A 72,089-nucleotide genomic window follows, 5' to 3' on the forward strand; every position below is an offset into this window, starting at 1 on the left:
ATACTTGCAAAAAGTTTAATGGTCTTCACGAAAGAAAAACGGAAATCGGTAGCAGATGTTTTATCTGCTTGCGGGATGGTCACAGTGCCCGCCAATGCAAAGACCCATGGGCTTGCTTCCATTGCAAGAGAAAAACACACCATCGCAGCATTTGTCCCACACTGTTTTCAAACACGACGGACAACCCATCAAGACAATCAGACAGAGCAAAAAGCCCAGGGCAAAACACAACGGCAGCACTTAGTGTTAATGCAGAGGAATTTATTCCTGCCAGCAGTGCTATGCTCTCCGCAGGAGAAAATGTAATAAAGCAGTGTGGTACGACAGTGATTGCAAATCGCCATGGCAACGAATTACAGAATGCAAGATTAATGTTCGACACAGGGTGCAGTCGTTCTTTCATTACCAAGAAAATGGCAAAAGAACTCAATCTGAAATTCACGGGTCGGGAAACGTTGTCCCTGGCGGGGTTTGGTGACAGTAAGCGCAAATCGCAACAGCTCAATGTGGTTGAAATTCAAGTACAGTTTTTGGATGGGTCCTCACAAACCCTCACGGTCAATGTTGTGCAAACCATCTCCTGTCCGGTCAGAAAATACCCGATCGACCCTGAGAAATACCCAATGCTAAATCGTGTACATTTGGCGAACTCGCTCAGCCAGCATGCAGAAGATGTAACCATTGATTTACTGGTCGGCAATGACTACTACTTTGACGTAATGGGCAATGAGCACATTCGCCTCGACGACGGCTTAATGCTCCTAGACTCTAAAATTGGGTTTATCCCCTCGGGGAGAATCCTGATGGAAAGCCAAGATCATGAAGCGCCCGTAATGTTGGTTTCGGGCATACGGTTACCCGAAACGAGCATGCCTGGATTTACCATCGAAAACTTTTGGAAAACCGAATCAATTGGCATTGAAGATCCCCTGGAGGATAAATCTCAAGATGAGCAAGCAATGGAGATTTTCGACAACAGCGTCGACTTCAAAAATGGGCGGTATGAGGTCAAGTGGCCACGGAAGCAAGACGCTACGGAACCACCACGCAATTTCGCTCTGGCTTTCGGTCGCCTGCAGTCTCTCATGAAACGAAGGGCAGGCAAGCCACAGGTCAAACTCAAATACGATGAAACAATCAGAAATCAGGAAAAGATGGGCATAATCGAACGGGTCCCCAATGCCGGTCCAGAAGGGACTACGCAACGGGCACATTACTTGCCACATCACTGTGTAATCAAACCGGGTAAAACCACAACGAAAGTCCGCATCGTGTACGATGCCTCCGCCAAATCCAGCAAGGAGCAAAAAAGCCTCAATGAATGTCTGCTCAGAGGGCCGGTCCTTCTTCCAGACTTAGCTGGTTTGCTACTTCGATTCCGCATGCATGATATTGCCATTGTTAGCGATATCGAGAAAGCCTTTCTGCAAGTTGGCCTCGCAGAGGCAGACCGAGACACAACGCGGTTCCTGTGGTGGGATGACTTGGATGGGCCTTGCACCAAGGACAATCTTGTCACTTATCGGTTTTGCAGGATACCGTTCGGGGTAATCTCCAGCCCATTCCTGCTGAGTGCAACTATCAACACGCACTTAAAACGAACAGACAACGAAATTGCGAAGATGATTCTCGGTAACACGTACGTCGATAATGTTATTGTTGGAGCCAATACAGTAGATGAAGCCAAACGTATTTATGATCAAACAAAGCAAGTGTTTACTCAGGCGTCCATGAACCTCCGTGAATGGGCTTCGAACAATTCCGACTTCCTCTCTCACATTCCAGAATTTGACAAAGTTTCCGACACGGTTATGACCGTACTTGGTATGGAATGGTGTACACCCACCGATCAGATTTCGTTGGTCGGTCATGACGTTGAGCACGTGATCGTTCGGACCAAACGCCAAATGTTGCAGGTCATCTCAAAGTTCTTTGACCCAATGGGCCTGCTATCTCCAATACTGTTGCAACCGAAAATCCGGATTCAAAACCTGTGGAAATTGAAATGCGACTGGGACGACATCCTCCCAACAGAAATTATAAATAAATGGAAAGCAGTCACAGGTGATCTAAAGCAGATCCACGAAATTCAAATTCCGAGACGGATGACAGTCGCACACTCAGGGGCAGTCACATACACACTTCACTGTTTTTGTGATGCCTCTCACACCGCATATGCAGCGTGTGTGTACCTTGCGGTTGTCAACAAGCAGTCAGGTTGTGACTCTTGTCATATTGTGTTTAGTAAAACCCGCCTAGCCCCCATCAAGGAATTAACAATACCGAGACTAGAATTAATGGCGGCCTTGATCGGTATTCGGCCGTTACGATTTGTAGTCTCACAATTGAATTTCTCGGAACAACCCAGGCTGGTGCTGTGGTCTGATTCGCAATGTGTGTTACATTGGATCAAGAAACCTGAAAAACACGGTACATTTGTGGACCGGCGCTTGAATGAAATCCGGTCTCTGTCGTCGGTTGAGTACCGATATGTGGACACAGCTGAAAACCCCGCAGACACTCCTTCTCGCGGGGCCACTGTGGACACACTGAAAAATAACAAGAACTGGTGGCACGGGCCCCAGTGGATTAACAATGAGAAAGGTTGGCCATCGGTGTTGGTGATTCCTGCGAACACCGTGGAGTTGGAAAAGTCTGCCAACACCTTACTGGCGGCGGCGGAGGGTCCTACGGAGTACCCGATGATAATGAATTTAGAAAGGTATTCGTCTTGGGGAAAGCTGATACGTGTCTCAGCATATGTTTTGAGAGCCATAGAACGTATGCGTGGTAATAAATGTAATGGGTTTCTCACATCAAAAGAAATCAAGAATGCTACAATGGTCTGGCTACGATATTTGCAACGTACGGAATTTCCAGACACGCTCAAGTTAATTCAGAAGGGAAAGCGAAATGATCTAGCCAACAAACTCGGCCTGTTCATGGATGAAAACGAAATAATGCGGTGCAAAGGACGGCTGGAAAATGCAAATATACCGCTACGGTCTAAATTCCCAGTCCTAATACCCAAACACGGAATAATCACAACTTTGCTAATTGAAGAATGTCACAAACGGCTAATGCATGGCGGTGCGAGTCATACACTGATGTTACTTCGTACTGAATATTGGGTACCGCAAGGACGGTCAACGGTGCAGCGTATCCTTAAACAATGCAATGTATGTCGCAAGGCAGAGGGTGGCCCATTCAAAATGCCACGGCTGGCACCCCTACCACGCGATCGGTTAACTACATCATGTGCCTTTTCGTATACCGGCTTGGACTACTTTGGGCCAATGTACGTGAAACAATCAGGAGTAACTACTAAGGTATGGGTTTGCTTATTCACTTGCCTAACTACTAGAGCAGTACATTTGGAATTAGTCGATGACATGACTGCTGCTGCATTTATGCTTGCATTGAGAAGATTTGTTTCAAGACGAGGAACACCCAATCGAATATTGTCGGATAATGCATTGCAGTTTAAAGTGGCTAAGGAAGCAATAGAACTTTTGTGGGATACAATTTCGCAAGATGCAGATGTACATTCATACTTAAGTGCTACTGGATCTAGGTGGACATTCATTGTGGAGCTGTCCCTTTGGATGGGCGGCATCTACGAACGAATGGTGCAGGTCGTTAAGCGCGCCCTGCGTAAGTCAATTGGTCGAAAATGTTTGTCCACAACGGAATTAACCACGGTTCTTGCAGAAGCGGAAGCAATAGTCAATACGCGGCCACTATTGTATGTGGGAGACATGGTGGATGGTGACGATATCCTCACCCCATCTCATTTTGTAACAATGAATCCCAGGCTAGGGGTGCCTGCAATTAGTGTAATGGACGATACTGACTATAATAATCAGCAAAGCTCGGCGCAGACTTTGGTGGAAACGTATCGTGTTGGTGCCACTATCCTTTCCAGCTTTTGGAAACTGTGGCAGACCGGCTATCTGAGTAGTTTGCGTGAACGTGGAAGTTACCGGCTGCCCGAGAAGCGAGGTGCCGTAGAGCGTGAGCCAAGTACAGGGGATATCGTACTAGTGAAAGAGGAAAGGATGCCACGCGGCACTTGGAAAATTGGGAAAATTAACAAAATACACCGGAGCAACGACAATAATGTAAGGTCAGCAACAGTTGAATTGCCAAGCGCCAAGACGGTAAGGCGACCACTCAATTTGCTGTACCCGATGGAACTGAATATTAACCCATTCAGCGCTACTGGGCCTTGCCTATGGTGCTCTGCATATAAAATGCTAAAAACAGGGCCAATAGCAAGTTCTAAAACTCCAGGGTTCTGGCAACTGGGGTCCTCAAATATTTTGGAAAGGATTGCCAAGACTATCAACCACAGGGTGACAGAATCGATACAGTCCCCAAAAAGAATAGCGCCTCACAATAGGGGACGCAAGTTTGCTCAAATTGCGTGAAATACGCCAAATGCGTGAAATTGCAGCTAAAAGATCGCTGAAAAGAGAAGAAAAAAAGACGCGCAGTGTTTCCAAGCGGGATTCGAACCAACGACCTATCGTACAAGAGGCAGGATCATGATCCAACTGACTAACAGTGCTTTTACACACCAAATAGTGCCAGAAATCACTATATATCCCATGACGTCTATAGACGTCATCCCGCGCATGGGGGGCATTTTCAATGACGTCTATAGACGTCATCAGCGTTCAATGGGTTAATAATAATGGAAAAAACAATGAAAAAAACGATTCGGCAAGCAACGGTTCGGCGGACGGCGGCACGGTAACAAACAACAACGGCGCTGCAGATAATGATCAGCAGCTAATCCAAAATGACGGCGGTACAGTGCACGGCGGCACAGAAGTGAAAGCAAGAGGCAAGCGGCAAGCGGCCAAGAAGAGTGCAATTTGAATTTACAGTATTTACAATTTGTCTTTACGTCGCACTCTTACCTAAGGTATATCCCAGGAGCGATAGGGTCCAGGTCCGCTGCCCATAGCTAAGTTCTAGGTATAGTAAGTATTTGTAGTGAGGTAGCTTGACACATGACTAGCTTCGCTCTATAATCTTGTTCTGAAATGAATTGCATGTGTGGAATTATGATCTCTTCGATCGAACTGTCGATTTATTTGAACTGCATTTTTCTGATTTATTTATTTTCCTTTTTTGCATGCACGCACTGGCAGCGCTCCATTGGAGCCGCGATACGCGATAGCGGGATCGCTACGCGCGTACGATGCACTTCCCAAACTGGCTGGCTTTTGCACGCAGCAAAATCATGATAATCTATTTTTGGTTTCACATTTTTGCACACAGTACGCTGGCACGGCATGCGTACGCTGCCGTGCGAGCGAATCCTTTTTCGGAGCGCTCTGTTGTAGTGCTTCGTGTCCTTCTCTCGGTAGTTTTCTCTCTCCAAGCAGGGTTCTTTATGTGGTGAAAGAAGTGACAACGAACCAGGTCTCTCTCCCATCTTGAAGTTGTCGCGGCAGCTGCTGGCCAGCTGTCCGCGACAGTGTGTGCATGATTGTACAAGTATAAAGTGAAGTGTTTTACCACAGGGCGCATGAACCGCAAGCGTACCGCGTCCACTCGCCAGTTGTGAACACAGCTTAAGAACGACCAGGTTAGAATGTCACCAAGGACAGCATAGCAATGTATACACGCTGGCTCAACTGTGCATAGACTGTAGTACATTAAAATATGAACAGTCTAGTCTACGAGACTGAACCACAGTTCTTCGCATTCCATAGGAGACTGCAGGACAATTCTTACAAAAGCTCAAAGTTTGACGCATTTATGGCCAAAAGCTAGAAGGCCATCTGAAGGGTTGCGCAACGCCCAGAGTGTACTTGAGTGACTCGACTGGATTTTACTGAGCATGAACTGTAGCTGCTCTCCAAGCATACAATAATCCTGAGACACCTGTGCTGCACGTCGACACTGCACGTGCAGCTACCAGCAGACCTGGCTTAGTTTAGCTGTGGGCAGGCGATTGCAATCAATCAAAACATTAGGCACACGTCCTACCAACAATTATTACTTCCATAAAGACTCGCAGTATAATTATGCTTACTGAGCTCTTACCGTATGAAACAGTGAGAGGCTGTCGATACTTCAGACTTCCTCTTGTTGATCCATCCTCCCTGCCCTGCTGCTGGTACGCTGAATTCATCCGCAAGGCCAGCAGGAACCACATTCAACTGAAGTGTACTCCACTCCATCATTCCTGCTTCAAGTTAGTTGTCAGCCGAGTTTTTCAAGTGAAATCCTTCAGGCTGTGAAGGGTCATCTCCCTTCCTAGTTTACCATGGCTTACAGTTTTGCTCTTTTTGTTCCGGTCGTTGCCAAAAGCTGCAACAAAACTCCAGAACTGTCCATCATGTTTGTCACGGATGGTGTGAAGCGAACTGATGTTGAAAACGACGTGTTTGCTCCAACTCGACGTGAGTCTACTGAGTACTGTAGCTTGCTACATTGTACATTGTAGCAATGTAGGTACCTAGCCTAGGTACAAAGGTGACGCCGGGTCGAAGCTGTTGCGTGGCGTGACCATGGTGATGCACCGAAAAGTCCTTCGCCAAAAAAAGCACCATGAAAAAGGCATGAGCACAGCACTCGTAGATGTACTCAGCAGCACGGACAAGCTACAACAGTACAACTACAAGCTCAGCTAGCTGCATGCACTGGTGTTGTCATAGCCACTAACATGGTGGCGCTACTTTTTTTGGGGTCAGGAAATCATTTTTGGCTCAGAAGATCGGATCTCTCCCGGCCCTGCATGGTGCCAGTGGTGTCTGGGTACGGGTGGTCAAGATAGGTGCTTGGGAATCTTATGATAAGGCCACACTGCAGAAGGTCTGTGGTTCGACTCACCCGACCGACCGTACATTTTTCAGCCCGACCGTAACTTTTTTTCGGCGGGCTGTCGATCGTGTGACTGACGTACGTGGACTGAACACGTCCACGTCTACGTGCTGTGCAGCGTGAGTGTACGTCTGCGGACGCAGGCGCGCTAGGCGGCTCCTTTTGGACTTGACTTGTAGTTGTACTGCAGTGCAGTGCAGTGAGTGGTACGACTGCTGCCTTGTGCTGGTAGTAGAGTCTACTCGATACGACCACGGGCAGACTGGCGAGACTTATTTTGAAGTGACCGTCCGGTTGAAAGCTATTGCCTCGTTCCAGATTAAGGACGGCCTTCTGTTTTGGGATGAAGGACAGACGAGATTGCACTTTCCTCGTGTATTGGGAACGATATTTCACCTGTACCGGTAAGGTGCTGCTCCATGTGTGTGTTGTGCGCCATCTATGGATCTGCCACATCGATCGATTTTGCTGCGCGATCTGTCGATCGACAGATCGCGCAACAATCGATCGATCGCGCAAAATCGATCGATCGCGCAACAAAAAAAAGAAACCAAATCGATCGATTGTGAGCTGGGCGCGGAGTAGGTATTTTACTACTCCCTTGTGAACGGCATCATCGTAATCAGTACTCGCACTGGTACGAGTACCGTGCTTGCGACTGGCTGCAATTAATGGGGCTGTTAAGTGTGACGTCACGGCTCCTTCGATACGCATAGCAACGGAGAGCACTGGGGACAAACAAAAGTCGCGTCCTCTGGATGGAACCAGATGTCAAGGGCAACAGCATCTAAATGACTGGAGAGACAGCAGTTTTTCTTTGCTTTTTCTTCAAGCGATTGTTGTCGCTCTTTACTCCTTGTTCTTTCCTCTACAAAACTCCTGTAGTTGTCGAGTGCCTTCATGATGGCTGTGAAATTGGCTGCCCACAGTAAAACTCCGTGTTTGAGAGTGCTTTGAAGATGTTTCACGTCCTGATGGATCAAAGTATGAGCGCTCCTTGTGGATTCGATTATAATTATATAGGTGAGTTGTTCAAGAAATCAGTGTCTTCTTTCTGTCTCTGCCCTCACGCTGGCACAATATCAGCCTCTATAATCCATGACAGCTCGCACCTCCCGTAAACTGCATGACTTAGATATATATCTTCGCCCTCCGTGGTGATTGAAGACCCATGGAAGAATTTATTATGTTCAGAATGATGTCCTAAGAATATAAAATAAAATAATGCTGGGGAATTGTCATAGGGTATTTTTGGAAGGATGGAGACAGAGAGAGAGAGAGAGCACTGTTTGAAGTGTTTGTCTCACTGCAATTACTCCAGATTATTGAATGTTGTATGATCTACTCTATATTTTCCACAATGGTTTTCCTGATTTGCGGGATCTCTTCTTTTGCTGTTTGCGTGTTTACAGGAAGTGGCTGTCTGGTGTAACTGCACCAGATCCTGGGGAAATTAAGTCAGATGCAGTAGCAGGGTCGTCCAGTGATGCAACACTGCCGTTCTGTGTGCAGCGTTACCGCTAACACCCCCGGCGAAAACACAAAAAATACAAACACGTGAAAAGACTACAGTATTGACCGTTCTGCTAATAAATGCATGACTGCTCCGACAGTCGATAATCGAAACACAGAGCACCAGCATGATGTTTTCATATTGAGAACCACACAACAGCTCAACTCTCAAGCCCAAAAATTGATGAATACAAAATAATACAGAGCGACGCCACAAGAGATCATCCGGCAACCAAACAAACCTGGGTCTAATGCACTGAATAGTCCTGAAATACGCAGGCCCGACAAAGCAGTGCAAGCACATAATGTTACAAGGTACATGCATTGCAGAACAAAGTGTAACCAAAGATACACAGGGTTATAGCTGCACACTTGTGCATGTGCTCGCTCAGCCCAAGAACACACGATCATGATGATAGAAACAATCCGGGGGAAACACGCTAACACCGAAGTAAGCATCAACACGTAAATAGTGCAGCTCTGAAAAAATTATATTGACATGTACATTGGTGTGTCGAGTAGTATCAGGCTTGAATAATCATCCAACCAAGACTTCATCAGGTCCCAGACGCTGAGATCGCACGCCGAATGCGAAGTGCATCTAGCCTTGAACCTGTCGCACAAGGCACACATATATGGCAAAATGACATCCACTCTGATTATTTCCAGAGGCCAATCATGACAGAACACAGAAATGAAACCACGGGCTCAACGAAGTAAACGCAAAGGAAGTTAGTCAAAATAATCCATGCAGTGCTCTTTTAATTGCAGCGCTGATTGCAGTGTTGCGTCATAGCCCGATACCCGCTGAGCACAGACACAACTCCATTCGTCAGGGGCAAGACATACTCTTTTGGAATAAAGTCATAAAGTACAGCGTTCCAATGACATTATGGACACCTCGTGCAAATGCATGGTCTGTTCATCTGGCCGACTTGGCCACGCATGAGAGTGTGTGCATGTACATGCGCGCGCTTGCGCGCGCGCGCGCACACACACACACCATGCATTCGGTGCGTATGGTGTACCAGTTGCGGGACAATGAAGATGGAATCATTATCATGATGTTACATGTACATCTACAGTGTATGTTTGAGTGTAAAGTAAATTGTATTTTATTGCACATTTCTTCGACACAACTAATTACTTACTTCACATGTTCGCATTTCTCATAATCGATCCACCTGCACTCCGTATCAGTCGAGGAAAAATTCTCCCAGATATACACTAGTCACCACAGCCATGTGATGACATTGGGATGGGTCCCAAGCACGATTGCACTCTCTAGTTACAATACATTTGGCCAGATTATCTGTGAAGACAAAATGCAATGCATAGCGGCAATCGATGGATGAAGAGAGAGTTTGTAAATACCTATATCTTTCCACTTGTTCAGGAGCTTACCTTTTGGAGTTCACATCATTTACACGATCTCTCATGCTGTCTTGCACCTTGGTTTTGTTGACCATGGATGCGCCATCCCAGAAAACATTCTACAGGAGCTACTAATGCAGAGAGTTTTTCACGCTCGATCTCGGCGATCTACCTTGTCACGCCAATAAAATCCTCCGTGACACTGGCTACAGTCACAAGAGACGTCTCAGTAAGGTAATGAGCACGACAACATCGTCGAGATCAAGGACAAAGAGAAAACAAAACACTCACTGAAAACAGCAAAGAAGAAACGAAGAAATGTACACGATTCCTATATGTTGCCACTGGCAACTGGTTCGGTGGAGACGACGCTACTTTTGTTTGTCCCCAGTGGGATCGTTGTTATGCGTATCGAAGGAACTGTGACGTCATCACTTAACAGCCCCATTGCATGCACACCACTCAGTAAACAGTAGATGACGATTCTTTGAAGAAGTAATGGTTGACGTTGTCGAAAATTCAGACCCACTGGAGGCGTTCCACAGCCTGGAGCCCGCTGATAAGGATTTTGATGTGACTTGAGTAAGTACTAAAGTGATGTCAACACTAGTTCTACGTACTCTCAGTCTCTCTCTCTCTTTTTTCGGCGTCAGACATTGAGTGGGAGATATAGATGACTGGATTTCGTTTGTAAAATAATGAGTAATTTCTGCAATTTGTGATCGAATCAGCATGCTGTCAGCTGTACCAGTCCACATCCCATCGTAATCAGCGACCAGGCCAAGCGTGATATTTGCCTTGGTATTTCACTATGTGTGGTGAGAAGACGTCCATTCACGTCTGAGAAATTCATTTGCAAATGGGAAATCAACAGGCCTGTATTAGTATGGGCAGAATTCATCACCCGGGCCGCTATTGAAGCTTTGCACAGTTGTCAATGTCCAACGGCCTATTTATACGAAGACCTGTGGTGGCTACGTGATTCTCTTAAACCTGTGATCATGTTTTCCAAGATCATTTCAGTAGCAGACATATGAAACGCTACGCCGGGCCTGAGCCCGAGGCAATGTACGGACGTGGCCGTGCTGCACTGAACCGCGTGGCATCATCGTCACGTATGATGGAGTCAACATGACTGCGCCCTGCATATGCATCATACATCTGATAGTACGTTTATTGCCCTATCCTTGGAGAGTGGGCCAACAGGGAAGGCTGGGTTTCCGACTTGGCTTCACCTATAATGCTCATGATTGAACACGCTCTTGGAGAATAAATGTAGAATCCGGCTGAACATTGAAACCAGATAGCATCGCGTTTCTGCGCTGCACCTCACAACACCATTGATATACAACCAGGAAGAGCTGGGAACTTGAGGGAAGTGACGGAAAAGTCAAAGAGGAAGTGAAGAAGATTGAAGAAGAGGATCAGTAATCATCAAGGAGGCCAAAAAGAGGTCACCTACGAGCCAAATGGCTCTTGATGTGATGATGTGCAGGCAGGTATGCTGGAATTGGATAGACTCTTTTGGTCAATTTTTGGCCTATCCCACATCTTTCTACCGCAGCTCTGGCAGATTGATTGGTACTATACCCCTGAATTTATACATTTCTGAGCTCTGTGACACGTTACCTAGCTCGTGAATGTCGTCTTTCAGCCATTCATCATTGCTTATTTTGACATTTGATGAGGAGCCGATCATGACTATTTTTGAGGATGCGCATGTCAGAACGCTTTGTTGTGACATGCTCATCTAAAAGATTTTGCAACTGTTTCTATTGAATACCTATAATAGTAGTACGAAATAATTAGGGCTCAAACGGTCACGGTTTTACCCCGAACGGTTAACTGCTAAGCTAACGGTCGGTTTAACGGTTATAACCTATAAGCCATGGCAATCCTGCGGACTCTTTTTTAACCGTTTATTTGACTATACTCATTCAAAAAATATACCCTATTCAGTACAACGCACACATGTACGTTCTCTTGCATGCTCATTCATACCTATGATACTCTCACACGAAGAGACCAGATATGACCGAGTTGACAGCCCAGAAATTGCGTACGCGTGCGACAGGCTGCGAAAGTGCATACTTTGCAACGACCTGATACATGAAAAATTGACTGAAAAGTTACTGCGTAGCCGTTATCTTTATCGGTTAACCGTTAATTCTTCGTAACCGGTCTGCAACCAGTTAATCGGACTAACCGTTTGAGCCCTAGAAATAATGGTTGCGACTTTGGCGATAATTATTACGAAAGGGTTTGCTCCCCACACTGGAGCTCGCGCTATTCCGTCGACTTGACAAAAATACCCGAGCCCGCTACCCGACCAAACCCCTACCCGTTGCAGCCCTGATTTTTTTTCGTCGGACTGGCCCCTTTCTATTCCCTCAACAAACAAAGGAATTATATAATGAACACTGGATCACTTATTATTCTGCTCGGTGCATGGACCAGTACAGGAACCGACACTCAATACAGTCAACTTCGCTTATAACGACACTGGGCAGGGCATCAAAAAGGTGTCCTTATTCGTGAAGTGTCGTTATACCCGAAGTCTCATTATATGTATTACACTGGGATGGGACTTTGCTCTGGGCATGGAAATTCTGTCGTTATTCGCGAATTGTCGTTATATCCGCAGTCGTTATTAGCGAAGGTGACTGTACTTACTGTTATGTTGATGGATGGATGTGGTTTATAGGATCGCTCTTCCGAACGAGAACACTGTTTCTGGTTCATTGAAGTAGGGATACTGTGCATGTATTATAATGTGCATGCTTAGCTACAAGATGAAATGGATCCAGCCATTGAGTAAGAGAAGAGTTTCAATATTTTAATTCTATTAAAGTATACACCCGGTTCCAAAATAACGCACGTGCCCTTGCATACGCCCAGGAAATCGAGCCTGCTATTATATACACCCGGGACCTATACACGGGCTTTTACGGTAACGTTATAATTATCTCAATGTTCCGGGTACGGCTATTTACCATGATGTGGGTATAATACTGGACATACATGTAGTCTGTTTTCTATTTTGCTGCTCCTTGTTCTTTGGTGCGATTGGTGGCTCGGAACAGGCAGACATTATTTACCGATATAAACGCACAGGTCACATTGTAGAGTGCAGACCACCTAGTGCTTTGAAGATTCACTGCGATATTCCCATAATGTTATAATACATGTATGAAAATCAGCATCATTTTCTGTATGTTAAATGCCACAAATTGTTAGGCTTCACCGTAATATCAAGAGTACATAACCCCTCTTGGTAATATCCATGTTCAGTGTTCCGTTCACATCGGTTCATGCTGATCACCCGAAAGTGTCGTCTAAACAGGATATAGGGGTGTGCGGATAATGCTCGAAAAGCTGTAAAATTGGCAGAACCATACAAACCTTATGGCGGGCAATTCCTCGAATTCTGCTCCATTTCTTTATCCACATACCAAACATGCATGAAACTTACCAGAAAAAGTACTGAATTCTGCCAATTTTTCTGCCCGCATATGCCTAACAGGATATGTCCGCGCCGCGGGGATTATTTTTCAAATAATCTCCTCAGTGTCATGTACATAATTGTCGCCGGTCGCAGCGGCTTCACAAAACGTAGACTTTCCCAGCCCCCCCCCCCAAACACAAAATACAATTGAAGCATATGCAATGAAACGTATGCATTGGGAAATTGGATTGCAGTAAAACCCGTGTTTGCCGGACCCTGTACCAAGCGGAATCCTGTATTTACCGGACAAAATTTCATGCACCAAAGTGCTGTGGATCGAAAGTGCATTCCTGGATCAAGCGGGGTCCTGTCACATCAGGACAGTTTTCGCTGCACCAAGGGCGTCTTGTCAGGGCAGGCTTTACTATAGTGAAGTTTATAGTGAATTGTACTCCAAGTAACTCGTGAGTCCACACACAATGGTCATGCAGTACAAAGCCGAAAAGTCCCTTTCAAGACAGAGTGACAGACAGGAGTCGTCACTAGAAGGGCTGATCAACCAACACAGAATACTACAGTGGTGCTCAATGAAGTCCAATGAAGCGAGTGAATGCCGTGCGGAACGTTGTGCAGCTGTGAACACTGGGCTGTCAACTGGCACAGGGCGCACACTTGACTCACACAATATTAACATTGAGCATCAACGTAGCATAATAATAGCAGTGAAAAAGAGTAGAGTCAAATACGCGATGAGCGATAGTGTAGAGTCTAATACTAAAGGCAGAAATAGAGTAATGCCATCAAGTGCGAGATAACATGTTAGGAGCATTAACGTGTGATTGTGAAGCTTACTTTAAAGCGGGATGTTGAGTCTACAGTGCACCATGGGCACAGCGAGATCATGTTATGTGTGAATGGTATACCGTAAAGTACCGCCAGAGCGCCCCGTCTCGCGAGAGCGCCCCACCTTGATTTTACAGCCAGGGTCCAGGGAAAGGAAAATCGTACGGCAGAATGCAACGAAGTGTGTATGGTGTACTAACGTCAGAGGAAGGTTTTTGTGTGGAGCTCGTGTCCGCTCGAAGGTACGGATTGTCTGCACAACGTGCAATATGTGTACGAAGTTCGTGTCGTATGACCTACAGACGGGAGACCACCTACACAATACGACCACGAAAGGACGAGATAGTGGGGCGCTCTGGCGGTACTTTACGGTACTAGTAATCAAATGGATGCAAAACATATAGATGTCGTGATACACCATGCCTGATTCGTGGCTGGAAGCCGTGAGCTCAGTGCTTGGGGCTAGTGGGATTCCTCTAGCTTTCAGAATCCTGCATGAAAAAAGGTAAAAGAAAGTGAAGGTACAATAATAGTAAGGTGATGTAAGCCTCTTGGTTTCGCGAACGAATTTCATCATTAAATTCATGGCATGGGAACGACGCTACAGAAGTATACAAAAGCTGAGCCATCCTCTAAAGAAAGTCCACTTTCGTGAATCTCATCTTGTCAGCAGCACCATGCTATTTGTATGGGAGAATTGCCTTCGTACAGTGCTGCCCAATGAAATCCTGAAATCAAGTCGCGTCACTCAAGTACCGGGCGTTGCGCAGCCCTAGACCTGCGAACACTGGGCTGCGAAATGGTGCAAGGCGCAAACTTGAGTGACACGACTGGATTTCATTGAGCAGGACTGTACATTCAAGGCACCTGCACTTCCTATTACAGTGTAATGTTCTTATTTTACAGGAATATTCCCAACTGGGCCTAATGTCTTCTGAGGCTGCGTTTACACGACAACGCACGGCCATTTTCCGTTTTCAGTCCCGCATTTCTTTTTTCATTTTCGTGCGTTTACACGATCAAAGCTGATCCGAGGTGGTCTCGGTTTGTATCGTTTTCTCGCGTCTACACGGGAGCAAAGGATCCGCAAAAGTTCGTCATGTGCCGAGTGTTGTCGTGGAAGCACCAATCACACTCAAGGAATAATCGAAAACAGGCCACACACCAGCACTCGTCACATGACGAAAATTGTAAAAAAAAGAGTTTTATTGTCGGATCCGTGTGAACGGCCGAAAACGGAACAAACGTGACGGAAACGAGGCCAGCAAACCGTTTCGACTGTTTACACACCCAAATTTATCCGGCAGAACATTTCCGTTTTCAAATTCTTCCACCTTGGCCAGCGTTTTGGTTCTCTTCCGCTTTGGTGTACAACTATTACGTTTTGCTCCGCGTACCGTGTAAATGAACCATGCATCCGAAAGGATTTAGTTGCGCTTTCACCCCCAGCGTTGTCGTGTATACGCAGCCTTAGATGGTGCCCAAGGTATTCATTGAGTTCCTGCAACTTCATTTGAAATGAACTGGAAAAGTGCGAAGGGATTCGAGGAGGACATTAAAGCAGTCAGCTCCAAGAAATGAAATTGATTCGTGAATTCAATTATAATGATGTTCACACCTACATGTACATGTATGCAATAACTAGGTATCACACTTCATCTTACAGGCGAGACCTCACTATATATTCTCTGGGGTACGGCAAGTGTTATGCTTTAGAGAGGTCCATGTTATAGCGAGTTGGGCACATAATATAAACCATATATGTCAAAGTTAGGGCTGCGGTTAACCAAAAGGTTATAGGCTAGAACCAAGAGTAGATAAACAAGAGTGTGCAACTCCGGGATGGGTTGGCCCGTGGCGGAATTTTTTGTTGACGTAATCTTTTCTATGACGCATGCGCTGAGGGTCTTTTGGAAAGTTTGCATCGTGCACTTTGCCGGGCTTTACATTACAAGGTCGGTGCCCAGTACGTGCTCTCACGCTGTTCTGCGTCAAAATGCGCGTTTTTCTGAAAAAAGGTGACGTCTACAAAAAATGCTGCCACAGGCAGGGGTATGTGCAGATTGTGCAAAAGAGATCCAGAGTTGCACACTCTTGTTTATCTACTCTTGCTACAACCTATAAGAGATAAACTGTACATGTAGCCTGTATTCATGTACCATTGCTGGCAGCTGTACATGACTGTAAATCCATGTATCCATGGTACCATGACCTCACACACTGCCAAAACAATCACTACAATATGTATAATACTCATAAAAGGACACATTTCAGGCTCATTACAAATGTCTTGAAAGTTTTTGTCTTCACAAGTATACTTTATGAGTATTATGAGTATTATCGCATTTTTGTCTCAGACGAAACTGTTTACAATATGTATAGTGGATGCATATTATATTTTGCTCAGTTTTCCAGAGCAGGTTCAACAAAGAGTGAATAACAACTAAATAGAGCGGTTGCCAGTTGACAAACCCCCTTTATATTTACAATGCAGTTGCGTGAATGTCCACTACTTTCTGAACGAAAGGTTCAACATATTTTAATATTTTGTATGCTCCATTGGGCTTCGGATTGCACCATCACCTTGTCATTTAATCAACTCAACCTCACCATGAGCATACGCAAGCATCACTAATATGGGGAGCAACCCCAGAGATGAGGGAGATACACGCCGTACATCCATTGTGCACAGTACTGACAGGGTACGCACATGCTGTCACGTATATTATGTACAGCGGACATTGAAAGAAAATAACCGATTAACCCATATGCATATGGTTAACTGTTCGTGTATTCTTAACGGTTAAATAACCGGTTAACCTATCTAACCATTTCACCCTAGTCAAAATGGCGCTGTTTGCTTACAGACTACAACTGTATTGCCATCGATCCACACTGATCAATCCAGGAAATGTGCGCATGTTGTACATTTTTAGTGTATTTTATAGTAGTGTGTCTACTGCATGTGTTTCAGGACTGTAACAGTCACACTACAACAAAAGTCCGACACTCCAGAACAACCCCACACAAAATCCTGTGGTCGACCAGCCAACAAACACAGCTCTGGGTTGAATGACGAATTAGTGAAAAACTATAAAGAGAAAAGAGAGGTGAAAGAGAAAACCGCCAACACATCTCCAGAACGACAGAGCCTCACTCTCTCCCTCCCTCCCTCCCTCCCTCTCTCTCTCTCTCTCTCTCTGTCTCTGTCTGTGTGTCTGTCTTTGTCTTTGTCTCTCTCTCTCTCTGTCTCTCCCTCTCACGGCAACTAAAAAAACAACCATATCTCAAACCACACCTCACTCATTTTACGCTGTAGGATGAAGATGAAGGGGAGGTTGGCGATGAGAAGAAGAACACCGCAGGGTTTAAGCATTTATTGTTCAGTGACCCGTGTCGTTTGGCGTATAATGATTCTCGGTTTACAATAGTATTGTTTGTTTTGCAAAGAATTTCAATCAGTTAAAAGTCATAGATGCTGTTTACATTCACAAGCGTAAGCCAGACCGATGCATTCAGAAAGAACATGTCACGGCATCCACATTCTTTCCTTAGCACCGTAACTGTATTTTGCACATATGTTTGTTTTATTCACCCTCTCTCTTTCTCTTTTCTTACAGTTACACTTGTGTTTTATCACACTATAGAATGACTGTGCATGTATTTTATAGATTGCGATTATTATCACTGTCGGGAAGGAAAACACCAATTTTACAGGGCCCTAAAAGTCTGAACGATACCTATGAAATGCACTGTCAAAGCAAACACAAAATATGAATATGCAAGCTCATGCCTGAGGGGAAGATGAGAAGTTGAAACGTGGAGATTTTTCGGACAGGACGAGAATCCGAAGAACCTGGGTGATTCCCTTACTTCCACAATGGGCTAGTGGCTGCATCACAAAAATTATACCTTGCAGTGGGTGCAGAGACAGATCAATAAACACTAACCTGAGCATGAGAGCTGCTCGTATTCATTGCGATCGTCAGGAAAATGGCAGGACGAACGGACCAGAAGAATGTTGGCTATGACAAACAACTGCATATCCAGACGACACACGGCTTGACTATTTGCTTATGACGTTCAGCTTCGAGGTCCAGCACGATGGAATTTTCGGAAGGAACTGACTTTTGAATTATTTGGGGAAGAAGATTGCACTCAGAAAAGGTACCGTAACTGGTTTCTTTCATTTGAAAAGCTGTTCACCAAAGTCCTAAACATACACTGTACGACGTTTCGGAGCTGCTCCAAATCGATCGATTTGTTTTGAATGGTTTCGCCACCGCTTTCCGATCGATCGATCCTTGCGCGATCTGTCGATCGACAGATCGCGCAAGAAAATCGATCGATTTTCCAAATCGACAGAACGCGCACAACAGATCGATTTGTTTTGAATGGTTTCGCCACCGCTTTCCGATCGATCGATCCTTGCGCGATCTGTCGATCGACAGATCGCGCAAGAAAATCGATCGATTTTCCAAATCGACATTAAGCGGGATTCACAGAAGCTTTTTTGCGATGCGACACGCGATGCGACAGCCGCGAAACCGGGAAATCCCCAAATCGCAACCATCGCGGACCCCACGCAACTGCCGCAACAGGGCCATCGCAGGCCATCGCAGAAGTTGAGCTAGCTTGGCTCAACTTTTGCGATGCGATGCGATGCGACAAGCGATTTGGTGTACGATTTTGACCTTTTCTACAGCAAAGTTGTACAAAGGTGCAAGAGTTGCCTTGAAATTTTTACAAGTTGTGTCAAACCGCGCGAATATCATGGTGACGTACCCAAATCAGCAAAACTTTGTCGCATCGCTGACTTCTTCTGTGAATGGTATTTCGCGAGTTCGCATCGCACGCATCCATCGCAGATCGCGTCGCATCGCGTGTCGCATCGCAAAAAAGCTTCTGTGAATCCCTAACGCGCACAACATTTACATGTATTAAAAAATAGATTTAAAAAAAAATCCGCCCGCCCGCCCGTAAAAAAAATGTCCATGTTAGTCGAACCACACACCTTCTTTAGTTTGGCCTAATAATATTATTATCATGTTCGATTCCTGCTGAAATTTCTTTCTTCTCTCTCTATCTCGCCAAGCGGCATTTATCTCGTGCAAGCTAATTACTAATAGTAGATCTACTTAGACATATTAGGCTGTCCCAGCTTCACTGTCAGTTTCAAGCACAGCTTGCGTGTGGCCATTCTACTTTGGATCACACTGTCTTTCAAAGCGTAGGATGAATGACGAGACCCCAGTACGCTCGTAATCCCTTGCACCTTGAAGAGTGAAGATCTGTCGTTGTAAGCAGCGTGGTCGTGAATCTGGTGTCTAAGCCGCCGAGCAGCTATGAAAGGGAATGTCCAGGTGTGCTGCCTATCGTGAAGATGGCGATTCACGGCCCAGGTTCAGTGATGGTGCTGGTCGTGTGTAACCATGCACAAGACATCGGGGTCTGCTGTTAGTAGTTGACGAAGTAGTTGTGCAGTGGACATCCGTCTGAGTATCGTACTACGTTTAGCGCCAGGTCATGTTGCTGCTGGTGGTGGACTGGAGTTTTGCCAGAGAAAGAAGTAGTTCACGTTGACCGTGCAGTCACGACGGAGTGTCATAGAACACAGTCGAGGCAATACTATTAGGAACTGATACTGCCCTGTGCCATGCCTATGCCTGGAGCCTACACACAGGAACTCAAGTGTAGAGATCATGCGAAACTGTTTGCTGAAGAGCATAGCCTGGCACACATATCACCGAGAGTAGATAAACAAGAGTGTGCAACTCGCGGTTGGGTAGGCCCACGGCGGAATTTTTTGCGAGCCTTTCGGAAAGTTGACCCTCGTGGTCTTGGCCGGCTTTACACTACAAGGTCGGTGCCCGGCACGTGCTCTCACACTGCTCTGCGGCAAAATGCGCGTTCTTCTGAAAAAAGGTGACGTCAACAAAAAAGTGGGGGGTATCTGCAGATTGTGCAGGAGAGATCCGGAGTTGCACACTCTTGTTTATCTACTCTTGATATCACCAAGAGTACATGATCCGCAGTACATAACATAATTCTACTCTTGATGTTACATGTATGTGAGCTGCTGGTGTCGTCTCACGTAGTTTGCGAGCGTGAATCATGCGTTTGTTCTCACCGCCTTGTGAGCCGACGTGGCCATACGCGCACCGTAACTGCTGCGTCTGGTTGAAGCACTTGTTCACGAGTTGTCTCACTTCCCTAGTCACTGTATCACCGTCTTTCATTATTATTTTCTAGCTTGGTACGTGAATAATTATTATAGTAAAAACTAACATTGCAACCTTGCCACTGGACTTGCCACTGGACTTGCCACTGGACTTGCCACTGGACTGGCCACTGGACTTGCCACTGGACTTGCCACTGGACTTGCCACTGGACTTGCCACTGGACTTGCCACTGGACTTGCCACTGGACTTGCCACTGGAGCCCGGACCGTCCGTCCAGTGCTCGGAACATGCGTGACCGGTTCGTAATCGTGAACGAGAGTCAGGTTTAGGAAACACGCAACCTGCACGTGCCCAGTCGCTACTCTTTGTTAGTCGTGAGTATATTGTGTGAACATGCAGCCAGTCATATTGCCGCACTGATTAGGTGTCTTGTGTGGTCAAGTCTCCCGGCGGCGAGTATGACTCAACGCCTGGTATTCAACAGTGCAGTGAAGTCTGAATGCAATGCATGGGGCACTGGACCATTGGATCGCAAACACGTCCATCCACCCGATGACCGGCGTGTGCAGAACACAGCATATGTGTCTACACTGTACTTGGTCGCAATCTGCTATCGTCTGCGGCTCCGGCATTCATCTTGGAAGCTGTATTGGCTGGTATTGTAACAATGCATGATGTTGAACACCGGGTTGCCCATGACTGTGCTCAGTTTAATTAGGTACAGAGCTAGTACATAGTACTCCCTCTAAATACATACCGTCCTGCTGTCATCTACTCCCATTCACTACCTACATGACTGTATTCCTCGACTCAAGAAGTCACGTCCACAACCTGCAGTACTGTAAAACCGGAAAGTATAACGAGTCGCAATGTCTAGCGTTTTAATTACCAATTTGTCCCTTATTTGAAGGAACGTTATCGTGAACCCGGTTTGAGATGTCTGTGTAAAGATGTGCAAACAGCCATGCATGTTCTTTCCGTCTTACAAACATCGATAAACTTTCTGCACGGTAACATGCCAAAATTACAAAAAAGGGTAATTTTTTTGGAGACTTTACTTCTACCTGCAAACCCCAGAAACGGTCCTTCACTGCGATTCAAATTCAAAATTTCATTTAAAACTCACAAAAGATATAATTTGGAAATCTGATGACATATTTGCAACAAATGCACTGCGCCTTGCTAGCGCTGAAGCAGGCAAGAAAGGGCAATGCACCGAATAGAAGAAACAGCAACTTTCCTCGTAGTATCATAGTCACAGCAGATCAATTCAAAGTCAATCACTAAAAAGAAAAGAAAAAGGGAGTGCTGCTCGAGGCGAAAGGGAACCGAAACTGGGGACTGGTCAAAATCGGCCACAAAACATAGTGTGAGTACATACCATACAGTTATGTATATTTTAAAGGAAGCATACAGCTTGCTAAACTAGCTCAGGCAACTTCCACCAAGAAACTAGGGATACTATCTCTACAAGTGTAAAGGAAAAAAACAGAAAGAGCTAAAATACAAAAACATAGGACATGCAATCACATCCTGCGATGCTCAAAATATACACAACAACATTGGGGAGGACTGCACGCAGAAAAAACAGAGTGGACAGGAAAGCATTGTGAAAGGGTGTTGGTAAGCAGGTGTGTGTATGTGTTAGTGCGAACACATGCGCGCGCGCGCCTGTGTGTGTGTGTGTGTGTGTGTGTGTGTGTGTGTGAGCGGGAACGCATGTGTATGTGGTTGAGTGGCAGTGGGTGTACATGCGATGGTGTGCATGCATGGGAGCGCATGTGTGGGTGTGCATGCGTGGATGTGGATGTACATGCGTGGATGTGCATGTGTGGATGTGCATGTGTAGATGTGCATGCGTGGATGTGCATGCGTGGGTGTGCATGTGTGGGTGTGCATGCATGGGAGCGCATGCGTGGATGGGCATGCATGGGAGCGCATGTGTGGGTGTGCATGCGTGGATGTGGATGTACATGCGTGGATGTGCATGTGTGGATGTGCACGTGTGGATGTGCATGCGCGGATTTTTATTTTTATTTATTTTTTATTTTTTACGAAGTCCACTATGCTGTGCATGCGTGGATGTGCCTGTGTGGGTGTGCATGTGTGGTTGTGCATGCGTGTGAGGGCCGATAGTGACAGACACACCCGAGCGCGTCAGCTGGCAGAACCGTGGCATAGTTTCAGATAGGCTTGCCCGGGGCTCTGGAGTACAGGAAGATGGAGAGGAAGAGAGAGAAAAACAGGGAAAGACAGACACAATGAGGAAGCAGGAGTAGTTGCTCACGGCCAACAAAGGCCGATGACGATAACATTGAGAGAGAGAAAGAGAGAGAGAGAGAGAGAGAGAGAGAGAGAGAGAGAGAGAGAGAGAGAGAGAGAGAGAGAGTAGTAAGTTACATTTATAAAGACAGGTAAGTCTAACAAATGAGGACTGAGACCTCTACAACAGGGTTTTTACGCCTGAAAGCAGGTGCATGATTTACCAAGCAGGTTGTCAGTCTAGATTTTATGCGCAGATGGAGAAAAAGCGCAGAATTTTGTAATGAGATGAAAAGCAGAAATAATAAGAAATAATAAGAAAAGATGAAATGAAAGCCTGCTCACAAACCCGCCCAGCCTTGCGAACTGGGTATGGTGGATTAAGAACCCGGTTCAACGCTCGAGCAAGCGCTCTCCACTCAAGGTGTTCAAAGCAACTGATAGGAACTCATATGGGGAAATTAGAGAAAAGAAATAATAAGATAAAGAGAATAAATTTCAACGCACCTCAATAAACGGAGCAAAAACATACAGTACCTCAGAAAAGTGGATCTTCCGACCAGTGTTTTTGTTGACGTCGCAACCAGATGATGTAGCTGCTTCGCAGAGACGTCTTACTGCACAAATTACAAATAAATTTTATTCTTCGATTAGAAAACCCAAGGCGCTTTCAGAGCCCTCCGAAGAGAGTCCGGGATGAAACCACGCACACCTACCTCAACCGAAAAAGAAACGACCTGCCACCCGTTTGCTCGGCATTGATCGGCCAGATCCGCATACCGCCTGTCCTTCCGCGAGTTACTGACACTGAATCTGTCCTCAGCACAAACTGTCAACTCCATCCAGAATACAATCCTACGACTCGTAGAGTACAGAACTATATCTGGTCTTAGGGTGGTAAGTGCAACACAGCTAGGGAAAGAAATCTTTGCACTAACTGAGTCGACAAGAAGTTTCCAGTCTGAGGCCGCTGACAGGAGATCAGTCGTAACCAACTTTCGTCTGGGCTGAACGCGAACTGGCTTCTCTCCCGCCTTGCAAAACGAGATGAAGTCAAGCTCATTCGAATTTTCGGTTTGTACGGTGTTTGCAGCAGTGCGGATTCGAATCTCCTCACGCATGTTCCTGACGATGACCCCGAGTACGTTGTCGTGCCTCCAGGTGTAACGTCCCTGGTCCAGCGCTACGCGCCAAGCGCCAAGCACGTGGCGCGTAGTACAGGCCCAGGCACGGCACAAACTACAGTACGGATCCACTACGGTGTTTCCCCAACGGCGTAGGTTCGTCGGAGAAGGTAGCACGTCGAGGGTTGATGCGAGAAGAAATTTCAAATCCTTACCAGTACCACCGTACAAAAGGAATTTCCACGAGAGGTCCTGCCACATCACCGATGTCCACTCCAACCACTTGCCTTGCACCTGAAGAGTCTTCAGCCTCAAGATCTGCTCCTGCGCGTTGATCTCCTCAAATGTTTGAAGGAGATCCTTCCTCGGGGGTTTGGAATGCTGCTTCGGAGCACGAGCACCCAACCGTGCACGATGACTTGAAGATGACGGTGGACGGAGAGTCCCTGAATCTACTGATGCCTCTGCACACTCCAGCTCTATTGTCGCCGCATATCGCTTTGTCAGCTTCGCATCCTTACTCCGACGCAGAGTGTACAGCGCCCTCATGCGCGCGTCCCCACTCGATCGAAGAATGTGCCATTTGATGGACTGGCACTTTTTCCACACCGTAGGAAGGTAGTGGAGGCGTAAGCCAAAGCGTTTGCGACTGCCAATAAAAAGAATGGCAGAGTTTGCGCATCGAGGTAGGCCTGACCATTTCTTCAGAAATGGTAAACACATAAAGTGCAGTTCACGTACAAAACCTTGTGTGAGTTCAAGAACCTGGAAAGACGAGAGAGAGAGAGAGAGAGAGAGAGAGAGAGAGAGAGAGAGAGAGAGAGAGAGAGAAGAGAGAGAGAGAGAGAGAGAGAGAGAGAGAGAGAGAGAGAGAGAGAGAGAGAGAGAGAGAAAGAGACAGAGAGAGACAGAGAGACAGAGAGAGAGAGACAGAGAGAGAGACAGAGAGACAGAGAGACAGACAGAGAGACAGAGAGAGAGACAGAGAGAGACAGAGAGAGAGAGAGAGAGAGAGAGAGAGAGAGAGAGAGAGAGAGAGAGAGAGAGAGGAGAGAGAGAGAGAGAGAGAGAGAGAGAGACAGAGAGAGAGAGAGAGAGTGAGAGAGAAAGAAAGTGGACAGTGCATGGAAGGAAACAGTTGGAAAGCATCATCCTATGTCGTCCACATGTATCAAAGGAGACGATACCCTCTGTTTGTGGTGCGACGTTAAATAAACTTCTACAACAGCAACATCAGACACAGGTTGCGCTTGTTTCAAAGTCATTGCACCTTGTTTTGGTTCCAGTACGTTTGTTTGATACATTCGGCTGTGTTCGCGCAATGCCGATTCCGGTCGCTGAATGAATAGAGCAGAATCGTTGTCGGCGATTCCAAACAAAAAGTGGAATGAGTTCTCATTCCGAGCGGAATGACAATGCGCTTCGGCCACTGTGGCCTTTGTCGCTGTTGCATACCTCCGCCAACAAACTTTAAACTCGATTCTTGCCATACGCAATGTTGCCGGACATTGTATAGGGTATAGGGCGGCACTGCACGCTCGGCATAGTTACTTGTTGGTGGTATTTTGACCCTTGGCTGCCTGAGAAAGTGTTCGCACAGGATAAGAACTGGAAAGATGGCCTCGCACCTCTCCTCCTCATCGTCGAGCAGGGCCTCTAGAATCACAGCGAGACTAGCAAGAACTCATTGTCGAGCCCCACGATCCACAGCACCTAATCTTCCAAACAGGTACTGAGCCTGCCACTTGGTTTCTGCTCACTGCAGTGCCTAATTTCTGTCAAATAAAAAAAGAGCCTCAGTTACGTGTAGAACTAGAGATGTTTCTGTGTCTGAGACGAGGTGTCGAATAGTCATGATGAAGTAGTGGACAAACGCCATGTATAGGCACCCTAGTTACGGGTGCTCGTAGATCTACGCCGCGTTTGGCCGCACCATCATCTGGACTGTTGTAAGGGGCATGCAGAAATGTACGCAAGCAAAAAAGTAACTACCGATAGCCTTGGCAAGGCTGCAAGGCTACAAAACAACAGGCGAAGCTGGTACACAAACAAAACATCCAACCATCATTTCCAGAGTTGCACAAAACGCCAGATTCACTAGTCAACGCGGGCGGGTTTGTTTGCTACCCTCATTCCGATTCCGCGATGGGTACCGACCGCATGGCATGCCCATTCGGGGAATGACCGAACAAATGCAACCTTAAGCTTTCCATGTAAAAGTAGTGCTGGGTTGTAGGAAGTGGACTTACATAACTACGTCAGCAGGTCAATCTCCCCGGAAGAAGATACTTCTTCAATTGAGTATACATGGGATTTCGTTGCGGGTGCAACAACTACAAATGGTCGCGCCACCTTGCATTTAGTCGTTGACCTTTGCGGTACCCGTTGGCTGACTGCAATTGTTGTTGTGGTCGTGTCTGGCTGGGCTGCAGCCTGTTGGTCATCACCACCTTCCTCCTCGGTGGTGTTGGGGGGCAGGATATCCACGGGGACAGTGACAGGAGTGTCCACAGGCAGTGTCCTGTTGAAGTGGAATTGATGACATCAATAAGTTATTATTTATTATTATTATTATTATTATTATTAGACACAATCTCATAGCATGTGACAAGCATAGCTAATGCAGGGACAGAATCCCCTGAGACAAGGGCGTTGAGCCAGCCACGGCAATAGTTAGCTAGGAAAACAAAGCAAATATGAATTAGAGCAGAAAATGAATGGAAAATTACAAAGAAAAACGATTAACGGAAGTGAGCGCTATCAAAATTTGTGCATCACCCAGGTATTCGAGAATGTTCTTCGATGATAATTATTGCGTCTAGTTCAGTTGTGATAGTAGATCTTTAAACTGACCAATAGAAGAACAAGTTTTCAGACCGTATGGTAATGATAACCAATGAGAGTAGCCGGAAAACAAAGGGGACTTTAGATACTGGGCTGACTTAACAAGAGGCAGGATGAGCGCGTTACGGGTTGAGCTTGTCGAAAACCAATTGTACTTCATCATGTGTGAAGGGGTTTTATGAAGAAATATTTTATGAACCAGTGTACAGAGATGGTGCTTATGACGAACGGAGAGAGGAGAAGTGTGTGCAAGTCGATAAAGGGCATCCGAAGGAAAACATCGATCCTTGTTGTAAAGAATTTTAAGTATAAATCTATGGTGGACTTCTAATTGGTTCAGAGTTGTGTCAGAAAGGCCACACCAAGCGGTATCGCAATAGTCGAATATAGGGAGAATATAGCACTGATAAAATAATAGTTTACACTGGATGGGCAAATGAGTGCAATGTGGTTGTAGTACCCCTAATGCTGAACTTGTTCGCTTGCATACACAGTTGACATGTGCAGCCCAAGAGAGTTTGCAGTCAAACATCACACCTAGATGTTTGTGCTGAGTAACAACACGGATAGGCATAGTCGAGTCAGGGAAGTATAATGGTTGATCAGGAGGGGATGAAGAAATATACATGGCTTCTGTCTTGTCTAAATTGGGCTGGAGTTTCCACGTTTGCATCCACATGACAGTGCTGTTGATGCGATGCTGCATGGTAAGGAGTAATTGTGCAGGGGAGGAGTCAGAACAGATAAGGCCAGTGTCATCCGCATACAAACTAACATCGGGGACAACTGAAGGTAGGTCATTAACGTAAAGCAAGAATAACAAAGGACCCAGAATGGAACCTTGGGGCACTCCAGACGTTACAGGGAGGGGATCAGACAAGAAATAAGACAAGCGAACAGCCTGAGAACGAGCAGACAGATACGAGGATATCCAACGCAAGGTAGCATCCTCCACCCGGAAGGTGACCTCCAACTTGGCAAGTAAGCCACGATGCCAAACGGTGTCGAATGCCTTAGCCAAGTCGAAAAACACCATTCCCACATGCTCCCCACAGTTCCTCTTTGTCGCTATGTCTTGGACAAGTCGAGTCACCTGGTATTGAGTTGAGTCACCACGGCAGAATCCCGACTGAGCTGGTGAGAGAGCCGGAGCGATGTGCAGGTAGAGGGAATCGAATACAATCCGCTCACAAAGTTTGGAAACTGTGCGCAGCAGAGAGATGGGGCGGTAGTTTGCCGGGCAAGCACGGGAGCCTTTATTCTTGTAAAGCGGTGTCACGATGGCGGATTTCCAATCCTGTGGGAATGTACCAGTTCGAAATGACATATTAAAAATAATGGCGAGAGGATAGGCTATTGATGGTGCAAGAGACTGCAGCACTTCATTCGGGATCCCATCTGAGCCGGGAGACTTTCCACATTTCAGGCGCTTCAGATATTTCCGAACTTGAAACGTAGTGACAGTGATTGTACGGAACGGAACAGATATGAAAGGCGACTGGGACAAAGGGGGAATGCGCCACGAAGGATCATCAGGTAGCCCAAATGAGGTGAACTGAGTGTTCAGAACATCAGCTATGCTCTTGGGGGACGTGGCGACCGTACCGTCGGATGCTATCATCGTTTGGGGCATGACACGGCCGGAAGTGTGCCGCTGTGCTCGCACAAACTGAAAGAGTGTAGGTCGATTCGGTGACGTTAGTGATGCTTGGATGGAGCGTATATATTGACGATGTGCTTGCCGAGACAGGTGCTTTACAGCATTCCTTTGTCGGTTATAAGCTGCATGATTTACTGCTGTCGGATATTTTTTGTACACACTGTATAGATCACGCTTGCGTTTTACAGCAGACCTGAGCTCAGCAGTAACCCATGGTGGAGATTGCATGCGGGGTCGTGGAGATGTCACAGTGTGGGTGGCTCCGAATGAGGTGAGGTGACGACGGAAGGCGGACTGGAGCTCACAATCAAAGTGATGAAGTGCGTCATTAACATCAGTGTACGAGTTCAGAGAGGACCAGTTGTGGCCAGCTAAATCAGCGTTGATTAATTGCCAAAGGTGCGAAGGTACTTGTTTGAAGCGATACAGTGAAGAGGGAGGACCAGTGGAAGAGTTGGGGAAGTAGTTCGAAATAGGGGCGTAACATAAAGTGCAAACAATCTGTATATGGTCAGACATACCCAAGGGAGGTGCTTGATCAATTGAGCGCACGAGGCGTGGTCGGTTGGTGATCACCAAGTCCAGACACGAAACAGAGCCATTAGGCGAGGAATGAGTGGGGAAGTCAACCATCTGGTGGAGCCCAAGAGCAGAAAATACTGTGCTAAGGAGATCACCAGCCTTCGAGGTAGAATCGGTGGGACACCAGCTTGAGTTGTGGGCGTTGAAATCGCCAGTCACTAACAGATCATAAGAATCTAGACAGACTGACTGTAATGCCTCAACAAACATGTCACAAAAGTACGACAATTGCATTGTGCTCTGTGAGGGTGGTCGATACATGCAGCATAGTAAGATGGGATTCTGAGATTGAGTAGAGGGGGAGCCAAGTTCAAGCCACACAGACTCGCAGCCAGGGCGTTGAAGGTCGGCACGAGGGGAGACGTACGGAAAGGAGTCCGAACGGACAAGTACGGCAACACCCCCATACCCACGGCTACAATGCGCTGACCGATTGTCTTCCGGAGGTCGATCTCTGCGGATGCAGATATAGCCTGACAGTGAGAGCGGGTTCGAGGGACAGAGCCACGTCTCTGTTAGGCAGATTATGTCAGGCTTAGCACATTCGGCAATAACGCAGAGCTCAGACAACTTGTTGACAACAGAGCGACAATTCAGAGATACTAGGGTTAAATCACGCTGGGATTTAGGGAAAAAAGGGAACGCTGATGAATTTAGCGCTGGACATGCAATGTGTGCGGGTCGGCCAGAGGAGGGCTGAGCGGGGTAGAGCCGGTGGGCTAGTTTCGATCGTGGGGTGAATACAGGGGCGTTGGGATTTAGTCGTTGTTGCTGCATCGTTGTGTATGTTGGTTTGTTAGCATGACAGTTCAGGATTGATCATCACTGCCTCGCCGCGAAGTAGAAGACGACTTGTTACCTTGGGCATCAGCAAAGCGCCACTTTCGCACTGTGTGCTGGATGGTGGCCGGCCAGAATTTGGAGTCGAGAACTTTGTCCTCGTCCGATGCTGCCACGGTTACGCGAGCATGGCAAGTACCCAGGTACGTGTTTTCTGAAATCGAACAGTTCAGTACGTCAACTTGGCGGGCCTTGCACCACGCTGTTATTGACTCTGCCCTGCAACCCGGACTGACATTTCCAACGTACAGAACAAGCTTCTTTGTACGTTCAGGCCCTGTTAGCACACGCGGGTCGGCTGCCCGGGGCTGAGGTTTCACGTACCGTGACGTAACCCTACGGCGTGTGACTTCCGACCACTCTGCACCTGCAGCACTCGACCCTGGGTTGGATTGCTCAGGTGGGTGTGGTCTGGTGCCATGCATTGACAAAACAGGCTGCGACAAATGGCTGGGGGTGGTGTGAGCGGGGGTCATATGGTGAGTACTAGAACCCGTACTACCCTGTGTGTACTGCATAGGACCATAGGAAATATGGGTGCGTGCACGTGGGGGATTCAAGTCTCCTACGGCGGTGCTGTACAACTTCCCGCCGGACATTGCCAAATTTTGCTGTGCTTCCTGTACGAGAGGGTGTACACAGATTTCCGGTTGTTGGAGCCCCTGAACTTCCCGCCTGAGTTGTTGCACTTCTAATTCCAGACTCAGGATTTTGTCGGCTCTATCCTGTCTCAAGGAGACAATTTCCAGTGACATGCAGCTAATTGAGTCAGTAAGGCTTACAATGGCAAGTTGGAGCTCCGATGTGGGTAGCGAACTCTGCGCCAACACGCCCACTCCACGCTTCCTCAGCTCGCTCACCAGATCCGGCCGGGAGAGGCTCGAGGCTTTATCCACAGACATTTGCTCGCCGATCTTGATGAGCTCCTCGTAGCCAACCAAAGCCAGGTCCAAGTTCGATGTACTTGCACTTTTAAGTGCAAGTACATCGAAAAGAATGAACTGTAATTCTGATGCTCGTCATATAAAACCATTCTGCTCTATCCTTTATTCTATGTAACTTCTACTCGCCATGGGTTTTGAGCCCACATGGAACCTTTCTCCATGTTCTCGTTTTATTGTTTTGTGCAGCTATGTTTGGGAGATTGTGGTAATGAGCATGCCATCAGTGTTGTACTGACCAGATAAACTTCGTGTCTTTTCATTACTTTCTTGCCAGTGCTTCTTTTCTATTCTACTATAGGCTGTCGAAGTGCCTACGTCACGCTGCCTGACAACTCTTAGTCACACGTAGTTACAAGCCCAAGTGGTAACAAACAAAAGTCGCGTCACCTGCACTTGTCGTGTTTCCAACGGTCACAGCATCACTTTGACTGGGGCGCGCTGGTGCAGATCGCGACTTCAAAATTTGTTTTACTTCAACAAGTTTCTCCTTGGCTCTCAAGCCATCGTGCAGTGTTTACCTGCTGAGTGTTACCCAGCACCTGAGAGATAGGAGTTATGATTTTCACTTGCCGCTGGACAAGGAAACCAGCCCAGAGTTGGTTGGTCTCAGAACCAAAAGAAATCAGCGATCGCGGCGATAGAAATACCAGAGACACCGATCATTGTTTCTTGGCCGGCGACTACATGTAAAGTCAAACGACAGTACAGGCACAGCAGTGGCCAAGCAAAAAAATCAGCTACGGCTTCTCCTTCTCTACAAGGCGAAAACTAGAAACTCGGCGACAAGTAGCAGTTTATTTGAAATAAATAGTCTCGCTGGTGCTCTCCTCAGTCAAAAAGATGCTGTAGCTGTGGTCACTGCATAATGCTGCCACTGGAAACACGAAAAGTGCAGGTGACGCGACTTTTGTTTGGCACCACTTGGCCAAGTAACTACGCGTTGTCAAGAAGCTGTGACGTCAGAGTTCGACGGCCTACTATGTCTCTATAATAATAATAATAATATAATATTCGCGGGATCCGCGTTAGCATCACTTGAATGTTCAGAAACACACAAGCTATAGCCTTCGCTTCCGCAGGCCACCGCTATGCCTTTACACCTTAGTAGCGAATGCAGACCTCACAAGTGAGTCAGGGGAGAGGAGGTGAGTCTCTCAACCAATCGGGCGTGTAACGGCCCATAACCCTGTAAACTGCATCCTTGTTATCCTCACTCGAGCTGTGAGTACCCAGTTGACCGTGGGTTTCGGCGCAGTTCAACACGCGTAAAAAGTCTTTTTACACGCTCCCTGCTGCCAGCGCGGGTCTCGAACTCGGGACCTCATGATTCGCAGGCAGGCCTGCAAACCAATCGGCCATATGCGTTGGTCTCTATAATCAAATCGTTAATCCAGTATTCGGCAGTATTCTAGGGTGTTGACATGGGGGTTTGTCTAAGACCATGATTGAGAAATAGATGGTACCAGGTTCAAGTCCTGCCAGGAAGCGGAAGGATTTGTTCCAGCTGTGCTGCGGCCCATAGTCGATAGGAAACTCGTGGCCTGGCACAAGGGAAACATGAATGCAGCAAATGAGCTTTTCGGTCTCGGACCACTTTGGTGGTGGGCCTCCCACCGCTTTAGGAGCTGCTTCTGCACTTTAAATCTTTAAAGGGTGGTGGAGTTCCTACGGATGCTGAAAATTCAGTCTAACTGAGTCTTGAGCGGACCGTGAAATTGATTTCTACGTTTGTTGACAGGGGGTGACTTGGGCCTGTGGAGACTATCCAAAACTGTTATTATTGTTGATGTTATCATTTAACTCGGATGGTGAGCCAATTAAATTATTGTGAAAAGAAGAAGGACAAAATGTTACGAGTTATGAATAACTGTCCACCATTTTGTCGCACTCTCTGACTGTATAAGATCTGGTTACGTTGGTGGGCAGTTAGTCATAACTCGTAACATTTTGTCCTTCTTCTTATCAGGATGTTATCTTTGCATGTGTTATGCACAGACATACCACTATGCCATACCCCACCATTGGAAAATCAATGTGTTATGAACAGACATACAACTATGCCATACCCCACCATTGCAAATCAATGCAACTGTGTTTATATAGAATTTTATTCTTTTTTTCTATTTCGGACATACGTTTTGTAAGTGCAAAGACGGAGACTCAATCGATTTAGGCTAAGGCCTGTGGAAAATCCATAAATACAATTGAAGGGCTCCAATTCAAAACGCTATAAAGACCAAACCGGAGCTTTTGCGTTTTTTTTTTGTAATGGAAGAGTTCATTATCACCCCATGGACGTCTGTGTGTGTCGGTTTTACGGGTCAAAATGAGATACATCCCAGTCTAAAGTTTGTGCTCTTCTGCAAAACACGATAAAGGTGATTGCTGCTGCAGTGCAGACCGAAAAAGAACAAAGGAAAAACTGCAGTTCCTGAACTTTCCATAAAACGGATTTATATCGTTTTGAATCGGAGCCCTTCAATTGCAAATGCGATGCAGAGGTGGATCGTACTCAAATCCGAACATAAAAACGGATGCATCGATGTTGATCAAAAATTGCATAGCTTTAATTTATCCTATCGGACTATTGTCAAAGTGAGATGTTGAGACTTGGGCAGTTATTGTAGAAGAAGGTGGCTGCTCCAGACATTGAACCTACTCAGCTTACTCCAGTTCAGCTGATGAGTTAGTGATGACGAGAGGGGAATTCCCCGAAACACTGTGTGTTGAGCAGAGAGTGGTGCTTTCTTGCAGGCTTCACGAGTGGACCGCCTCACGTACTTCTCATGTGCTCCACACGGCACTCGTGAGTCAGTCGTCTGGGCAGGAAGCGCAAGTTCAAACGTTTGTAGCAGCCATCTTCTTGGACTATTGCTAGTGCCGAGAAATGGAGAGGATTGAAACACTCCTTCATAGATAGTAGCAGCCTGAAATTTGGGAATCTGAAAAAAATAGATTGTTGTAGGTGACCTTCATGCAAAACAGATTTTTGCCAAAATGTAGGTAACATTCAATTTCTCCATTTCTACCTTGTTCACTCACACATGATGCAACCAGGCGAAATTGTTTCTGTGCGCATTTCTCCACCATACAGGGCAACATGTAACTGCTGGTGGCACTTCGGATGTAGGTAATTTCCAGAGCCACTAGCCATGCTTCATATCCTATGAGCTCATACACGTAAGTAGCGTAAAGTACAGCGAGTACTGCGCGTCCTTTTCTGGTCGTATTGTGGACGTGGTGTCCTGCCACACGAACCGTGTATACACATTGCATGTTGTGCAGTCAATCCGTATACACGTTAACTTTTGGCGGACACGAGCTGCACACAAAAACCTAAGTGTGACTTTAGTACACTAAGGCTCTCACATCGCACACAATCTATTGCACTCTGCCATACATAGCCAGCAATCGCATGTCACCACGTACATTGAAAATCAACATAATTTTGCGAATCGACCTTTTTTTCAGGATCACTTTTCAACGAGGACGAAGCAAAGTCGGCCGAACGAAGCCTAGAGGAAGAAAATCACCCTCTCCACTTCACCATCACGATACTGACATAGATACGAGATGAAACAACTAAAAAATCCACAAGAAAACTGTACGGCCATCATCGCGCTGACTTTGGTCTGACTTTGGTCTGAGAATTTCTATCACGATCCAAAATGTACGAGGAGCACTCAAAAATAAGCCACAGACGTACCTTACTCGCTCTCTACTCCTTTTTCAAGGCACAAAAGTCGACTCTCCACTTTCAAACCAGGAACCAGACAGACCAGTGGTCCTTTTCAGCTGCTCCACGAGCGCAGGAAAGGTTCACCAAGGGGCGCAGAGCAGCATCCATTCCAGAAAAATAGCTAAAATACGAGTGAGACTGCATGCCTGAGTACATGAGTACATGTATGAGTACATGCAGAAAATAGTCAATTTCAGCGTTTCTGCTCCAAACAGCAACTAGCTTCGACTAGAAACAAAGATTACACCAAAGGATCAAACAACAACCATTTTCTGCAGTTTTTTTGCAGATGGCTTCCTTGTGCTTGGCCCAGCACGCCAAAAATCACACCTGGGAGGAGTACAAAAATTACAACTCTCAGATGTCCTCGATTGCTGGCCATGTAGGATTATGTGTTTTCCCTGGCTGTGAAATCAAGGTGGGGTGCTCTGGTGGTAATTTACAGTAGAGACCAAGAGCAAACAGTACACAAGCCGCCACACCAGTATAAAGTAGAAATTTATAGTAAGATCCTACCTGTGAACCTTCTTCATCTTGAAGGTGAGAAGGATGGCACATGCCACTGTCACGACGCTTACTACACTAGCAATGCCAACGATAGCTGCAGTTGATACACGCTGCTTTGTAGAATCATCGGCAGTGGAAGGCGGATGCAAGGATCGTGTTCCACTTGACATAGCTGATTTTAAGATGTAGGAGGTAGCGAGTTTGTGTGTGAAGTAGTCGTGGGGTCGTGGGCAGAAGCGCCGATGAAGTGGTAGTTGAACCGTAGGTTGTGACATTTTGGGCCACAAAAGGACATAAACAGAAACGAGGCATTCAGTACGAGATGTCGAGCAGCAACTAGTTACTTCTGACACACTGAGTGGTGTGGTACGGGCATACTGGGCCTACACAGAGTACACACCGAACCTACCATGAAAGACACATACATTCTTGCTCGCCTAGACGTATACAGCGTGCACACCGAGCCACCATGAAAGACACATACATCTTTGCTCGGCTAGAAACAATTCTGCCACAAGTCTTTCTAGTAGATGCTGAAGAAAGTTGTTGTCACTGCACTAATAGTCACTTCTGCACCAGTAGATGCAACACAGTGGTCATACAGTGTTTTCAAAACCCATTGCCGTGCTTGATGCACTCACTGAAAGTGCAAGGCAAGGAGAAACAGAATAGAACGTACCACTGGTTTCATGACTTGTAACAAGTTAGGAGAGACTTCTAAATAGAACACAGCAAAATACACGCGCATATATTATACCAGCGATTTTAGGGTAACAAAAGGACATAAACGAAAACGAGGAATTCAGTACCAGAGGTCGAGCAGCAACTAATTACTTCTGACATGCTCTGTGGTGTGGTACAGACGTACTAGTTGTATACAGAGCACACACCGAGACTACCATGAAAGACAAATACATCTTAGCACGGCTAGTTGTATACGGAGTACACAACGAGCCTACCATTAAAGACACATACATTTTGCATGACTTGTCGTATAGAGAGTACACACTGAGCCTACCATGAAAGACACATACATCTTCGCATGGCTAGAAACAATTCTGACACATGTTTTTCTAGTACATGCTGAAGAAAGTTGTTGTCACTGCTCTAATGGTCACTTCTGCACCAGTAGATGCAACACAGTGGTCATAAAGTGTTTTCAAAACCCATTGCCGTGCTTGATGCACTCACTGAAAGTGCAAGGCAAGGAGAAACAGAATAGAACGTACCACTGGTATCATGACTTGTAGAAGAGACTACTGAATAGAACACAGCAAAATACACGCACACAGATACCAGCGATTTTAGGGTAGCAAAAGGACAGAAATGAAAACGAGGAATTCAGGACCTGAGCTAGAGGTCGAGCAGCAACTAGATACTTCCGACATGCTCTGTGGTGTGGTACAGACATACTAGCAGCGTCTGCTCTAGGATTGTAGGACAGCCGGGTACACGTGTACCTGGCGCAACCATTTCAACCGGCTCGGAGCCGTGTACACATGTGCCTGACGCTGTCTCACCAGCCGAGTCACATGCGAGGTCTGTGGATTCGCCTCTTCGCTGGAGGCTCAAAGCAACACCTCAAACGATCAAGCTCAAACTGAGCACTTGCACACACCGGATACTGACTACTTTCACTTCGGTGTGCGCCTCCGCATGATCTGTCACACATACAAGCCATGTAGTCAATCCCTTCAAAGTTCGAGCGTGTAAAGTACGAACCGGGTCACAGGTGATCCAGTACTATATTTTCAACCAGGTCCAAGCGCCGTCCAACCAGGTCGATTACCCGGCTCACCCGGCTCTGGAGCAGACACTGACTAGTCGTATACGGAGTACACAACGAGCCTACCACGAAAAAGACATACATCTTTGCACGACTTGTCGTATAGAGAGTACACACTGAGCCTACCATGAAAGACACATACATCTTTGCGCGGCTAGAAACAATACTGCCACAAGTCTTTCTAGTACATGCTGCAGAAAGTTGTTGTCCGTGCTCTAATGGCCATTTCTGCACCAGTAGATGCAACACAGTGGTCATACACTAGTGTTGAAGTGAGCGTATCTATAACAAACGAGCGTATCTATAACAAACGAGCGTATCTATAACAAACGAGCGATCGGTTCCACTAACGAGCAAGCTATCGAGCGAGCTAACGAGTTTCATTGATGTGGCAAATATATTTTTTTGAATATTTTTTCTACGTTAGATTTTTTTCAGCTGGTTCAAATCATCACCGCAGGCATTTGGGATTGCTGCTGCTTCACTTCGGACTGCTGTTTGGTGTCGAGATGTCTTTTCAGCGCCGTCGTTGAGTAGCCTTTGTAAGAATAGGCCGTTTTGCAAAGATTGCAAGTAGCCCTGGTCTTCGCTGCATCGCGGGAGAAAATTTCCAAACGACTGAGCGTCACTTTCACTCGACTGGAGAGGCGACCGAAGCATATCCTGCGTCAGGTCAGCAGATGCGGAACAAGACATTTGTGGAGTCCACCAAAGCTGCAACGGCAACTGAAACAACTCAAGTGTCGTGCAGGCACTGTATAGTCACCGTAACTGCGAGTGATTTTCACTTTGCGCGGGACTGGACTCTCGATCGACCAGGGAGTTGTAAAATATGTTACGACTCCCCAGTCAACATGTACTGTCATGTGTATGGAGTACGGTGTACGGTGTTCGTTAGTGCAAATGAGCTGCCCGCACAAACGAGCCGAGTTTCTGGCGAGCGAGCTAACGAGTATCCGGTGAGATCGTTTCAACACTATCATACAGTGTTTTCAAAACCCATTGCAGTGCTTGATGCACTCACTGAAAGTACAAGGCAAGGAGAAACAGAATAGAACATACCACTGGTATCAGGACTTGTAGGAGAGACTACTAAATAGAACACAGCAAAATACACGCACATAGATACCAGCGCATTTAGGGTAACAAAAGGACATAAACGAAAACGAGGAATTCAGTACCAGGGGTCGAGCAGCAACTAATTACTTCTGACATGCTCTGTGGTGTGATACAGACGTACTAGTTGTATACAGAGCACACACTGAGACTACCAAGAAAGACACATACATCTTAGCACGGCTAGTCGTATACGGAGTACACACCGAGCCTACCATGAAACACACATCAGTGGCGGATCCAGGATTTGGCCGAAGAGGGGGCCCAAGGTATCCGTCCCGGATGCCCCCTGCCCCCCCCCCCCCCCCCCGGGATCCGCCACTGCTCATACATCTTTGCACGGCTAGAAACAATTCTGCCACAAGTCTTTCTAGTACACGTTGCAGAAAGTTGTTGTCACTGCTCTAATGGCCATTTCTGCACCAGTTGATGCAACACAGTGGTCATGCAGTGTTTTCAAAACCCATTGCAGTGCTTGATGCACTCACTGAAAGTGCAAGGCAAGGAGACACAGAATAGAACGTACCACTGGTATCAGGACTTGTAGGAGAGACTACTAAATAGAACACAGCAAATACACGCATAGATACCGACACACAAGCATATGCGTTATAGACAGAAAGGCAGAGATGGAAAGAAGCAAGTGAAAACCTAGATTCCAGCTACCAGTGATCCCCATGTGAAGTACACATAGGTTTTGCCATACAGGAGTGTGTACTCAAACATTGCCAGTGGCATTAGTGTTCAGCGCCTGTCTCTAAGCACCCAAGCATGAACCATGGCACAATTCACAACACATCAATGTGAAGTTGTGTGATGCATAGCACATAAGTCACTTACCCACACACTTGCTCCCTGCCCATATATAGTTTAGTTTACAAATACAGTTGACAGTGCCTTGTCCCATCACGTGATTACAGGATTCAACATTGATGTCATCGGAACATCTAACTTTGCAACCTGGAATGGAAATAGAAGAGAACGGGTGCAAAAGTGTGCCATTTACCGGTATTATTATAGACCAGCATGTTGGTGTGTTTGCTTGGAACTAGGATAATTCAAGGTCTATTTTATACTCGGATGTTGAGCCATAAATAAATGTAGAAGAGAAAAGGACATATGGATACGAGTTAAGAGTAACTCTCCATCACTGTAACATGATACTATATACAGTCAGAAAGTGCAATAACTAGGCACAAAACTGACAGAGTACTGAGACTCGTATCCATATGTCCTTTTTTCTTCTACATTTATTTATGGCTCAACATCCGAGTTTCAAATTGCACACCTGATGAGCCGTCACGAACCATACGGCGAAACGTACGTCGTGTGAAACAACTTGTTTTGTAGTCAACTAGTCCATCACAATGTCATGCATGAGGAGTACGGTAGGAGTTTGGCTTTCGGCTTGTACAATTCGTTTTCGCAAAGCTTCCCTTTCTTTACTTATCTTTGATATTTATGACCCACCCAAGTTGGGTGGTGTGCTGCTTTGCTGCTTCGAATTGTAGTTAGACCGCTTTGTCAAATATCGTACTGGTCTCGTCATCATCCAGTAACAATGGACATTCTTTGTTCCGTTTGGACTGTAGCTTTTGCTCGTTTTCGTTGCGCTTGCCTTCCCCTCTTTGGTCTTTCCATAACCTTGACCCTTCCAAGTTGGAAGGCTGTCGGTTAGCGCTACAAAGATGTGTTGAAGTTAGGTGTCAGGACGTCGAATGTCTCAGTACTCTGTCAGTTTTGTGCCTAGTTATTGCACTTTCTGACTGTATAATTATAGTATCATGTTACAGTGATGGAGAGTTACTCTTAACTCGTATCCAGATGTCCTTTTCTCTTCTATTTTATACGTTAGTTTTATTACGCAAGTCGTCATTGTCGGCAAAAACGGATAGTGAGCGTGAAATTGTGTGCTAGAGTGATCACTATGTTTAGATAGGCATAGCAAGTAGAATGTGACCTCCATCACCAGTTAGTAACACTTTGAGACACCAATGACCGATGCACAACTTCACGGCCATTTTAAACCGCTTTCCAACTGTTCTCGTTCGGCAACTCGACAGACCCAGATAAATCTGGAAAAATAACTCACTGCTTCACACTCTTAAAACCCCGAAAAAACAACCCTCATCACTAGTAGTGTGGAAACGATCTCACCGGGTACTCGTTAGCTCGCTCGCCAGAAACTCGGTTCGTTTGTGCGGCCAGCTCATGTGCACTAACGAACACCGTACTCCGTACACATGGCGGTATATATCGACCGGGGAGTCGTAAAATATTTTACGACTCCCTGGTTCGAAGAGTCCAGTCTCACGCAAAAAGAAAATCACTCGCAGTTACAGTGACTGTATGCCTGCACAACGCGAATGTGTTTCAGTTGTCGTTGCAGCTTTGGTGGCCTCCACTGATATCTTGTTCCGCATCTGCTGATCTGTTGCAGGACATGCTTCTGTCAACTTTCCATTTGAGTGAAAGTTACTCCCAGTCATTTGGAAGTTTTCTCCCGCGATGCAGCGAAGAACAGGGCTACTTGTAATCGTTGCAAAACGGTCTATTCTTACAAAGGCTGCTCAACGACTGCGCTGAAACGACATCTCGACACCAAACACTAGTCCGAAGCGAAGCAGAAGCAACCCCAAATACCAGCATTGAAAATTATTTGAACCAGCTGAATTGAATAAGAAATCGAGGTTAGAAAAAATATTTAAATAACCATATTGCCACATCAACGAAACTCGTTAGCTCCCTCGATAGCTTGCTCGTTAGTGGAACTGTTTGCTGGTTTGTTAACCCCTTTAGCGCAAGCGTCGTACTAGTACGACGCACATGAGTTGCATGCCCCACGGCCGTCGTACTAGTACGACGCGCGCTGTACACTGTACAGTGAACCTGCATCTCATAGTTGTGGGGTCCGTGTTGAGTCCATAGCGACTTATTCAAATTATCATAACTCACTCAATACTTGGTCGATTCTCACAATCGAAACCTGTATCTGCACGCGAAAACTCTTAGTTGGCGATAGAAACAATCGTCGAAGCGTTACGACTACCGGTTGTTGAGATATGCGACTCGACACGGCAAATTTCAACTAAACTTTTTTGTGGAGTCTGCAGAACGCGTATTTTCCATTGTGGATCTTTTTTTTTGCGCTACTTGCTGCCATGGAAACAGGATTCAAATGATGGTAGTAGATCCCGTGAGTCTTGACAAAACATTTGAGCTCGATACGAGCAAGGAGACCGAATTGGCAGCTGAATATTTGACCTCGGTTAGTCTTGGCCGTACTCGAGTCTGTCGAGCGCGTTGATAGAGTTTGCCAGACTGTCGCACAGGATTTCTGTTTCGCTTCGAGCTGGGTTTGCCACCAGTTTGTTCCTCGGCTCGAGACCTTTCCAGGAAGCTCAAGATCGTGGAATTATTCCAACGGAAGGTAAAGTTATCGATCCTTGAACAGGTAGTACTTTCATGGGAAAATACGATTTTTACAGGTGTTGACGTTTGGGCGCGTTCAGGTAGCGTCGTGCTAAAGATACGCTTGTTTCAACACTAACAATAAATAGTGTAACGACTTACTTTCACATGCTGGTGGTCTTGGGTTCCACACTCCGCCACTCTGGCATGTAGAATTTGTCACATCCAGACTGGTGTTAGCAAGAAACCCCGCTTGACACCGTATTGATATGTGCATACCAATCGCCCTGCTAAAATCAGTAATGGGTTTGAAGTTGTGTTTTGCAAAAATGAGATCTGGACAAAGTTCTGGAAACAAAGAAGAGAACATTCAAGCCGGTTGCTCAAAAAGACGGAAATCTCAGCTCCAGAATCCATAGCAAACGTCATACATATAGAAGAAGGCGGATTTTAGTCTCCAAAACGAACAGAGGGCCACTAACCTGTAGTACTAATACAACATAATAACATATTACGATACTTTGTGGAGTAGTAGTACTAATACAACATAATAACTATACTTTGTGGAGTAGTAGTACTAATACAATATCATAACTATACTTTGTGGAGTAGTAGTACTAATACAACATAATAACTATACTTTGTGGAGTGGTAGTACTAATACAACATAATAACTATACTTTGTGGAGTAGTAGTACTAATACAACATAATAACTATACTTTGTGGAGTGGTAGTACTAATACAACATAATAACTATACTTTGTGGAGTAGTAGTACTAATACAACATAATAACTATACGTTGTGGAGTGGTAGTACTAATACAACATAATAACTATACTTTGTGGAGTAGTAGTACTAATACAACATAATAACTATACTTTGTGGAGTAGTAGCACTAATACAACATAATAACTATACTTTGTGGAGTAGTAGCACTAATACAACATAATAACTATACTTTGTGGAGTAGTAGCACTAATACAACATAATAACTATACTTTGTGGAGTAGTAGTACTAATACAACATAATACGGAGGATTAGCAAGACGAAATTCGCGTTCGCGTTCGCAAGCATTTTTCAGTTCACGAACTGGATTGCGAACTTTCGCATTTTTTGTTCGGAAAAGTAGTCGAAACACGAATCGCGGATTCGTGTCAGGGTAGTCATAAATTTACCACGCTGTACTGTCTGTACACAATGTACGTCGTGTCAACGTCATGCATGTGCGAATTCTGTTTGCTAATCCTTCTCATAACGCGAATTCCGCCACGGAGTTCGACTTTCCTTGAAGTGCGAACGCGAACGCGAATTTCGTCTTGCTAATCCTCCGTAATACGGAGGATTAGCAAGACGAAATTCGCGTTCGCGTTCACAAACATTTTTCAGTTAGCGAACTGGATTGCGAACTTTCTCATTTTTCGTTCGGAAAAGGAGTCGGAACACGAATCGCGGATTCGTGTCAGGACAGTCATAAATTTACCACGCTGTAGAGGCTACTGTCTGTACACAATGTACGTCGTACATGCATGTACGAATTCTGTTTGCTAATTCTTCCCATAACGCGAATTCCGTCACTGAGTTCGACTTTCCTTGGAGAGCGAACGCGAACGCGAATATCGTCTTGCTAATCAATAACTATACTTTGTGGAGTAGTAGTACTAATACAACATAATAACTATACTTTGTGGAGTAGCAGTACTAATACAACATAATAACTATACTTTGTGGAGTAGTAGTACTAATACAACATAATAACTATACTTTGTGGAGTAATAGTACTAATACAACACAATAACTATACGTGGTGGAGTAGTAGTACTAATACAACATAATAACTATACTTTGTGGAGTGGTAGTACTAATACAACATAATAACTATACGTGGTGGAGTAGTAGTACTAATACAACATAATAACTATACTTTGTGGAGTGGTAGTAATAATACAACATAATAACTATACGTGGTGGAGTAGTAGTACTAATACAACATAATAACTATACTTTGTGGAGTGGTAGTACTAATACAACATAACAACTATACTTTGTGGTGTAGTAGTAGTTGTATCCGTAGTAAAGTCTATTACTAAATTTTGAATAGGGGAGTCCTTACAGGCACGGCCTTCTTCCAGGGAACCCTAGGTAAATCATTGTAAGGTGTAGTTCATGGTAATAAGACGATGAACACTGAGAAGTAACACACTGACGTACACCAGTAGTGGTACAAGGCATTTAAAAAATGTACAATGCACATCCATGATGCAGGACGTACAGGTACAATATAATGTACAATGCTGGAAAGTGAAATCCAGCCGGCGGGAAAGTACCAGTTCCGGACTGTACAACCCGAGTACTGTGAACAGTGCGGGGCTGTGCAGTGAACCGTGACTCTACTCTATTCGTGGGGGTTGGATTTCATTTCCCAGCACCCTGTTGTAAAACTCAACAGCTACATTGCACACAAAAGCATTCTTTAGGTCAATATCTTTAGATTTTGATCATCAAGACCACCCTGAACCTCTAGATTTTGTCTCCAATTCAGCAATCGAGTGACGGTCACTGTTGCTGGCAACCATCATTATTTTTATAATGAAGCTGAGTGGAGTGCCATTCAAGATTTAAAAATAACATGGACACAAAGTGATTCTGAATATATGTACACACCAACCTGCTTTGATAGTGACTGTCACAGTTGTAGATAGTTGCTGGGAAGCATGAACACATCTTTGGGTCACACTTTGTGGACGCGTAGGCGATGACCTTGTTGCAGTGCAGTCAAAACCTTGCGTGTACCTCGTTGTACAGGTTACATTGAAGGAATACGATGATGCATCAATGTCATTCAGTTGCGACACAATCCTTTTATCATAAAGCTTGAAGGTGAACGTGGAATGAACCATATTTGGAGGGTTCGTTGTCCGGATAACCGGCATTTCCAGCGCTGGTGTTGACCTCCATGATACATTGAGTTGAAAATTCCCAACAGACATGCAATGTATGCTTCGATTGGCATCTCTGGAAATCAGTTGCTGGGATGTGGGGAATGCTGAATGGACTTGTCGGGCTGTGCAAAGAAAAGGACACAATAATGGATAGAGTGAAGACTTGAAAAATAGAACCTGATCGGAATTTCAAAATTTAGGACTTGATGGAGAGTTGCAAAGTATTAGGAAATTAGGCCAGGTGCCTCGTACTGCTCTTTTTCTCTCCGAAACTCAACACTTGCTAATCAGATACGAAAGAAAGAAAGACCTCATCAGTCACACCGCCAGGATTCGAACCAGGGATCTTCGCGAGCAAGGTCCCTGGTTAGAGTTAGTCCCATATTAGCTGCAGTATGTGAAAGTGAAAAAACAAAAAAAACAAGCGCCCTACATCAGAGCATCCGGACACGAGTCCGTGTATGGATGATGCGGGGGAAAGCATATGGGGTGCAGTGACAGACGTACAGCCAGCACGCAACACAGAGTGAGCACAAACCATGAGGGGAAATGACGTATTATTCATGCCGAGATGCGAGTATAGGTCATGCACAAGTGCTACAAAACTAAGCTATTGTTCTGTCGAACATAAATACTCCAAGATAGTCGGAGACCAGGTTCTAGATGCGCTTATGAAAGAATATTCGGGACGAGAAAAAGTGGTCGGATCGATAAGGTTGTCGAAGACTCAAGTTTCACTGTGCGGTAATGTAGTGTTATTTTGTATCACACATGTGCAATAGTCAGGTGTACACACACACACACACATGTACAATAGTCAGGTGTACACACACACACATGTACAATAGTCAGGTGTACACACACAAATGTGCAATAGTCAGGTGTACACACACACACACATGTGCAATAGTCAGGTGTACACACACACACACATGTGCAATAGTCAGGTGTACACACACACACATGTGCAATAGTCAGGTGTACACACACACACACACACACACATGTACAATAGTCAGGTGTACACACACACACACACATGTACAATAGTCAGGTGCACACACACACACACATGTGCAATAGTCAGGTGTACACACACACATGTGCAATAGTCAGGTGTACACACACACACACATGTGCAATAGTCAGGTGTACACACACACACACACACACATGTGCAATAGTCAGGTGTACACACACACACACACACATGTGCAATAGTCAGGTGTACACACACACACACACACACACACACACACACACACACACACACACACACACACACACACACATGTGTACATACACTATGCCTCCGACTCCCCCTCTTCAGTCCTTGCCACCACAGTTCGTTACTCCACCACGTCACTTGGCCAACCCTCTCATCCCGCAGGAAGCTCAAGCAGCTACTCTTTGCACACACCATCGCTGTCAAACGACCCCCGCCACACATCCAGCTTGCGACCTCAGGCTACATCACCGAGCCACCAAGCCGAGAATTGAGGCGTCATCGAGTCTTTGCCCGCCCCACCACCCACTCAACCCGCCTTCAACGTTCACCCTTGTACTTAGCATGCACTCAGTACAACCACCTGCCACCACACTGTTACTCCCTCCGAGAAATACATGCATTCAAAAGAGAAGTTACCCCGATCATAGTATCATCAATTTGCACATGCTCCAACCCCCGCTGCAGCCCAGCCTAGGTATAGCATTTTAATCAAGGTCTATCGCCTACCTGCCTTCGCAATGGATATACTTCCTTCCTCGTCTTTACTTAAATGAAGCACCTAAGCCACGGCTGCCACTAGCCACTGTTTCTCCCAGTTTATTGCACCCACTCTGATTGATAACACATAGTACTGTGTCTCTCTTATTGGCTACGGCCATCGTGAGAATAAAGATAATAATACATGTAATATTGCGAGTGAGACCCAAAGCTAATAAATCATTTCTCAATTTCATTCTCCTTTCTACTCCAGTAGCCATACTGTACAGTACACAGTCAGTAGGAGATTATTGCACAGAAAATAGGAAATGGTTTTAAACTTACCTACAATGTTGAGTTGATACGTTTGGGTTGAGTTGTTATCCACTGTTCTACAATGATACAGTCCAGTGTATGAAGTGTTCAGTATAGGATGTACTGTGCTGTTCACCAGTAGTATTCCAAACACTGCGAAGGACCCTAACTCAGCCAACACTAGACTACCATCAGTCTTCTCTAGTCGAATGAATGGTCCTGATCCACTGATCACAACACATGCAGGTAAGTAATCGGTAACTTTGGCTGTAGGTTGTCCATCACCAAATGTCACTCTGTATGGTGCTAATTGCCGTGTACCAGTAGCAGATAGACCGACAGTTTGACCTGCATGGGCATACACAGGGGTACAGTGTCACAATGCTAACTCAATACATCACTACCAGCAATGACAATGACCTGACAATACTATCATAATGCTAACTCAATACATCTCTACCAGCAATGACAATGACCTGACAATACTATCATAATGCTAACTCAATACATCACTACCAGCAATGACAATGACCTGACAATACTATCACAATGCTAACTCAATGCATCACTACCAGCAATGACAATGACCTGACAATACTATCATAATGTTAACTCAATACATCACTACCAGCAATGACAATGACCTGACAATACTATCACAATGTTAACTCAATACATCATTACCAGCAATGACAATGACCTGACAATACTATCATAATGCTAACTCAATGCATCACTACCAGCAATGACAATGACCTGACAATACTATCATAATGCTAACTCAATACATCACTACCGGCAATGACAATGACCTGACAATACTATCACAATGCTAACTCAATACATCACTACCAGCAATGACAATGACCTGACAATACTATCATAATGTTAACTCAATGCATCACTACCAGCAATGACAATGACCTGACAATACTATCATAATGCTAACTCAATACATCACTACCAGCAATGACAATGACCTGACAATACTATCATAATGCTAACTCAATACATCACTACCGGCAATGACAATGACCTGACAATACTATCACAGTGTTAACTCAATACATCACTACCAGCAATGACAATGACCTGACAATACTATCACAATGCTAACTCAATACATCACTACCGGCAATGACAATGACCTGACAATACTAGCACAATGCTAACTCAATACATCACTACCAGCAATGACAATGACCTGACAATACTAGCACAATGCAAACTCAATACATCACTACCAGCAATGACAATGACCTGACAATACTAGCACAGTGCTGCAGTTGCATTAGCCTTCACACAAACATCAGAGAAGCAAACAACATTGATATCTGACACACATGAAAATAATGACATTGCCAGAACCAAATTCATCCACCATAATAGATCTTACCATTGCAGCCTGTCAGCAACAGGGGACAGAAGAGAAGCAAGCAGCCAATCAGGACACCTTCACAGTGGGACACAAAAAGAGAAAATGAGAACAGAGATCTCATTTTTTTCGCAGCCGTGGTCGCAGCCATTTTCGCCAGCTGTAGTCGCAGCCATTTTCGCAGCCGTTGTCGCGAACATTTTTTCGCAGCCGTGCTAACAGTCATTTTCGCAGCCGTGGTCGCAGCCCTTTTTTCTCAGCCGTGGTCGCAGCCATTTTCGCAGCCGTGGTTGTAGCCATTTTCGCAGCCGTGGTTGAAGCCATTTTTTGCAGCCGTGGTCGCAGCCATTGTTTCGCAGCCGTCGTCGCAGCCATTTTCGCAGCCGTGGTCGCAGCCGCGGTCACAGCCTTTTTTTCGCAGCCGTCGTCGCAGTAATTTTCGCCGCCGTCGTCGCAGCTATTTTCGCATCCATGGTCGCAGCCATATTCGCAGCCATTTTTTCGCAGCCGTCGACGCAGCCATTTTCGCAGTCGTGGTCGCAGCCATATTACGCAGCCGTGGTCGCAGCCATTTTCACAGCCGTGGACGCAGCCATTTTTTCGAAGCCGTGGTCGCAGCCATTTTTCGCAGCCGTGGTCGCAGCTATTTTCGCAGCCGTGGTCACAGCCATTTTCGCAGCCATGGTCGCAGCCATTTTCGCAGCCGTCGTCTCAGCCATTTTGTCGCAGTCTGTGCCGCCTCCATTGTCGCAACTGGTTTCTGTTTAGCAGTTATCGTCGCAGTCTGTGCCGCCTCCGTTTTCCCAACCGTTTTCTGTGCCGCAGTCGTCGTCGCAGTCTGTGCCGCCTCCGATGTCACAACCGTTTTCTGTGTCGCAGTCCTCGTCGCAGTCTGTGCTGCCTAAGTTGTCACAACCGTTTTCTGTGTCGCAGTCGTCGTCGCAGTCTGTGCCCCCTCCGTTGGCACAACCGTTTTCTGTGTGGCATTCGTCGTGGCAGTCTGTGCCGCCTCCGTTGTCACAACCGCTTTCTGTGTCACAGTTGTCGTGGCAGTCTGTGCCGCCTCCGTTGTCACAACCGTTTTCTGTGTCGCAGTCGTCGTCGCAGTCTGTGCTGCCTCCGTTGTCACAACCGTTTTCTGTGTCACAGTCGTCGTCGCAGTCTGTGCCCCCTCCGTTGGCACAACCGTTTTCTGTGTCGCACTCGTCGTGGCAGTCTGTTCCGCCTCCGTTGTCACAACCGTTTTCTGTGTCGCAGTCGTCGTCGCAGTCTGTGCCGCCTCCGTTGTCACATTTGCTGCCTACATGTATGTCACAACCGCTGTTTGCAATGCAGACATTTTTTCCCAGCCGTCGTCGCAGCCATTTTCTAAGTCGTTGTCGCAGCCATTTTTTTCGAAGCCGTGGTCGCAGCCATTTTCGCCAGCTGTGGTCGCAGCCATTTTCGCCAGCTGTGGTCGCAGCCATTTTCGCAGCCGTTGTCGCGAACATTTTTTCGCAGCCGTGGTAGCAGTCATTTTCGCAGCCGTGGTCGCAGCCCTTTTTCTCAGCCGTGGTCGCAGCCATTTTGTCGCAGCCGTGGCCGCAGCCATTTTTTCAGCCGTGGTCGCAGCCATTTTTTGCAGCCGTGATCGCAGCCATTGTTTCGTAGCCGTGGTCGCAGCCATTTTCGCAGCCGTGTCGCAGCCATTTTCGTAGCCGTGGTCGCAGCCATTTTGTCGCAGCCGTGGTCGCAGCCCTTTTCGCAGCCGTGGTTGCAGCCGCGGTCGCAGCCATTTTTTCGCAACCGTCGTCGCAGTAATTTTCGCCGCCGTCGTCGCAGCTATTTTCGAATTCATGGTCGCAGCCATTTTCGCAGCCGTGTCGCAGCCATATTCGCAGCCGTGGTCTCAGCCATTTTTTCGCAGCCGTCGACGCAGCCATTTTCGCAGTCATGGTCGCAGCCATATTACGCAGCCGTGGTCGCAGCCATTTTCGCAGCCGTGGACGCAGCCATTTTTCCTAGCCGTGGTCGCAGCCTTTTTTCGAAGCCGTGGTCGCAGCCATTTTTTCGCAGCCGTGATCGCAGCTATTTTCGCAGCCGTGGTCACAGCCTTTTTCGCAGCTGTGGTCGCAGACATTTTCGCAACCGTGGTCGCAGCAATTTTGTCGCAGTCTGTGCCGCCTCCGTTGTCGCAACCGGTTTCTGTTTAGCAGTTATCGTCGCAGTCTGTGCCGCCTCCGTTTTCCCAACCGTTTTCTTTGTCGCAGTCGTCGTCGCAGTATGTGCCGCCTCCGTTGTCACAACCATTTTCTGTGTCGCAGTTGTTGTGGCAGTCTGTGCTGCCTCCGTTGTCACAACCGTTTTCTGTGTCGCAGTCGTCGTCGCAGTCTGTGCCCCCTCCGTTGTCACAACCGTTTTCTGTGTCGCAGTTGTCGTCGCAGTCTGTGCCCCTTCCGTTGGCACAACTGTTTTCTGTGTCGCAGTCGTCGTGGCAGTCTGTGCCGCCTCCGTTGTCACAACCTTTTCTGTGTCGCAGTCATCGTCGCAGTCTGTGCCGCCTCCGTTGTCACAACCGTTTTCTGTGTCGCGTCGTCGCAGTCTGTGCCGCCTCCGTTTTCACATTTGCTGCCTACATGTATGTCACAACCGCTGTTTTCAACGCAGACATTTTTTTGCAGCCTTCGTCGCAGCCATTTTCGCAGCCGTCGTCGCAGCCATTTTTTTCGCAGCCGTGGTCGCATCCATTTTTGCAGCCGTGGTCGCAGCCATTTTCGTCGGCTGTGGTCGCAGCCATTTTCGCAGCCGTTGTCGCTAACATTTTTTCGCAGCCGTGGTCGCAGTCATTTTCGCAGCCTAGGTCTCACGCCTTTTTTCGCAGCCGTGGTCGCAGCCATTTTCGCAGCCGTGGTCGTAGCCATTTTCGCAGCCGTGGTCGCAGCCATTTTTTTGCAGCCGTGGTCGCAGCCATTGTGTCGCAGCTGTCGTCGCAGCCATTTTGTTGCAGCCGTGGTCGCAGCCATTTTCGCAGCCGTGGTCGCAGCTATTTTTTTGAGCCGTGGTCGCAGTCATTTTCGCAGCCGTGGTCGCAGCTATTTTCGCAACCGTGGTAGCATCCATTTTTGCAGCCGTGGTCGCAGCCATTTTCGCAGCCGTGGTCGCAGCGATTTTTCGCAGCAGTGGTCGCGGCCATTTTCGCGGCCGTAGTCGCAGCCATTTTCGCAGCCGTGGTCGCAGCCATTTTCGCAGCCGTGGTCGCAGCTATTTTCGCGGCCGTGGTCGCAGCCATTTTCGCAGCCATGGTTGCATCTATTTTTGCAGCCGTTGTCGCAGCCATTTTCGCAGCCGTTGTCGCGGCCATGATCGATACGCAACTGCTGCCTGCGTCGCAGTCATTTTCACAGCCGTTATTTGTGCTCAGTTGTTGTCTGTGTCGCAACCGCTGCCTGTGTCACAGTAGTATTCGCAGCCTTTGTCGGCGTCTCGGTCATTGTCGCAATCGTTGCCTGCATCGCAGTCGCTGTTGCAGCAGTTGTCTGCGTCACAATCCTTGCCTGTGTCTCGGTCGGTGTCACATCTGTTCGACTATAACTCTAGATTGCCTTGGAATTTTGGGTTCAAATTTTCACAGTTCGTTTCTCACATCTTCCAGGTGTAGAAAACTAGCATTTTATGCGAAACTCGCGAATTTGGTTTTTCAATTGAAGTCCCTACTTGATGGAGTATTGTTCGTAGCTTGTTCGTATACGCTGTGGTGTGACTCCTTTGTAGACCCATAAATAATATGATTTTTAGGCCATTTCGAGATTCAAGGTTCAAGATTCCCTTCAGAAACTTTTTCAAGGGCTTTGCAATCGATCTACACCCCAAAGGGAACATACCTGCAACTTTTCAGCGAAATCGGAGAGATCCACTTGCACACATACTTTGGTATTCTCAGACATGCTCTCTTAAAGGGTAAGTATACCCTAATACAGTCGTCCCTCTCTAATCCGGCACTTTATAATCCAGCACCCTCGATAAACCAGCACAATTTTCAGTAGCCACAATGTCCTCTTCATGCACATTGCAGCAGTAAATCAGATTTGTTAATCCAGCACCCTCCCTAATCCAGCAGATTTTCGTGGCACAAATGGTGCCGGATTATAGAGGGACCACTGTATCAAATTTTCACCAATTGTAGTCTTCGGGGTGCTGAGTCGAATGATCTTGGTTCGAGGACGCTGACACGCTCCCTTTCTCCTTTATTCCCAATCAAACTCGCGCACTTCCACCGAAACAGGGTGACTGCGCCCTACTAGATAGGGATTTGTATGGAAAAAGTCACTAAAAACGCCGTTTCCTTCTCATAAAAGTACGGATGACCGCGATTGGTCCATAGGTTGTAGTCTTTTGGCCGCTGAGTCGACTGGTTTTGGTCCAAAAAGGCTGCGATGCAGCGTTCGGCCCTTATTCCCAATCGAACACAGTTGAGTAAGCTGTCACGAGCTCATGCGTACACCAGTTGCCTGGTCACCGTGCCTGCACTGGCTGCAGGCTACAATTTTCACATCAACGTTCAACTCAAAGGTTCAAAGCAGGGAGTTGTAAGAGGCTTTTGCGACTCCCTGGTTCAAAGGTTCAACTCGAGTGACATAAACGGGCCCAAATGTAAATGAGCACATGACCGCTTACTCAACCGTGTTCGATAGGGAATAAGGGCCGAACGCTGCATCGCAGCCTTTTCGAACCAAAACCAGTCGACTCAGCCGCCAAAAGACTACAACATACGGACCAATCGCGGTCATCCGCGCTTTTATAAGAACGAAACGGCGTTTTTAGTGACTTTTCCATACTAATCCCTATCTAGTAGGGCGCAGTCACCCAGTTTCGGTGGAAGTGCGCGAGTTTGATTGGGAATAAAGGAGGAAGGGAGCGTCTCAGCTTCCTCGGACAAAGACCATTCGACTCGGCACCCCGAAGACTACAACTGGTGAAAATTTGATTTTAGGGTATACTTCCCCTTTAAGTTTTTTTGGACCTTAGCGGATCCAAAGGATCCACTCAATCAATCAAGATCCGGATCCAACCAAACGAACATGCCCTAAGCGAGTTCCACGTTACGTCCAACCTCATACCTGCGCTGGGAAGCTGGCCTCTCCGCGACATCTACCCAGCAATTTCTAATCCAACACTACTCCCATCGCTGCAGAGCAAACTATACTGAGGAAAGGTTTCAAATTCAAAAAAATGCAGGCAAAACCTCAGTCAGTTTGGCATCAACTGGCGCACCGGGAAAATGTTGGGGTTGGAAGGAGAATCTTGTCATTTGGAGTGACAAGTGATCACCGCTACTTTTCCCTGTACACTTTGTTCTGCAGTGTAAGGAGCAGTTTTGGAGTAGAAATTGCTGACTAGACCAGCTTTCCAGAGCAGGTGTGAGTTTGAACGTATGTCAGCATGGTAGTGTAGAAGAAAACAAAAATTATACTTCAAGAAAAGCCAAACAGGATGATCGGGGACATTTCCTCAGTACCAGAAAATGTGTTCTTCTATCTGCCGATATATAGTCCGTGCGAATTGCAGACGTAGCTTGCTGTTTTATCATCGCTTGTATATCGGCTGTTTTCGACATTGTTACTTGTTACGTCAGGGGTGCTGGCTCTAGTCTTCTTTGATGCTGGCGTGGCCAAGCGATGCTACTTCCCGGACCTCTTTTAAGGTGAGGAGGTAATGTTAGCTTGATTTAGTTTTGTTGATAGTTTATTTTGTGTACGCGCCTGTGGTGTGGTTTGGTTCTACACACATACACATACATTATGGGATTTTAGGTACGCCATTTTTCAGAGGTACGCCATTTTCAAGGGATTTTCACAGTCGCTTAACACCTGAAAAGGAAACTTAACTGCAACATTAGAGCGAAAGAGGAGAGATCAACTTGCACACTTGTTCTGGTTTTCTCAGACATGCAGTTTCGTAATAGTTGCACCTTCTGTGTTTAAAGTACTGCTTACCCAAGCAAAGTCCTAAACAGGCCATACCACTCCTTTGCCCTGTCAGCAAAACATAGCACAAATACAAAAGAACGTACTTTGATAGAACGTTATGTAGAACCAAAGCTTGCACACATACATACGTACACCTGACCACACACTACACACACTACACACACTCATGCATGCAGACACAAATATCCCAGGCCCGTCGCATCGACTTTGGAGGTGGGGCGGCCATAGAAGGTGGGAGGGGGGGGGGTGGCCTCCCCGGCAAACAAATTTCAACAATTGAAGCCTATTGCAAGAATTTCCGGGCATTTGGTGCCATTTCCGTGGAACTACAATGAACGACCTTTTGATTCGGCAACAATCCAAGAAGACACTACGATCGGGGACAAGAATTTCTTCTTTACTGTATCCTCCGCCGGGGAAATATTTCAAAAATTGAAGCCAATTGCAAGCATTTTCAGGCATTTGGTGCCATTTCAGTGTAACTGCAATGAATGACGTTTTCATTCTGCAACAAACCACGATTGGGGACAAGCATTCTTCATTATTTGCCACGGTTGCACTGAGCTGCGAATATCGCGCTCTGTTGCCGTGTGCTCCGAAAAAAAGGCGAAAAAGTGGGGTGGCTGTGACGGCCTTGTCACATCCATCCATGCACAGGCATGCATACACAGAAACGATTCTGCTCCATTCATTTCGCAACCGGAATCGGAACTGCACTTAACAAACACTGTCACGTGCATCAAACAAATGCACCCGAACCAAAACACGGCGGAAGGACTTTGGAATGTTGTCGGAATGTCACCGAACAAACGCAACCTCATTTTCTCTACAGAAAAATGGAACAGATTACCTATAGAGGTCCGCTCCAGCACAACGCTGGACGTTCAAAGCTGCAGTGGTACCCCTTACACTATTGGTCCCAGACTGTGCATGTTGTATTCCTTGTTCAATACCGGCAACAGTAGCTCATGCCATGTTTGACAATGGATCAATACTATTGATCTCCAGCTGACTATCACATTTTTTCTCTTTTTTATTCCCACTTCACTACCTTCTTATTGGGAAGAAATGCCCGTTGGGATTTGAAAAATACAACAAAGTCAAAAAAAGAATTAGCCTGGTATACACCACACGGCTGGTTGACGTGGCTTTTCTGGCCAGTGAATGCTATTTTCTCTCTCTCTCTCTTTCTCTCTCTCTCTCTCTCTCTCTCTCTCTCTCTCTCTCTCTCTCTCTCTCTCTCGCACACACACAGGCACACCACCCCCACCCCCACCACATACACACATCTATATGGTGCGAAATACGATTCAATTATTATTTACGCACATTGTCGTATATGGCTCTTGTCTTGTAGAATCCAGTGTCTGACGTCATGGTCTAGTCTATCTGTGAGTATAGTAGGATGTGTGCCGTGTATTGTATGAGGTGCATGCAAGAGTGTGTATAGTCAGAGACTGACTTGCATTCGTAGTGCTAGCTTTGTCAGAGAGCGAGGGTGATCAGTGGTGCGTCCGTGGTCTGGTTGTCTTGGTCTGGGTCATGTGGTCTGTACGTATTCGTCCCTGGTTGGTCTTCGCATCATATCAGTGTGTACCCCCTTGAAGTTGAAGTACTCGACATGACTCCCAACCAGGGTACAAGCAACCCGGTGTTCTTCTTCCAAAACGGGTCCAAATACCCCCCCCCCCCCGCAACGGGTCACTGACCCCCGCTTGACCCGGCTCTGGAGCAGACACTACCGCGGACTATGGATGGAGTGCATGGAACATACAGTATACAGCACACAAGGCTGACAGCAGAGAGCCAGACCAGAACTAACAATTACCATTACAAGATCACGCATATAGCGTACAGCAATCAAAAGCAAAGCGCATTCATACATGCCATTCCTACCTGATGGTGGAGCTTGTCAACCAGATCCACATTCTTTGAATTCGCTGCCGACTATATCTTTGCTATTGTCGCTCTGTCTATCCTCTCACCTTTCTTCAACCCTCAAGTCTTCTGTAGAACTTCTTTCCAGTCGGTCTCTCTGCTCTTCTCTCTACGCTTCATCTCAACAACGTTTCTCTTCTCCATTTCTTCGTTCCTGTACTTCTCTAAACTTCTCTACTACCTGTATCTTTCATTAGTTAGTTCTCTTCGTTTGAATGATTTTCTTCAACATGATCATGATCATGACTTATGACTATGTAGTCGACTGTGTTTTGCACTTTGAGCTTGAGCTTGATTTTCTTTCCTGTCTTTTTTGCCGAATGTACAGTGCGCTAGTGCGCTGTCGACATGCCTATCATCCTGGTCATGTCGTGCACTACACACATCCACTCAGTCTGTCTGTCTACCATCATGGTCTACGTCTACAATCTAGTCGGTGCATGTGCGCACGTCACGTGCGCTGTGTGTGAATAATGCATGCAGCGCAGCTACTGTTGTAGACATGGAAATCCGGTCGCACGTCTAGCGGCCCCAGGGCGCTGGCCATGCAGCCGTGGACAAGCTGCACCCACATGCGCCGCATGCAGCGCTAGCGCGATCGTCGCAAGTGCACTGCACGGAGCGTTCTGTACGCGCGCTGAGGTCGCCGGCCCCGCGTCAATCGACTGGATTTCCATGTCAGCTACAGTACATGACATACATGTACATTACATACATACATGTGATTGTAGTCATCATGGTCATTGACATCATTTGTAGCTAGCTAGCCATGCGCTTTCTTTGCTGTTTCTGTGAGACGCGTGAGGGCGAAATGCTATGCCTCCATTTTCGTACATGATCTTGCCTCTTGGTGCGCGAAGCGCCGAGCCCATCTCCTGTCTTTTTTTTGTTCAGAGGTTTTCAGAATGGCTAGTACCAAGAGTAAATGCCCCTCCCCCCCCCCCCCCCCCCACCGTGAAAAGTGCAACAAGTATTTGCTGCAGGTTGAACTGGCAAACAGCCACCGAGTCACCGACGCCCTATAAAACGGTATAGACCAGCGCCTCGCTAGCGTCTTCCCTCCCTCCTCTCCTCTCTCATTCTGCATCTCTCATGCGCGACCATCTAGCATCTACCCATTGTCCCTTTTCCTTTCTATTATTTTTATTAATCTGTTTTTCTTCTTGAACTCTGTTACTCTTTCACGAATGCTTGATATTTCTGTGAGTGGGAGATCCCCTGGACAGGCCTAGAGCCTCTGGGTGATCCTTTTAAAACTTCAATAAATTGGTGTTTGTGCTTGGTGGGAAGTATACCTACACATACTACATTCCATTTATCAATGGGGCAAGGCATTTTACATTCAGTTTTCATTTATATCCAGAGACCTTTTGTCAGTCTTCTTGTTCGTCCCTTTGAGAGTAGTCTCCATTTCCGTCTTGTCAAAAATATAATGTTAAACACCAAAAAAATGCAACCACCATTCATTACCTCTTTCTCCTTCCCTCCTTCTTATCAACCACCACACCACACCGCTGCGCTCTCCGGCTGACCTCAATGCTGCCACTTACCCCTCTTGATCCTTCCGTCCTCATAAAATAAAAATAAAATATACAGCCATGGGCTGGTGTGTGTGGGGGGCCGGGGTGGGGGGGGGGGGGGGGTGTATGTAGTCCTACTGCCCCAAGTTGAACAACAAAAATGTATGACATGTACCACCAAGAGTACATAACCCCCCAGAGTGTGCAACGCCTGATCCAGCTCTGCATAGGATCTTGGTCGAGCGGAATCGGATCTTTGCGTCATAATACCGTACACATCTGAGGGGAACCCGGGGAGTCGCGGGTACTCTTGGATCAAAAACAATGGTGCCCTGCCTCGAGACCGGCCTTGCGCTGGTGTGAAGTGTACGCATGACATCAGAAGATCCGATTCCGCCCGACCAAGACCATACACAGAGCTGGATCGGCGTTGCACACTCTGGGGGGTTATGTACTCTTGGTACCACGACTTGTTTTTTGCTGCTACATGTACATGTTGTGGAAGAAGAAGGACATACACTGGCATTGACACAGGGATATTCATGGCTTACAGCTTGCGCTTGCCTTGCCGTCTGCGTACATACATGTAGTGATGTAGGTTTAGCTGATCGATCCTCTTCAATTTTCCCCTCCATTTAGCTCAAATTTCCTAGTGCGGACGAAGGAGTGGTTTTCCGTACAAATACGGAAAATGCTGAAGGTTATCGTTTCCAAGAATTCGCTCGAATGGAGAGCCAAGGATAAATTTATAGAAAAGAAAAAAGACCAATGAACTACAAGTTACGCTATAATGTCCACTCGTGCTTGTCTGCGTTGCGCTCACCATCCCCTCCTGTTGTTTTTTTCTGTAACTTTGAACCTTCCAAGTTGGAAGGCTGTTGGAGTGCACATCCAAGATGTGCGAGAGCTGTTAGCCAGTTAGTTGTAGAACGCCAGCACCGTCGGTCAGTGTCGTGCAATGTTATCGCATGAGCTGATTCTTTAGTAACTGGTGGTGTTAGTGGACATTATAGCGTAGCTTGTAGTTCCTTGGTCCTTTTTTCTTTTCTATAAAGTTATCGTTTCCGTTCCCAAAGCGAACTCACGACGGCGGCTGAACACCGGGCAACCTGATATTGTGATAACCCCCTAGCGGCAGATGCAGCGCCTAACGGTGGGTGTGAGGGGATACCAAAAGTCTACAACCACTGCAGGCACAAGTGCTGATCCGCATGATGACTTGAACCAAGTATACTAGTACACTAGTAGTACGCAGTAGTACATGACGTCATTGTACTTCAATCATGCTCTTTAACCAACTCACTGTACATTGTACTTCAATCATGCTCTTTAACCAACTCACTACTCACTGTACAGTGCCTGTCTGATCAACATGATCAAAAGCAAAGCGCATACGTATTGTACTGTCGCGGACATGGAAATCCAGTCGATTGTCCGGGGCCGGCGCCCTCAGCGCGTACGTCGTCGTTGCATGCAGCGCACATGTTGATACGATGCGACCAGCAGCAGCGCGTAATAGTAATACCAGGGAGTCGTATAGACCCCCTGGTAATGCTGCATGCCATGGCGGCATGGCCGCTAGACGTGCGACCGGATTTCCATGTCCACGACAGTACAATGTCATGTACATGATGTACTATGGTGTGGAGCAGACTGCGAGTCTGTGAGTCTGTGACAGACCCGTCGACGACCACTGATATCATGTACATGTACATGTACATGCATGACGGGTAGTTTTACTGTTGCAGCTACTTGACTTGTTGCCTAATGTTGGGCAGAAGAGTCACCAGGTCACGTGGTCACGCTGACTGTTGACTACCACTACCAGTAGTACTACAAAGTACTACAAGTACAACTCAATACAAGTGCTGAGAGTCACCAGGTCACGTGGTAACGCTGACTGATAACTACTAGTACTACTACAAGTAGTAGTAGTAGCGTCATTACTGACATTAGTTACAAGTACTACTACTACTACTACTGAGTACTTGAGAACGGTTTTATTGTGCACAACACCATGAAGGAAGAGTAGTAGTAGTAGTAGTAGTAGTAGTAGTATTGACATATCCGTGGCAAGCCGCTTATGTACAACGGCATGGGAGAGGATAACAAAAAAATGAAAATATATTGTTGGGGAAATCCACGCTATTATCGAATATTCAACAATGACGGGTGTGGGGTTATACCAAATTCCCATAATGTGGAAGTACGTTATTATTGTTGATAGCACTAGGTGATCTGCACTCTACAATGTGACCTGTGCGATTATATCGTTAAATGATTGCCTGTTCCGAGCCACCAAACGAAGAGTACTACTAGTACTACTACTAGTACTAGTGCTGAAGTCACTAGGTCACCATGGTAACGCTGACTGATAACACGTACACTGAGTGTACAGATACTGAGGTTCGGTAGTTACCTCGTCAAGCGGTGACAAAACACAAAGTCGCGTCACCTGCGATTGTCGTTCTTCCAAGGGTCACGGAATCGCATTAGTTACATGTACATGTACATGTACATGTAAATCTTCGACTGGGGCTCGTGCAAGATCTCCAGGTCAACAAATAAACTCCTATAATATTATTATAGGAGTTTCTCCTTCGCTGGCAAGCCATCCTGTAGTGTTTTCCTGCTGAATGTTCACCAAACACCTGGGAGAAAAGAGTTCTGAGTTTCGCTTGCCGCTGGACAATTAAACGAGCCCCTACATGGCTACTGCCCCCCCCCCCCCTGCCTAACCCCCAAGTAATTAGTTGCAAGACGAACAAAGAAGTACTTGTAAGTTTTATGTTGCCGACGGGCCGAAATAAAAAAACCCAAAAAAACAAAAATTAATAAAACGTCGCCGTAGTGTAGCACCATGCAGCATTTTGGATGGTGCACCGGTGTACAACTGTGGCCCTATAAGTAGCGATCATTATGATCACATTCAAATACATTCTAGATCTACCGTCACTTTCTACGTGTACACGTACGAAAAAAATCGATATCATCGATTGATTCAATTCAGACTACAATGTATGTACATGGGTGTACTGCCAAAGGCACGTCTAAACGTGAAATTCCATGATAGAGTGGCGTGAACAGAGTAGCAGCAGTACGAGTAGTCGTGTTTGATAAATCGTGGATGGCCACCACATGTATACGGGCTGTGGTTATTATCATGATTGTCATGTCAGCGAAGATTGACAGCTAGATGTAGGTACACGCACATGGCGTACGTACGCAGCTTTCCTAGGCTCAAGCAGTCAAGGCTAGCTGCTCTGCTGGGCTTGTTCAGATTTCTGGATTTCATGCTGTCTTCTTCTGCGTAAACCTAGAAATAGTACTAGAATGTAGCTTGTCAAACATGGCTACAAGTCATGACATCACCAAGCTAGTGAGTACAGCCGTGTACATATACAATGTATATGTACATGTCATGTAGCTGTGCAAGACACCATTATGATGCGTACGTGTCATGTCATGACATCTACTGCAGTCTGGTCTCTGTACTGCAGTATTGTAGGCAGGATCTGGACTGCTCTTTCTCTGCGGATGCAATGTGAACCACGTTCCCCTTTGCGCACCGATCTCATGTACATGTATGTAGTTCGGGAGCTGTGAGATGACTTTTTTCATCAGGGTATGCCAATTCAGAGAGAGGACTTGAAACTAGGCACAGGGGAAGCTGGTGGCATCTAGAGGACGATTTGGGAACTTGGCCGTTCCGAAGCTGGGCGCTAACGTTGATGCGCGGAGGTTCCCTATCTCGTTCCGTGATTAATGTTCTCAATCTTTGAGCCGTTCAGCGTTTGAAAATGGGAAAAATCACCAAACCCTGATGCACCAGTAACCACACGTTTTCACGCGAATGACTAAAGTTTGCAATTTTTTCAAGAGAACCACGGATTGAAATGTCACGTTACTCTGTCGGCGAAATGTTTTGTTGGTTCAATTATGTCGTTGAGTTCTGAAGTAACATGGCTGGCAGTTAGTTTGAAGGAGGACAGGGCTGGTGTTGCTGAGATTTTCGTACATACATGACATGTACATGTAGGTGCTAAGTGACTTGCCATTTTGACCCTGATGGTGACAGGCATGGCCCTTAGAAACCATTCCTCTCCATCGAGGCGACTCTGGATTGTTTTTACCAATAGCGTGTTGCAGATTGATCATGCACGTATTATTATTGCAGCTATGTTCAAAAGAGGAACGACAGTACTCAGGAGTGAGCAAAAAATACCGAAACATCTATCCAACATAGTTTGGTGCTAACACCACACTAACTAAAATCTCAATTGAACTAATATCTATCGCTCTCCCTTACCTTGTCCTTGTACCAAGGTTGCAAACCTGGGATGATGGCAAATCCCGGCTTTCACGCCGTCCTGAACTTGCCCAGGCTGCAGGGGCAATGAGAATACCCCAGGAAGAAGTACGGCCAGGAATCAACTGCAGTAGAACTACATGTATCTCGGAAATCGGGATAATGTCTTCTTGCCAGAAAACACAGCGCCTACGCCTAGTGGACTGAGTTCATAACGCAAAGTAGTGTCCCTTCTTTCGTGACACGCAAACAGCACACAAGCGTTCACCAATGTCAATCATGATACAGAACAGGACGCCTGACTGATAATGATAACGTGGCGTAATGCACATGTAATCGTTCCCAGATCGAGATGTAGACCCATAAGCCGAACGTGATGGATCCGTCCACAAGGTCAATTCAGCATGCATGTGTAGGAGAGCGGTACTGCTGTAATGCTGTACTGCTGTACTGTTAATGGATACAGCTAGTACAGACGTCCCGGGTAGTAGGGTCATCTTCAAGTACATGATTGTACAATGTAGTCTACGTATGAGCAAATCCATACTAGAACTAGTGATTGATACCATGCACACTAAGTCTAAGGTCAAAGGCACGTCGGAATCTGAATTTCCATGCTACAGGGCAGTGAGCAGTAGTAAAAGTCGTGTTTCAAAAATCCTGGACAACGGACACATGATTGTAAACTGTTTGTGGTTGAGATCATGTCATGCCAGGGAGGATTGACAGTTAGCTCCATGCGCTTGCCGCATGTGCACAGCTTTCCGATGCTCAAGGCTAGCTGCTGTAGTCCCGTTGTTTTGACATCTTGGTTTCGTGTGGCTTCTTTCTTACTGAGAATGCGATCCAGGTGTTACACATACGTTCTGGATATCTTGTCCTTCACGAGTGGAATGTTCATTCGGCTCGCGCTGTGTTTCAAGCAGGCGCTGTGCCGGAGAAAACATTATTTAGCTGAGGTAGGTATGCTCTTGACAGTCTAGCCTAGTGAACATCCGATGGCAGCCCGAAGTGGGAAAGTACCGAACCACCGGGCTAGTTCGTTCAAAATGAGCTGCAAATGTAGTACTACAGTCCATTCATCGGAAACTGGCCCGCTGGCTTTTGAAAGTCGGATTTGGGCCGAATTGAGGATCAAAAACCCACTTAAAATCTCAAAAATCTGGGTTTGGATCTGCTTCTCCATACATTTTCCCATGGCATACCTGTCCTAATTTTGTAAAACCTGGCTGAATTTCTATTTCCCTGTTCTTGGACTTTTCTGGCCTCAAATGTGGCTAGGAGTAATTGCACGAGTCATACAATGCAGGATGTACTGTTGTTTTCACGATATCTACAACTATGTGAGAGAGACACCAAAAAGTTAGGGTGCCAGTTTCCAATGAATGGACTGTGCAGTAGTCACGTATTTTAATCCCAAATCAAAGGAGTCGTTTGCGGAGGTGGACAACAAGGCACTGAGTGTGTATGGATGATACGTCCAGCGCTGAAGAGAACAGCAATTTCGCTAGGCTGTACAAACTGCGCTTGCAACTCAGAACCATTACTCATTAGTTGAAGTCACCACTGTGCACTGTCTGTGAACTGCGTTCAGATCAAAATGGAGGCAGGCAGTGTGTAGCATGCAGTGCACATGACTTGTGACGTCTCAAGCTGATGTGCAAAACCTACAATGCCCAGCTGATTGTCAAACACCGTTACATGACATGACCAGGTTTAAGTGTAGTAGTGACAGGACTGTGATGTGTACGTGTCATGTCATGTCTACTGCAGTCTGGACTCGGCAGTGTTGCAGGCTGGATCTGGACTGCTCTCTCTCTCTCTCTCTCTCTCTCTCTCTCTCTCTCTCTCTCTCTCTCTCTCTCTCTCTCTCTCTCTCTCTCTCTCTCTCTCTCTCTCTCTCTTTCTCTCTCTCTCTTTCTCTCTCTCTCTCTCTCTTCTTCTCTCTCTCTCTCTCTCTCTCTCTCTCTCTCTCTCTCTCTCTCTCTCTCTCTCTCTCTCTCTCTCTCTCTCTCTCTCTCTCTCTCTCTCTCTCTCTCTCTCTCTCTCTCTCTCTCTCTCTCTCTCTCTCTCTCTCTCTCTCTCTCTCTCTCTCTCTCTCTCTCTCTCTCTCTCTCTCTGTCTCTGTCTCTGTCTCTCTCTCTCTCTCTCTCTCTCTCTCTCTCTCTCTCTCTCTCTCTCTCTCTCTCTCTCTCTCTCTCTCTCACAGTACTTACACAGCATGTAGTTCGGGAGAAATGTGCGCGATGCCTTATTTCACCAGGGTAGGCCACTTCAGAGAAAGGACTTGAAACTTCGCACAGAGGAAGCTGCTGGCATCTACATGCAGAGGACGATTTGGGAACTTGGCTGTCCCGAAGCTGTGCGCTAGCGTTGGTGCGTGGAGGTTTGTTCTGTCATCGGTCCCCTTTTCGTTCGGCTAATATCTTCATTTTGGAGCCGCTCAGCGTTTGAACTTGTGAAACATCAGCACGTTTCTCTGGCGCACAAGTAACCAGACGTTTTCATGCCAATGACTACAGTTTGCTAAATTTAAAAAGAAGAACACGAGGAAACAAGACGCGAAACGTAAAGCCATTCTGCCGACGAAAAGTTTTGTATGTTGAGTTGTGTTGTTGAGGTCTGAAGTAACATAGCTGGTTGTTAGTTGGAGGAGGACAGGGCTGGTGTTCCTGAGATTGTCGTGCATACATATACATGTACATATACACTGTACAAATATTACACAGCAATGAATCAAACAAGTCTCATTCCGCTGGTACTCCGAGTTTCGTGTCTAAACACTTCATCAGACAGGATATGACCAAGACTAACAATCACTAGAATATATACGGAGAAGGGGAAAAGGGGAGAAGGGGGCAAAGGTGATGGAGGTACATTTCAATAGCGCGGGGAAATGGGATGACAAAATCAGCGTGATTATAAGAGGAAAAACACACAAGTACATATACATTTAGCTACTAACTGACTTGCCATTTGACCCTGATTGTGACAGGCATATCCCTTAGAAACTGTTCCTCTCCATCAAGGGGACTCTGGATTGTTTCTACCAAGAGAGATTTAAAGATTGATCATCACTACAAACAATGTCATGCTAGTCAATGAGCGGCCTCAGAGCGTGTGTGTAAGGTGGTAAGGTACACATCGTGGTGGCTGTCTGGCAATATCAGTACATATATTCGTTGAACGAAACACTCCGTTATGCATGCACATGTACAGTACTGGCAACTGAAATCCGACCCCCTGGGCGGCGCGGCGCAAGTATTGTATTTTGGAAACAATGAAGACTACTGATAATTAGTGTTGGTCTAGCTACTCTCCAGTGTGTAGTGGCGCCATGCAAGGATCATGGAAGAACAATCGTAAATGTAGGAAGTACTGTATGCTTCTAAACAATAAGAGTCATGCAAAATACATGTACTACTAGTCATACAAATATTACAAATATTACAAATATTACAAGCAGCCTAATATTACAAATATTACAAGCAGCCTAGGGACTTTAGACAACTGGACTACTAGTCATGTGTAAACTGTAAAGCAGGGATACTACACATTTATGTTATCATGCTGTGTGATGAGTGTTTTTTTAACACGAAACTCTGAGTAATGGGAGAAAAGGACTTGGTTATGCCATTGCTGGGTGAATATTGTACATGTACATGTAATACCAATGAACGTAGAAACAATGGCCTTTTTTGAATAACGTCTTTTTGAATTATTTTTTGTTGCCGTTTCGTATGCTGCACAATGACATGCCTACGTCGAAGTAGCCACATGTACATTGTAGAAGATCATGGGATGATTATTTCCCTGCTTGGTTCAATGGCGTGTGTGTGCTGGATTGAGTATATGACCGTACATATACTTCGAAGTCAGTGTTGCTCCTGGACGGTGCGACAGACGTCGAGGCCCCTCGGTCATTCGCAACGCTGTCACCTCCAAACCAACTAGTCGCAAGCCCGCGCTGGGCACAACAGTACGAAGTAGTGGTTGCGACTTCGGCGATGATTTGTAAGAAAGGGTTTGCTCCCCAAGTGTCAAGTAACGTCGGCGGAATAGCGCGAGCTCCGGTGTGTCTGTCTCACCGTCCAGGAGCGACACTGACTCACGCTGCTATCTGGTGTTCACGAGGTGTTTGTCGCGCTGGAAACGGAGCGTCTCTGTAAGTTTGTATCCCTGGTGATGTTTGTGCCTGGATGGCACTATATAAGTGGTGCTCTTCAGGCACAATCTTCCTCAGCCTACTCAAGCTCAACTGATGAGGGGTGAATTCCCCGAAACACTGTGTATTGAGCAGGGAGTGGTGCTTTCTTGCAGGTTGCCGAGTCGAAGGTTCGATGGACTTCTCGTGTGCTCTGGATGGCAGTCGTGAGTCAGTCAAGTAGCGCGAGGTCCGGTGTGGGGAGCAAACCCTTTCTTACGAATTAATTTTTATAATAGCTATAAAGAGCACAAATTCTGCTGTCATCGCCACACTACAACAAAGTCATGAAGGTTTACCAAAATCGATTTTCTTGTCACAATCAGTGACTGAAGAGTGACCATGCTGAATCAATGATTAATATACATTCAATAATGTGTTACGAGAACAAAACAAAGTGCTAAAATAGAATGAGGGAAGGTGAGACAATAGAAGTGAAGTGAGAGCTAAGTGCAACAGGGGTGAGGAACTAATTACAACGCTAGAACTGTGTATTGAGACAAACAATCATGCTGTGCACCTACGAAAACAATCTAAACGCAACTACATGTTTCTTCTGCTTACAAAGATCAGGCTTATGCAAACGAATACCAAACAGCCTCAAGTACTTTCAACTGACTAGCGTACCGTGCACGACAAAGAACAGAAAAACTAAAATCATCATACACCTGCAGACACTTAGGGTGAGACAACAGATGAAGAAAAACGGCCGACTTCTTACGATCACAATCACCATCCGATTCCTCGTCTCCACCAACCGCAACTTCGTCCTCCATCTCATCTTCCAACTCGTCCTCAGTGTCGTCCCCCGTGTCATTCTCCTCATCCACACCGATCGGTCCCAGGCTCGCTTCATGTTGCTTAACCTCTGTTCGTTGACTCCTCCTTTGATCTTGATGGTAATTTGTTACCATTGTTGTTGTTTCAAATCTTTATTCTCACGATAGCCAGTGGCCAATAAGAGATAATAGTGTAAGAAAGGAGAAAGAGTGAGGAAGAATTGGGTGGGCAAGGCCTAGGGGTTAATGACTACTTAAATGTACGGGCAGGGGTGGTTGCCACACGAGCATACAGAGTTGCGTACTTAAGTGTACGGGCAGGGGTGGTCGCTACACGAGCATACAGAGTTGTGCAATAGCAGGGATATCTCGGATTTGAAGGGAGTACGAGAAGGGATTTCGCGAAGCTGGGTGGGCAGGCAATTAAAGTAATGAAGGGCCTTGTACAGGGGGGAATGGAGACAGCGGTCAGTCCGCGGAGTTGGCAATGCCAAGTACGAGAGCGACGTAAATTATACGAAGGTTGCACGTTGCTAGCAGTATGCAGCGAGAGTATATGTGGTGGGGCATAATTGTGGCGCAGAGAATGCGCGAAGAGTATATGTTTAACTTTAAAGCGTGAAAATAATGTTGGCCATTTGATGCGATGCAAAAGGTGGGAGTGTTCTAAGTGTGTGTAAAGGGGAAGGTGGAGACATATTCTGGCGGCTTTCCGCTGGAGTCGTTCTAGCCTGTCAAGGGAAGTGTGGGACAACGGTGTGAGAGCATTGCTCGCATATGAGAATATAGGTAGTATGTATGTCTGTTAGATGTGAGATAAAGAATCACTGGTGAGTGTAGACCTTAGTCTAAAAAGAATATTGAAAGACTCGAGTGATTTTTTGACTATGTATTCAACATGCTCCGTCCAACGGAGGTCATGCTGAAAGATTATTCCGAGGTGTTTGTGTTTTTGTGCTACGGTAAGCGGACTATTCCTGAGGGTGATCTGGGGTAGCTGTTCAGGGGGGCGGTTATTGTGGTAGAACGGGAGGATGACTGTTTTCTTTGTGTTAACCAGCAGGTGCCATCTTTGAAGCCAGTCTCCAGCTGCTGTGACACTCTGTTGTAGGTTTCGGGTGCAGTCTTGAAGAGTTCTCGCTATAGAAATCAGAGCGGTGTCATCTGCAAATTGGCTACAGGTGGTGCCGGGATTCTCACATGCGTGTGGAAGGTCTATGGTGTAGACGAGGAATAGAAGCGGCCCAAAAACAGATCCCTGAGGGACGCCGGCAGGGATCTCGAGGAAAGGCGATAGGTCGCCATCCACCTGGACCCTTTGCCGACGCCCCAACAGGTACCGTCGAAACCACTCCAGGGCGTTGCCCTGGACACCATAGTGGGAGAGTTTTGCTAGAAGGCCTGCGTGCCACACACAATCGAAGGCCTTGCTTAGATCGAAAAAGCAGGCATTGACGTGTTTCCCGTCGTCTCTCGCAGTGGAGAGGGTATGGACGAGACGGGCGAGTTGCTGCTCAGTGCCGTCTTTCTCACGGAATCCGGACTGCTGGTTGGGCAGGTGGGGTGTGATGTGCTTGTAGAGGAGTTGATGTGCAATTTTTTCTTGGATTTTTGATGTAGTGCTCAAGAGAGAGATGAGTCTGTAATTTGTTGGTTGGGTTGGGTCACCGGGCTTGGGTACTGGAGTAATGGTGGCATCTTTCCACTCCTGTGGGATTTCTCCGGTTTGGAACGATAGATTAAAGAGGGACGATAACGACGGTGCAAGTTCCTTAGCCGCTTCTTTGAGTAGGCGGTTTGGAATAGAGTCGAACCCGGGGCTTTTATTGGTATCAACTCCGCGGAGGAGTTTTTCGACCTCAGCTTGGGAAGTCGAGATGTCTTGAAGGGGACTGAGGATGTCAGGGGTGTTGTTGATGGCTGGAGTTTGCTCATCCGCATTGGCCACGGACAGCTTGCTCTGTGAAATGAAGAATTCATTGAGGGCAGCGGCTTTTTGTGCTGGTGTCGTTGCAGGAGTTGCTTGGCTGACGAGTTCGGGTATGCGTTGTTTTGTAGCTGTAGTTAGGTGCTTCATGAGGCGGTGTAGGGAAGTAGAGGAGGCTGTTGAGTTGTTTACGAAATCCGATTTTGCACGACGCAGGAGGGTGGTGACACGGTTTCTTTGGGCAGTGAACGTGTTCCAATCGTCGGGCGAGCGTGAGTGAAGGTATATTCTGTGTTTTCTGTGCTTATCCTTGATCTCTTTCAAGAGGCCCTTTGATATCCATGGTCGTGCTGGCACGTTCTTCCTGTCCCAAGGGGGGTGAGTGCGAGTAACTTGGCAGTGTTCTTGGGCGATGCTCAGGACTTTGTCGCGCCAGGATCGCCAGAAGGTGTCAACTGGGCATGGGTCGTGTTCGTTTGGATGGTGGTTGAGATTTGTGCGTGAAAGGGCTTCTCGAAGAAGGTGGATAGTGCTGTCTGTCCATGACCAGAATGTGGTGCTTCTGGATCGTGGAGGGGAGTTGTTAATTATGGGGGGCAGTTGATTATTGATGTGGCCACTGATAGTAGTGTGATCGGATGCGCCAAACGGTGGAAGTGATTGGATATGAACATCATTGCTGTGGAGTGAGGAGATAACAAGGTCTAGACATGAGAGAGGTGTTTGTCGGTGGATGTAAGTAGGGAATCTGACATGTTGTGTGAGGCCGTATGTGCGTAGAAGAGTTTGTATGTCGTCCCCAAGGCGATCTGTTCTGTCTGTGGTGAGCCACGCACTGTTCTTGGCATTGAAGTCTCCAAGTAGTAGGAGGTCGTCACCTTCGGCTCTAGCGGTTTTAATGCTTCTTTCCAGTTCCGCACAGAAGAGGGTGCAATCGGTACGGGGTGGTCGGTAAATGTTTGCAACAACGAGGGAAAGGTTATTGGTGGAAATTCTTGTCCATACGCATTCTGCTGCTGTCATTGGTATTGTCAGTACCCTTGTGTTGAAACGTTCTGCTGTGTACAAGGCAACACCACCACCAAAGTCCTGTCTGTCAGCTCTGGTCAGCTTGTAGCCTGGGATTGCATAGAGACTGTCAGGGTCTGATGTGTCGGCCCAGGTTTCCTGGACTGCAATGACTGATAGTTCGTTCTGAGATTCAGAGCACGAACGGGTAAAGGTAAGTAGCTCGTCCATTTTGTTGAATAAGCAACGCACATTGGTGCTGAGAAAGTTCAAATTCACTGACATTGGTATGGATTTTTTTTTAAAATATTCTTATTTTTGAAGTTGATTGTTCCAACTAGGAACACACGCTTCTTGCCGAACTTGACACTTGACTGACTCACGACTGCCATCCGGAGCACACGAGGAGCACGTCGCACCTTCCACTCGGCAAACCTGCAAGAAAGCACCACTCCCTGCTCAATACACGGTGTTTCGGGGAATTCACCCCTCATCAGTTGAGCTTGAGTAGGCTGAGGAAGATTGTGCCTGAAAAGCACCACTTATATACTGCTCTCCAGGCCAAACCATCACCAGGGATACAAACTTACAGAGACGCTTTGTTTTTTTGTTTTTTTTTGCTGTTCCTGATGGAATTCGCGTTATGCTGTTGGCTTCCTCTTCTTGGCCTTGGAGCGATGCGACGGGATCGCATTGGGCGGTGTCTGTTCCAACTGGTTGTGCTTGCGGCGTCGCTTGCTGTGTGTTTTCCAGTCTCCCTTGTCTACTGTGACTTGTTGAAGTAGCGCGAGGCTGCGTTCGTTGTCATCACTGTACATGGTGTCACTCGTGTCGCCGCTGTCGCTCGTGCCTGCATCTCCCTCGTGATCACGAGGCGTGCTGGTCGCAGTGGCCAGCAGGCTGCTGCTTGGTGACACGGGGCTGGGCAAGTGGTCGTCTTTCGTCGACGTGCTGTTGGCTGGGGAGTCCTTGCTTGACTCTTCTTTATCGCTGCCAGTTGATTTTTCATGTTCAAAACTGTCGTTCAGTTGAACCGCCAGGCTCGAAGCTGAGTCCATACCCGGCAGGTTCGTACTGCATGTACCTGCGGACTCTTCGTTTTTACTACCAGTTGGTGATGTTTCAGGTTCAAAACTGTGTGCGGATTGAGCCGCCAGGCTCGCAGCTGGGTCCATACGCGGCAGGTCTGTGCTACATGTAGCTGCAGTACTACCGGTAGTACTGGCACGGTCTGCGTACGTTCCACTGCGACCCTCCGCTACAGTGCAGTTGCTTTAAGACTCTAACCCAGACGAATGCATGATGAAAAAAGAGAAAATAATAAGGCACCCATTTTTATAGTCCAGGGGATGGCCCACGCCTGGTAAAAAGAATAAACAGAGAAAACTCGGAAAAAAGACAGTTCAATAACTTCAATTGCACACTGATCACTAAAGAAGAAGATGAGTCCGTCTATGAGGAAAGCCGAGCCTCAACCACCTCCAGACCAATATTGTCTGGGTTGAGATGGATGCGTGCCCTAGGACGTCTTGAACCGCGCAGGCACAGGATAGAGGCTCTGACGAGAGAGATGCTGATCTTCGACCTCAGCCAAGCCATCACTTGTGAGTAGGGCTGCAACTTCTTCTCTGCCATGAGACTTGCGATCCTCTTCACCAAAGCATTAGCACTTCGACCTGCTCCACCAGATGTGGCGTAGACGACAGGGATGAAGGAGGCATGTTCCACCTCTCGCACACGTGCTTCGTATAAGCGGCACTTGTTGTTGTTGTTGTTGTTGATTTTTATTTTGCTTCGCAAGGCCAAACGGGCAATGGTGCCCAATTCTATGGTAGCGAATTTCAAAAGGGAGAGAGCTACGGGGAGAGAGTGAGAGAGAGAGAGAGAGAGAGAGAGAGAGAGAGAGAGAGAGAGAGAGAGAGAGAGAGAGAGAGAGAGAGAGAGAGAGAGAGAGAGAGAGAGAGAGAGAGAGAGAGAGAGAGAGAGAGAGAGAGAGAGAGAGAGAGAGAGAGAGAGAGAGAGAGAGAGAGAGAGAGAGAGAGAGAGAGAGAGGGGGGAGGGAGGGAGGGAGGGAGATGATAAGCAATTTTGTAGCGTCAACAGAGCGATTTTGCAGTGTCAATAGAGCGATTTTGAAGCGTCAACAGAGGGAACACAAAGAGTTCATAAGCGCACAAGCACGCAGAGCAATTTTGTAGCGTCAACAGAGCGATTTTGCAGTGTCAATAGAGCGATTTTGAAGCGTCAACAGAGGGAACACAAAGAGTTCATAAGCGCACAAGCACGCAGAGAAGAGTAAATGACGTGGTGTGTGGACGGGAAAAGTCAGACAGAGCATTCATTGCAAGGTGTAGGGGATGGAGGCAAGCTTAAATTGCTGGGCAGCCTTGATCTCCCTTACACTCCTTGGGAGAGCGTTCCAGGCCAAGGCTGCCTGAAAGGCCAGGCGAGATCTGCCGGCTTCTGACTGTGCCGAGGGGACAGTGAGGCCCCTGGAAACCTGGTGCCGGGTGGTGCTGCCAGCTGATGGTGAGAATAGGTCCTGGAGGACACTGCTGGCTTTCCCATTGACACAGCGCCACACCAGGACGAGCCGCTTCTGGGCGTAGCACTCCCGAACTCTGTACAGGGACATCCGTTCGAGCAGAGGCTGAGCCGAGGTGTGAGGCGGCAAACCGTATACCGCTCTCGCCGCTCGGTTCTGCAGGACCTGAAGGCGATCAAGCTGCGAAACCTTGAGGGAGGAAGAGAAGGCGTTAGACCCATATAGGAGGTCAGGCATGATGACTGACCTCACATACTGGATGCGACTACTGAGGCTCAGACATCTGCGGGACCGCCACAATGCTCCAATCTTCTGCACACTTCTCCTGCTCGTGTTTGCGGTAGACAGAGGCAATGGACGACGATGAATTAGAGCGAGCATAGGGGTTGAAAACCCTTACATCCAAAAATGAACGCTCAAAACGACCGCCGTACACGCCATTTGCCACCACATCCAATCGAGCTTGGTCGCCTCTCACCGCGGTGCGTGGCTGAAGGTGCTCTCCACTAAGGGGCTCTAGATGTGGCTCGATCTCCACTGCATGA

General features: G+C 46.6%; 2 protein-coding genes and 3 long non-coding RNA genes across 5 annotated transcripts; 1 reads left to right on the forward strand and 4 right to left on the reverse strand.

Moving 5' to 3' along the window:
* The first annotated feature begins 390 nt into the window (after positions 1-390).
* Positions 391-3,957, forward strand: LOC135812980 (uncharacterized). Its single transcript, XM_065326198.1, has 2 exons — positions 391-2,781; positions 3,926-3,957. Exons 1-2 carry the CDS (start codon positions 414-416, stop codon positions 3,955-3,957), a joined length of 2,400 nt encoding a protein of 799 aa, XP_065182270.1. The 5' UTR covers positions 391-413.
* A 4,441-nt stretch (positions 3,958-8,398) lies between these two features.
* LOC135812641 (uncharacterized) lies at positions 8,399-10,053 on the reverse strand. The gene is made up of 2 exons (XR_010552890.1): positions 9,504-10,053; positions 8,399-8,965 (listed from the first exon to the last, which is right to left on the reverse strand). It is a non-coding gene; the product is annotated as an uncharacterized LOC135812641 (long non-coding RNA).
* Positions 10,054-13,662: 3,609 nt separating this feature from the next.
* LOC135811942 (uncharacterized) lies at positions 13,663-18,363 on the reverse strand. The gene is made up of 2 exons (XR_010552725.1): positions 17,965-18,363; positions 13,663-14,505 (listed from the first exon to the last, which is right to left on the reverse strand). It is a non-coding gene; the product is annotated as an uncharacterized LOC135811942 (long non-coding RNA).
* A 2,929-nt stretch (positions 18,364-21,292) lies between these two features.
* On the reverse strand, positions 21,293-34,867 carry LOC135812642 (uncharacterized). The gene is made up of 3 exons (XR_010552891.1): positions 34,708-34,867; positions 25,832-26,103; positions 21,293-22,401 (listed from the first exon to the last, which is right to left on the reverse strand). It is a non-coding gene; the product is annotated as an uncharacterized LOC135812642 (long non-coding RNA).
* Positions 34,868-48,112: 13,245 nt separating this feature from the next.
* Positions 48,113-52,475, reverse strand: LOC135812981 (uncharacterized). Its single transcript, XM_065326199.1, has 2 exons — positions 52,445-52,475; positions 48,113-48,648 (listed from the first exon to the last, which is right to left on the reverse strand). The coding sequence occupies exons 1-2, from the start codon at positions 52,473-52,475 to the stop codon at positions 48,113-48,115; spliced, it is 567 nt and encodes a 188-aa protein (XP_065182271.1).
* Between the last annotated feature and the right edge of the window lie 19,614 nt (positions 52,476-72,089).

Source organism: Sycon ciliatum, chromosome 3 (assembly GCF_964019385.1).
Source record: "Sycon ciliatum chromosome 3, ocSycCili1.1, whole genome shotgun sequence".
NCBI classification, from domain to species: domain Eukaryota; kingdom Metazoa; phylum Porifera; class Calcarea; order Leucosolenida; family Sycettidae; genus Sycon; species Sycon ciliatum.

Excerpts from the sequence above, each read along its gene's own strand:
- LOC135812980 (XM_065326198.1), top strand. The coding sequence starts at position 414 with ATGGCAAAAGAACTCAATCTGAAATTCACGGGTCGGGAAACGTTGTCC. Across the intron at positions 2,782-3,925 it reads TGTTTTGAGAGCCATAGAAC|CTTTTGGAAACTGTGGCAGA; the intron begins GTATGCGTGGTA and ends TATCCTTTCCAG.
- LOC135812981 (XM_065326199.1), bottom strand. The coding sequence starts at position 52,475 with ATGTCGCGGAGAGGCCAGCTTCCCAGCGCAG. Across the intron at positions 48,649-52,444 it reads AGGCCAGCTTCCCAGCGCAG|GCAGCAAATGTGACAACGGA; the intron begins GTATGAGGTTGG and ends ACATACATGTAG.